The sequence below is a fragment of the Jaculus jaculus genome, chromosome 3, assembly GCF_020740685.1.
Source record: "Jaculus jaculus isolate mJacJac1 chromosome 3, mJacJac1.mat.Y.cur, whole genome shotgun sequence".
In the NCBI taxonomy this organism is placed as follows: Eukaryota; Metazoa; Chordata; class Mammalia; order Rodentia; family Dipodidae; genus Jaculus; species Jaculus jaculus.
Genome location: NC_059104.1, coordinates 139,960,857 through 140,032,945, shown reverse-complemented (window position 1 = coordinate 140,032,945; position 72,089 = coordinate 139,960,857). Strand labels below are relative to the sequence as shown.

The window sequence follows — 72,089 nt, the reverse complement described above, 5'->3', positions numbered from 1 at the left end:
TTCACATTACTTCTCTATGGTGAACTAGGCTAATGTGAGTAGATAGAGAAAAAGATGAAGTGTGTATATAAGCTGAAAAGAGAAAGAAAAACAACAAAAATGGTGCAACCTAAAAGGCATTTTTGTATTGCTTTTAAAGATAGGATGTTCTGGGCTGGAGAGATGGCTTAGCGGTTAGGCGCTTGCCTGTGAAGCCTAAGGACCCCGGTTCGAGGCTCAGTTCCCCAGGTCCCACGTTAGCCACATGCACAAGGGGCGCATGCGTCTGGAGTTCGTTTGCAGAGGCTGGAAGCCCTGGCGCGCCCATTCTCTCTCTCTCCCTCTATCTGTCTTTCTCTCTGTGTCTGTCGCTCTCAAATAAATAAATAAAAAAAAATTTTAAAGATAGGATGTTCTATAAAGAAAACTATATTGACAGAAAGTTCTCTTTTGTTAACTCTTAATCCTAGTGAAGAAATGCCTGAGATGTGCAACTCACAAGGAAGAAAAGCTGACTTTGCCTTCAAAGGTTTCAGCCTGTGGTCAAGTGGCCCTCATTGCTCTAGGCCTGTGGTTGCACAATACCCATGAAGGGGGTGTGAGATGAAGGAGGCTGCTCACCAGAAAGCAAAGAGAGAATGTGGAAGCTGTCAGTCCCAACATCCCCTTCAGAGTGTGCCACAAATGACATAATTTCCTCTACTACAGCTCACCTCCTAAAGCTCCTTATCACCTCCCAGTGTCCTAGGCTGATGGCCAAGCCATGAGTCCTTGGTAACATTTTCAATCCTGCTATAGCAAAATTCCAAATAGCACTTTTAATTTCCCTTCCAGTTTGCTTAATGTTTTCTTGGACTGCTCTCAAAAAGGGGAAAAAAAAAACTAGAAACAATGATAATAGATTTACAATACAGGGTACAGGCCCTTTCAAGTTTTTTTTTTTTTTCTTCAAGTTATGTTGTTGTTTGTTGTGTTGTTTTGTCTATTCACTGCAAGAGGCTTTCTTTGTCTTCTGGGAGTAGTATTTTTCAAAATTTACTTTTCTTACTTTTCATCAAACAGTGAGCCATGACCCCAGCTCACAATTTAGCTTCCTTTTAGTATCAAGGAAAAGAAGCCCATGGTAGTAGGAAGGGTCACACTCCCTGTGTCATTCCTGTGATTGGTCACATCTACAGTATTGTCTCTTTTCATCAGACTCTTATTTTTCTCACAACAGGTCTTCCAGTGGTACTTTCTGTATTTCAATCAGCCTATCCTCCTGCCATTTGCTCCAGTTTAATGGACACCAGATCATTTTGTGTTTCACTGATCAAGTCAAAGCATTCCTGTAATCTGTTTGTTTTCTGTTTCTAGCAGCAGGTCATATGTCATTTATTGGATCTGGCCATGTGGTTTCCTTGGCCCTCTGAGTTATGTTTGCTATTGCTTTCTTCTGAAGCATATTTGAACTACAAGTGTACCCCCTCAAAATCGAGATCCCCCCTCACGGTTCATCATACTGCTATAAAGTCTGCTCAAAGTTCATATTCACCACCCTGGTCCATCTCCAAGTATTTCATACCAGTGACTCTGCTAGACAAAACTTGGTTCTTATCCCAGCTCTGCTGTCTGACATGTGGTACACCAAACATTGTTACAAGTGCACACCATATGAACTTTACTACTCTTGTGAAGGGATCTTGTAGGCACTCTACCACTGTGGATTTTTCCATCTCATGCCCTACCTAATATCACAACTATTCTTACATTGTATGGACTCAACAAAGTTTCTGTTTATTTTTCTTTTTCCTGGACATTATGGAATTCCTACCAATGCTAATAGGTCAATCGCCATTCAAGAGGAAACAGAAGATAGAAGCTGAATTCTAAAAGCCTCAAAGGCATTAGTTCCATATCACATTGCTGAGGAAAGAGTCACAGCAGTCTTTAGGGAGGTAGTATAGGTAGAAAAGAGAGGAGAGTGGAAGAGAAAGGGTCTTTATCTTTGAGTGTACATCCTAATGTCCTAGCCTGGCTGACAGATGGATTTCTCTTCTGGCCACTTTCTTTAATCTTTCAGTTAAAAAAAATACTCCCTATCTTATTGTTTGCCAGTCAATGATAGTGAATATTAATCTTACACTGTGACTTTATAGAGGTCACATGTAGTATTTCAAGGGGATTTCTCTCTTTTTTATTTTTTATTTATTTTTTTGTTTTTTGTTTTTGTTTTTGTTTTTTCCAGGTAGGTTTTCACTCTAGCTCAGGCTGACCTGGAATTCACTGTGTAGTCTCAGGGCGGCCTTGAACTCATGGTGATCCTCCTACCTCTGCCTCCTGAGTGCTGGGATTAAAAGCATGCACCACCATGCCCAGGTTCAAGGGAATCTTAAATAAAAATCCTTATCTGTGTTTTCTCTTGAAGAAAAGAGACAGCATAGGAGAAGAAGGGAAGATGGGATATGGTGAGGAGGAAATAGTGTAGACTGATTTGCAGACAATGAAGAATAGGTTAGTGGGTACTGAACATTGTAAGTGTTGTATAAACTTTTTCAACCTCAACAAGCTCGGCTGTTTCAAATTCTGAACACTTCCACTGTAATTCGTGAAATCTGATAAACTTATCAGTTCTATTAGCTTCTCGGGTTGCTTGCTCATCTTCTTCCACAGAAAGGAATTTTGCCAAATTCACCTCACCTCACCCATATACAGTAATTCTGAGCTCTCTTCTTTCTTTTGCATCCTTCCTTGCTTTGGGTAAAGCTGATCTTCACCTTTGATAAATTCTATGTGGCTACTCCCTACTTCCCCATCATTACTAGCTGCCTTATCTTCTGGTCACTTGCTTGCTGTCCTCCTGAACCCCCAGAGCCCTGAAATCACAGTTACTAAGTTCTGCTTAAAGCTTTGTTCTTGATCAACACATTTGTTCTACTCTAGTCAAACAGGAAGTGTGTTGCTCAACTTTCTGTTGCTGTGACAAAATACCTGAGATGAGCTACTTCTATGCAGGGAAGATTTATGTTGGCATAGGGTTTTGTCTGTTTAGTCCAGGGTCAGTGGGCTCTTGACTTCTGAGGTTGTCGTGACTTAGTAGTGGAAACATGTGGCTGAGGTAGTTGCTCATTTCTTGAAATGACCCCTCAAAAGTTCAAAGGCAAATGAGGTAGTTGCAGTGATGTAACAATGCAAGCACTGATCAGCTGAGTGCAGGACTCATGAAGAGCTGCAGATCAAGGTCACCAGAAGCCACATGGTGATCTTGAGGCTAGCCTGAGCTACATGGGACACAGTGCAAACAAGAAAAGAAAGGAAGGAAACCAGGAAGGAAAGAGGAAAGGATTTGGGTCTCAATAACCCCTTCAAAGGCTCACTTCCAATGACTTCACTTTCTCTAAGTAGGCCCTACCTCTTAAAGGTTCCACTACTTTCCAATGGCACCAAGCTGAGGACCAAGCCTTTGGAAGACATCTCAAATTCAAACTGTAAGAAGTAAGTTTTCAGTCAGCCAAGTTTGTGGACCCAACACATCAAATATCTCTTTTAATTACCCTTTAGAACACCAGTTCTTCGAGACACTTAGTTTGAATTTTTTTTTTCCTATAAAGATAAGCTGTTTAGAGGATGATTAGTTGTTACATACTTGTTCAAAATTTTTTGCTTAAATTACTTAGTAAAACTGAGTCAGTCATAACGATAAGAGAAGCACACTTGGAGTTGAGGTACTGCTCAGTGTGTAAAGGAACTTCCAAAGCATGATGGCCTGGGTTCAATTCCTTATACTGTGTAGCACCAGATGCACAAAGTGGTACATGTATCTGGATTTCATTTGCAGTACTAAGGGACCCTGACATGTTCATTGTCTCTATAGTTATCTGATTGAAAAATACATAAAATGCATAAATAAATAAAATTTAAGAAAAAGAGCAGTGTCTAACCCTCTATGAGCCCCAGATCCTTTATACACACATTTCTAGGTTGGGCTCATGTGCCTAATTTTGACTTGTCTCAGGCCCTAGATTTCTTTCTTGCCTTCCTTATCTTTTGTATTTATTGTATTTTCCCTAAAGGAACTTAGGGTAGGCTTATAATAGTTATCATCGGACTTGTAGCTTCCAAAAAATGTTCACAGGTTCCCTAATTTTATTTAATGATGTCATATAAGGCAATAGATTTGAGGGATTTTTTATTACAGGGATAACACCCATTGTTTGTATTCTGTTTAAGATACGGAGCATGTTAAGAAGAGCTAGAATAGGTTTCGACGTCTTTTTCAATGGTGTACATAAATAACGTGGCCTCTGAGCCTCAGTTTCTAGAAATCATCTCCTTAGTTTTGGCCTGAAGAATTTCATCTTCCTAAACCCCATAACATATGCGTCATTGAGCTATTCCCACTATAGCCAAAAGCAGTATTCTAGAGCTATAAATTTCTTTCTTCTTTTTCTTTTCTTTCTTTCTTTCTTTTTTTTTTTTAAGGTAGGGTCTCACTCTAGCCCAGGCTGACCTGGAATTCACTATGTAGTCTCAGGGTGGCCTTGAACTCATGGCAATCCTCCTACCTCTGCTTCCCAAGTGCTGGGATTAAAGGCATGTGCCACCACACATGGCTAGAGGTATAAGTTTCTATATACTCTCCCCATGAGAAAGTACTTCCCAATTTTTCATTCATGTTTCCAAACCCTGCACATTAGTTTCAACATATGGATAGAATTTTCCAGAGACTTTCGATGAATTCCTTCCAAAACTACAGATAAGTGTGTAGTAACTTTATACCTTTTGTGTGATGCAAGATTTTTCTTGGTCAGAGGTCACCAAATTGCCAACTTGACTGAAAGGTAGGTAGGGTCCTCTTACCTCAGGTTAGTAAATCCCAAGAGACTTTTGAGGCTGGAGAGAGTGAGTTTAGTAAAGTGTTTGCTATGTAAGCACAAGCATCTGAGTTTGAACCTCAATGCCCAAATAAATGTCAGATGTGCTAGTATCCAAGCACTACAGAAGCAGACGGATGAATTCCTGGAATTCATTAATTCATTGACCAAATAGTTGGTCTAGACTAACTGGTGAACTTGAGGCTAATGGAAGACCCTTTAGTCAGAAGTGGATAGACAGAACACCTGAAAATGACACTCACGGTTGTCTTCTAGCCTCTGCATGCATGCACACAATCATGTGTACCTGCACCAACATACAAACAAACACAGACATAAGTGAATGCCCATACACACCCACAAACACACACCCAATGCATGCAAGGAAACAATAACAAAGAGACATTTGGGAATCAAAATCAGGTTAACTATTGGTTATTCACTCACTTAATAATTATATCCCAATAACTATATCCAAGTATACCTAGAAGGTAGTTGGTGCATCCTAGGCACACACTGGTCACAAAGCAGGCAGAATCCCTGCTCTCAGACTTAAAGGCTTAGGAAGACAATACCCATTAAGTAAGTTCTATCATATAAAGTTAAAAGTAATAAGAATAAGAATTATCCCATGTAATACGTGGAATGAGAAATCACAGATAATCTTACTGTCATCTGAGGACTAGCAAAATAAACCATGGCCTATCCACACAATGAGATGTCACTTGGCAATAAACAGGAATAAAATGCTGACATGTGTTGTAACACTTTATTTAAAAATTTAGTTACTTATACATGCTTAATATTGTTCTAAATGAAAGAAGCAGTTGTGATAGACCACATATTACATGGTTCCATCTTTATGGCAAGAAAAGGAAAATGTATAGAGGCAGAATGTAAGTTAATGAATTGTTTGAAGCCAGGTTGGAAACACGCTTGGAACTGAATTGTGGTGATGGTTGCTACAATTGGCAAACTTGCTTAAATAAAAAGAAAGCAGTGTACAAGCTCAAGACAGGTTAAATTGAATGCCAGGTAACTTTTACCTCAATATGTCTGTTGGAATATGTTTAAAAACAACTGGATCAATAAATCCTAGGAATAATTACTTAAAAACAATTATTATTCCTCTAAGGGACTAAAAGAAGAGTTATAAAACATCAGTGTGCATATATATATATGCCTTCTAAAATATAACAAACAGTGGAGGTTTTGATGAAGTAAAAGTACTCAATGAGAGAGCTGATCACAAAAGTCTATGTAGGGAAGAGCTCAACAGAATTATTGATTAACCTGTGCGTAGGGTAAGGTTGGGGCCTAGTCTATCTTTTAGAGGAAGTGTGAGAGAGAATAATGTTCTATACAGTCACATGTTCCGTGTCAAGGAGGTGAGCCTTTTTTCTTGGTTTAGTATCAGTTCCCTGTGGAGCTTGGATCAGCAGGGCTTAGGATATTTTTAGGCCTATCTTTGGATGAATAAAGAAAGTAAAATTGGGGAAAATAGAGCACATATCATTCTAGTTTACCAGGAAAAAGTAGATGATTGTGGGGACAGGGCAGAAGGAAAGAACAAAAATATATGCATGTAATTTTCATGTGAGAGGTAGATAAAACCCCCACTGCTCTGAGATTTGGGTTCTAAAGAGTGAGGCAGGGAAGAGATTTAAAGTTGACTCTAAATTGTGTAAGTAGATGGATTCCTAAAATACAAATCACTGAGGTAGAAACACCTTTGGGAAATGGGAGAAACAAGAGGTCCATGTTTGTTATGCTTGATGTGCTAGGTTTACAAAAATAAAGATTAAAAAAAATGAATCCCAAGAATAGTTCCATTGTTGGATGAAAGATAGGACAGACTGCAGAGTATTGCTTAGAGAGGCCAGGAAAACCAAGGGGTTATGATATACCACCATATTCTAGAAAAAGAGAACCTTGAGAGAGAAAGAGTTTATGCTGTCAGTTCTTGCTGTATCAGATAAATGGAGGCCTGCCAGGGTATTTTCTGTCAGGATGATGGTGGGACCATGATGGAGTGGGCTGAGACCTGGCACCAGGCAAAATGGGAAGGTTACCACCATGATGACATGCACACACATATATATGAAGAGAATTAAGGGGTTTGACAGTAGCTCCAAGTTTTTTTTTTGTTTGTTTGTTTTTTTGAGGTAGTCTCTCACTCTAGTCCAGGCTGACCTGGAATTCACTATGTAGTCTCAGGATGGCCTTAAACTCATGGCGATCCTCCTACCTCTACCTCCTGAATGCTGGGAATGAAGGAGTGTTGCCACCACACCCAGCCCCAAGTAGTTTTTTGAGGAGATGTGAACATATCATTGAGTATTAATTTTGGTACAATTGATATAAAATATAATGATATCAGATTAAACTAATGATGCTAGAAAATGAGAAAGAAACCCAAGGGTACTCTAGTTGCTCAGATATTTCTACCTCATGGTTGTGCCAACTTTGTCATAGGAAGAAGGGATGCAAGTCTCAGATCTAGTCTACACATAATTCTAAGGGTTGAATACATCAGTTTACTCCATCCACAAAGCACACTAAGCTGCCAGGAAATCTGAGAAAATGGGGAAATTAGCCAATTTATTGAAAATCATAGATGATTTCACCAAGAGTGCAGTAGGTATTACAGGACAACGACTGTGGTGGTTTGATGCAGGAGCCCCTCATAAATGTATGTGTTCTAAATGCTGGATCCCCAGCGGGTGGCAATTTGAGAAATAATGCTTCATGGAGATGATATATTGTTGGGGACAGGCTTATGGATATTATGGCCAGCTTCCCCTTGGCATTGTTTGGCATTCTCTACTGCTGCGGTTGCCCACTTCATGTTGGCCAGGAGGTAAAGCCCACCCTCTGCTCGGGCTATAGATTTTCCCTATCATCAAGGGGCTTATCCCTATAGCCTATAAGCCAAAATAAATCCTTTCCTCCCACAAGCTGCTCTTGCCTAGGTATTTTCTGCCAGCCATGCCAAGCTGACTGAAACAGTAAAATTAGGACTAGAGGAGTGGGATATTGCTGCTAGATACCTGACAGTGTAGTTTGGTCAAGTGGAATGGATTTGAGAGAGGAATGTGGAAGGATTTGAAATCTTGACCTAAGAAATGCCTTGTAGTGCTGTAAGTACAACTTTATGGACTATTCTGGTCAGAGTTGAAAGACCTGAATGCAGTAAGAACTATGGACTGTGCAGTTTGGCTTATGAGAGTGGGAAATAGATTTGCCTGGGCTGGGCTAGAAGCAGTTTGTATAAGAGGCTTGCTGTTATGCCCACATACTAAAAAATTGTGCAAGGTTGCATTGCATAGAGATGAACTGGTATGAGCAGAGGGATATGCCACAGGGGGAAAAAAGTCTTTGAGTTGAACTGCTGCCTGATCAGCTGTAATTATTTGAGAGATCACAACCATTGAGACTGGGCCAGCTGAATTGCACTGAAACTACAGGAAGAATACAGAGTCTTTTGAATGGGTATGAATGCTGAAGGAATGTCCTGTTCTCCAAAGTCTTATTTATCCCCCCTCCACCCCCGCTGGGTTAACAAATTGGTAGCACACCTGGTACTATGGAGTATACCCAATGCAAGAAATAGAGAGTCAATGAATTTGCAACATGGTTTTGTTTTTTGGAAATGCCCATGGGCAGTGTGAAACAGGCTTGTTTCATTACCTGCATGGAGGCCTGATGGAGCCATGAGGATGAACTGTGAGTTGCAATGGTGATGAAGGGACTACAGAATAGCTTCCAAGGAGAGCTGCTGGCACTGGATGAAGTTTTCTGGTACTTTGAGTGGCCTAGCTGGAACTTCAGATACTCATTAATGGCTAGAAATATTGGACTTGGAGACTTGTCACTGACTAGAGTGGGAATTGTTTTATTTGGAGCTACAGAGTTTTATTTAATCTTTTATTGGTTGACTATTTCTTTGTTATGGCCAATGCTTTTTTTTTTTTTTTGCAATATGAATGCTTATTCTGTATATATATGGTATTATGGGCTCTTTTCCCTGTAGGCATGTTTGAACATTATTGGGATTGATCAAAATTATGGGGACTTTTAAATTTGAACTGAATGTGTTGCATTTAACATCATTGATGGTTATCAGCTAATGGGGGCCAAGGGCTGAATGTGGTAGTTTGATTCAGTTGTTCCCCATAAACTTATGCATTCTGAATTTTAGGTCCCCTGCTGGTGGAAGTTTTAGAATTGAAGCATCCTTGAGGTAATTTACTGTTAGGGGCAGGCTTATGGGTGCTGTAGCCAGCTTCCCCCTTGCCAATGTTTGTCACACTCTCCTGTTGCTATTATCCACCTCTTCTTGGACAGGGAATGATATTCACCCTTTGCTCATGCCATTATTTTCCTCTGCCATCATGAAGCTTCCCCTTCAATCTGTAAACCAAAATAAACCCTTTCCTCCCACAAGCTGCTCTTGTTGGTTGTTCTTTGCCAACTACCTGCAGCAATGGTAAATCCTTTCAGAAAAAATAGGGTTTGACTTCTGTTTCTTAAGTGTTGGATGTTCCTAATTTAAGTCTCCATAATGCTTGGTGCATATACTAACCTAGTAAAGAAAGAATATTGTATGAGGAAAGCAAGGACAAGAATGCAGGTAAGAGATTCAGAACCTATATAAAGTTCTGAACAACTTGAATTTAAAAGCAAAAGGATCTCTGAATTTATGTTATTTTGAAGGAAATAATGAGACAGAGAAGACATGAATGAGTGTGATATTTTAAGAATTGTATAAAAGATAAGACATTTCCCAACTGATAGCATCTATTTTTTTAAGATGAAAGTTAAAGTGAGGTCAGCTTAGAGGAAAATGCAGATTTAAAGAGAAAAGTAAAGACAGTAGTATTTTCTTGGAGGCCCAATGTAATAGCAATATTTTACGAAGCTGTGAGGCACAATCAATAGCCCACATAAGGCTTAAGATGTTACTCTGAAAGCAAAACCAAGAGTAGCCCAGATCAGCCAATAATGACCTGCTTGCATAGGATTGAAGAAGGATTGTGTCAGTTAATCCCAGGTTAGGATTTTGCAAGGTAAATAGTGAGAGATCAGATAGTGCAAAGTTGTTCCAGGAACTGGATGTGCAGTGATTCAGATGACCTTCAGTATCATCCTCATCAATCGGCTCCACAGCACCTGTTTATTTATTGAATGTCTCATTTGCATACAGCATCATTTTAGGCACAGGGATCGGTATTTTATAGCTTCTCTTTGTTGTTCATTACAACTACTTTTTTTGAGCTTTTATGGTTAATGGAATGTTTTTCAGTACATATAAAATTGCTCCTAATTTAAGTCCATTTCCCCAAGTGTTATTACCTTTACCTTTGGAGAAAATAGGCCTGCAATTTCCTCAGAGATCATACTCTTGTCATCTTTTACCTTCCTCTTTCGTAGAACAATTTTCTAAACATGTCTCAAAATTCTATTACTTGTATCATTTAAATGTCTGTTCTCTGAACCCTCCACAATTTCTCCCTTCCCTTTGGAAGTGTGGGACCAAAGCTGAATGCAAGATCCAGTTTAATGAATGAGAGAAATTAATCTCTTATTTGACATATTCTCTAAAGGACTGTGGTAGAATCTCCATTTATTTAAAGTATAAGAAAAGACAGGGAAAGTGGAGAGGAGGAGGATCCACAATCTCAAGCATTGGAAATATGGCGCAGGGTGGTAGCTCCTCACTAGCTGCTGGTGGCTGAGCATATGGTTTCCATTGCATTTCATTCTCTAGAAGGAGATTTGCAAAGGAGTCTGGGATTCCACTTCAACACATCCTGGGCAAAGGCAAATATGGCTGTGATGGAACAGGGTTGTCCCTCTTTATTTAATTCCTGCACAGAAATTAATAACATTTTAAAACTTGGACATGTTTTCTCATGGAAAAATACTAACAGGAATTGGTAAGTTCTCTTGCATAGAAGTAATTGGCTCTTAGTAGAAATATGAAATTCAATAACATAGCACATAACTTGTTTTGGTACCAGTATAGCATTTTTTCATGTAGGTTTTATAATATTGTTTCCATAGTATCATCATGGTTTTGTGTTCTTATCAACAGTGTACTAGAGTTCTAATTTATCTTCCTCCTTGCCAAAACTTGTCAATTTTTTGCAGGTGGGGTTGTGTAGGAGATATCTATCCTAACAGTGTGTAGTGATATCACATTATGGATTTTATTTGCATTTCCTTGATTAGTGAACATATTTTTGCATACTTGTTGGTCATTTCTATACCTTTTCCTTCTACCTCTCCTCTTCCCTTTTTTCCTCCTCCTTTTCTTTCTTTTATTTTGAGACATAACCCCAATACTTAGAGTAAGTTGACTAAAGTTCATTATGGATTTTCAACCTCCCAAGTACAGGGGTTATAGGCATGAACCATCATACCCAGATTTGTACATTTTCTTTGGAGAGAAATATATATTTAAATTCTAGCCTAGGTTTAAAATTTGGTCACTCATCATTTGCTCTTAAAATGTAAACGTTCCTTCTATCTTTCTGAAATTCATGTCTTATCTGCCATATGGTTTATGTTTTCTCTGATTTTGTATCTTGCTGTATTCTATGGTTTTTCTGGCTATGCATAAGTGTTTTATTTTCACGTCTTACCACTTGTCTATTTTTACTTTTGCTGGTTGCCCTTTTGGGGATCATATCAAAAAAGAAAAGAAAAAGAAACAAACAACAACAAAAACTGCCCAGGGTACTTGGGGTAATGTCATGACATTTTTTCCCACTTTTCTTATAGAAGCTTCATGGTTTTAAGACTTTATATCTATAATTCATCTTGCCTCTTTCTGAGGATAGTGTAATGTATTTATGACATGTAGTTATCCCATCACCATGCATCAAAGAAACTAACCTTACCCTGTTGTGTGTCCATAACACCCTTGCCATAGTGATTGTCTTTGTGTGGAGTATTTCTGTATTCTGTGTTCTGTGTCATTTCTCTCTAGGCCTCCATTGTTTTCTTACCTGTAAGCTATTACTACATAATGCCTACTACTACACAATAAATTTCTAGGATCCACAAGGATTAACAAGACATGTTACTATCCTAGTTAGTGATAAAATTTATCACTGGGATACAATTCCCAGTGTTAGATTCCCAATGCAATTCCCAAGTTAGATTCAATCTAACTTGCTTATCACCACATTGTACAAAGAAGAGAGATGAATAGGGTGCTTGGAAGATACAGGGCCATAAACTTGTGCAGAAAGATGTCTAGTCTATGATAGTGACACAGGTCATGCTGATGCATCTTTAAAAGACAAAATTACTTTGCTTTTAGGCTTATAAAAAATACTAAGATAGCTAGGTGTGGTGCCATACACCTTTAATCCCAGCACTAGGAAGGTAGAAGTAGGAGAATCTCTCTGAATTTGAGGCCAACCAGAGACTACATTGTGAATTCTAGGTCAGCCTGTGCTAGAGCAAGACCCCACCTTTACCACCCAAGGGAAAACAAAGATGAGTGTATGCATATAGAATATGTATGCATACATACATGATTTTGTATATATATGTGTGTATGGACACACATATATAATTGGTATGAATAATTTTGTATATACATATAAATAAACATGCATGCATACATATACATACATAAATTTTATGGGCTTTCTGTTGTGCCTTTTGATTAAAATCTAGAGGGTCTACAATCTTAATTTTCATAACACTTAGCTTCAAAGAGAATGAGAAGTTAAAAAATAACATAAATTTCTTAAAATAGAAAAAATTCTCTTTTGCCACTTCTGTGGAAAGACTTCATGAATTCTTCCACAGTGAGAGTCTCCATCTCACATCTTCATGGGTATATTTTTCATTAGATTATTCTTTATACATTTGTAAAATGTCACTGAGACTCAGATAATGCCCTAAGTGATCAGGGCACACTTGGTACTTGGCCCATAGAGCAAACCATACATGCTAGAGTAAATGTGTGAGAGAAAGGCTATCTTTATAAGCCTTTGTCTTTAAGAACTTGAGTAATCATTTCTTTTCTTGCCTATTTCCTCCATGGAGAATTTACTGGCCCAAATTTTTAAAAAAGCACCGACCACACTCCCATTTGCTGTAAGTGCAATTAGTTGCAGGTACAAAATTTGGAGCAAAGAGGCCTCTCGTGGCCTGTTGTGCCTGCAGTTACCCAACTGTGGCTGCAGTTTTTCAGTGCACAACTGATTGCACCCACAAAAAGAAGGGCTAAACTTTGAAAATGGGTCCCTTTAAGACAGTTGGGGGGATTGCATGCCTCTGGTTGGCAAATTGCAATCTTTTATGGAGAACCAGCCATCACTGTCACTCAAGTTGTAAGTCTAAAATCCAGGTTAGGCGTTTGGGGTGAGAGAGAGGCCTGAACTTGAACACAGGTGCGGTGCAGAGGTTCCACTCTCTCTTCTCCATAGGCTCACCTTGATCTACTTGTACATGGTGCTTAGTATTCAGCGCTCCTGACTCCATGCCCTTCTTAGTTCACCAATCACTCTCTGAAAAGCTTTGCAGAGAGAAGCTCCGTCACACTGTCAATATAACACATTTAACCAACTCTAAATTTGCTTTAAAGAGACAGCTACAAAGATTGACTTTTGCAAAGTGACTCACTCCACCATGTGGCAAAATGTCCGTTTGTTCCGACTGTTATTAACTGTGTCACTGAGTACATAGAAAGGGTTTTGAAGGCATTCCAGTGTGAATCCACTAATTCAATAATCCAATAACATAAATTCAAGTAATGGATATTAATACTCTGTTCAAAACATGCTCAGAACTTTTATATCTCCCTTTCTGTGGCAGACAGAGCATGCGTCATGAGAGGCTCCTGATGAAATAATAAAACCCAATTCTCATCTAGAAAAAAAGAATCATTATAGGAGGATGGTAATTTACTTTATATGACCTTCCATTGATTATTCTGTGGCTGCTACACAAATATCACAGGAGCTATTGATCGTAAAACCTACCAAATAGATCTCTAATAGCTTTTACTGGGCAAAAATAATTATGCTTGCACTGTGGTCAAACACACATAAACCAATGTGGAGGTATTAATGTATGGTATTATTACCCATCTGTCGGCGAGGCCTGGAGAAGACCCTTCACTATGTCTGAGCCCCATGAAAGCTCAATATCCAAGCCAACAATTACATCCAGTTATACTGAAAAATTGATTACTGTAACTAAAAGCTAGAGCTGGAAAGCGGAGACTGCAGCTTGCTTAATAAAAGTAAAATAATAACGAGCGAAATCCTAATTGAGCCCTGCTGCAGAGGTTTCGAGGACACAGAAATTGAATTTCCCTGTGGTGTAGACAGCTGAGTAACTTTTCAGAGTCAAGAGCTTCCTATCCAGCTAAGATCAAGATCAATGATTAACACCCAGAAAAGGTCAGGGTGTCTAATCAAAGAACAGATCATCTATCTCTCAAGGAAAAGTGTACAACATAATCCAGAAAGGCATCTCTGCTGGCCACAGAGAGCGAGAAAAACCAAAGAAAAGAGAAACTTCAGTTCCACTTTGGTGAACAGGAAGAATGCTCTGCTCATACAAAATGTGCAGACAGACTCCTGCTGGCAATGGGCCACAGCTCAGGTAGGCCCCTAAAGGCCACAGACTCACACACTGACAATTCAACCACAATGAGCTCTCAAGTTCTGGGAAAGAGATTTCAGACTAATATTCCACAGCAAGTCCCCCCCTACCTCAACAAGCCAGTATTTTACATACTAACAAGCGAGTGCATAAATATCAAAATTCAAAATACCACAAAAACTAATATCAGTTGATTTCATTGATGAATGATACATTTTTAGCAGCAGGAATGAATGAACAGAATGGTAATGGGAATGAGTTATGGATGACAAACACACGAAGAGAAAATTTGTGGATGAAAAGTTGGACTGCATGTGGAGTGTAGAGTGTGAGGGGTGAGGCAGAACGAGGAATAATTGTAACTCATGAAACAGACCAGAGTGCACAATTGGAGGCTGAGCATCCCAATGACTGGAAAGGTTTTCTAACGTACTTATGTCTAGACCATGCCAGAGACCAGCTGCAGAGACCAGTATTGATCATGGAGGCATTCGTTTATTTCTTTGTTAGAACCCAGCTAACTCACAGGTGAAGCTGGGCTTGAAAACCACTGATAGGGTCTTCTCTACAATTCAAATCCTTCCCCAATATATCACCTCTTTCTGGAGCAACAACGCAAACATCTCACCTCTCTCTGTTTCTCTCTCTCTCTCTCTCTCTCTCTCTCCCTCCCTCCCTCCCTCCCTCCCTCCCTCCCTCTCTCTCTCTCCAATATCTATTTCAGTATCCCAGTTGTTGAAGCCGGCCAAACTGGAATCATTATTTCTCTCTCCTTTTTACGATTTATAGTTTAGAAACAAACCAGGGGAAGGAGGTTGAGACTGACGCATGCTGCTGTGCTTGCTGTCACGTATTACTTTTTTTAAGAACACGGTTTTCTAAGGAATATTGAGGTGTCTTACAGGGTGTTGCCTCCCAGAGCTTTGCACGTATATACTCACTGTCTACACAGACATACTGACGATGGTGGTGTGAGTGAGGGAAGTACTGTGCTCTGCCCATTCTACTTGTCCTAGGTTGTTCTCAAGTTAAATGATTAGATAGAAGTTTGGGGTCCTTTAAGCCAGATTGAGTTAGGAAGCCCCAGTTATAAAATGTATCCCACGTTGTCCAAAACCTAGGAGCTGCGAGCACAGAGTGGCTCCTCCACCTTTAACCCCCTACGCATCCTGGCTACAGGATGTGTATTCGACCTCCTGAGAAAATGAAAGTGTCCCTGCCGCGCGAGGTCTGTGTTTTGGTCCTCGAGGTTTAGGTTAGGTTTTTGGTTTGGGGTAGTTTTTGTATCCATCTTTGGGGTTGTGTAAGGGTTGTTCACTTAGATCTTGGGGCAGTATGTGGCACTGAGCGTGCCTGGGCCACATGGAATTCAAGCATGCTTGCAAACTCTCACGAGTTAGGAGGAGAAGGAGCTACAGCACAGAGGCTACATTTCACATCACCAGAGCATGCTCACTTACTCTTCCCTTCCAAAGGTAAGCCTTACTATCACTCCTCAACTTGTTAGTGCTAACCCTCGGTGCAGACCTGGGTCTGCCCAAGGAGATGGCAGACCCTGGGCGGCTCGCAGGTTCCAGCCTTTCCCCACTGGCTGTCAGCTCTGGGCTCAGCACAAACACAGTCCTGCCGCCCTACCTGTGCCTCTCCGGCCTCGGAGGACGCAGTGGCTCGCAAGGGCACCGCGGCGGTGGCGAGGACAGCGGAGGGAAGCGGCGGGGCTGTCCCGCAGGTGCGGCCCCACCTGCGGGCGGAGGAGGCGGAGGCGGCGCTCGGCGGGAGGAGGATGGATGATGGATGGCCTGTCTTCGCGCCGGCTCCGCGGCAGCGGGGGACCCGCGCATGTAAATAGGAGCACACTCGCCGCCGCGCGCGGGGCAGGGCCGGCGAGATCCCTGCACAAAAGGACCGGCCCTGAGATGTTTAGGTTTGCGGGATTAGTTTCTGTGACTTCTCGGTGGGAGAAAGGAAAACGTGGGGTGGGAAAGTGGAGAGCACAGAGACCCACAGAGTTACGGACTGTTTGACAACCCATTTCGCCATCAGAACCTGGCCACCAGCTCTCCCAAACTGTCAGCACTTCCAAAGCCCTCTCTGTTCTTGTTGTTAGCGGTGCCCTGTCTAAATCCAGGAATCGGACCTGCAGAGGTTGTGTTTCCCCTTCTCACGCAGTATTGTAACCACAGAAAATTGGTTAAAGGGACCAGGAGTATACGCTTTAAACATTCTTCGCAGAATGGAAATATAACACAATCGGCTATTAAATGCTAATAAAACTCTCCGCAAAAACGTATAATTCAAATGCAGTGGTGTGGAATAGAGCAATATATGTTTTGCATGTTAGAGCGTGTAACATTTTCATATTCTGTCTGGCCTTTACATGTTTAAAAGTCATAAGCAATTTGAATATGTTTTGTTTGTCCTTGCAAAAAGGCGGCATCACATGGTTTTAGACCATTCAATTTAAGAGGTGTCCTTTTAAAAACTCATTAGGGGTTGGAGCAGACAGATGGATAACAGGAGAAAACATGCGAAGCGCCACAGAAATGAGCCTTCTAGAGCGCTATTGTATCACCTGGTCTCCTCTTTGGCAACTGAAGGACAGACAGGTCCATTCATGACAAGTATTTCTCCTGCATCAGCCCCTGACACTGAAGGTGATATATCTCGTGTCAAGGAAAAGCGGGCTCTGCCTGTAATTCATTACCTCCTGAGAACAAAAACAGTTCAAAAAAAAAAAAAAAAAAACAAAACAAAAACAGTCGAATCTTATCACATGTGGAAACTGTTCAAATTTTGTTTACAATGTGTACCTCCCCCCTCTGTCCTCAACACCACTCCAAGTAAGTCCAGCTCATCTTTAAAATAGCAGTAAGTGGGATGGAATTTTGTCACAAAGGTGTATGGTATCAAAGTGAAGCTTAAGTACATGGATATCTTTTTCAAATACTGTATTATAATAGAATAACAAAACACTGAAAAGATCCCTCCAGGCTTACCTAGCACATACAGAAAGACAAATGTAAATTACACTCAAAAATATTTTTAATACTTATAAAATAATGACTTGAATCTCGTGTGTTTTTCACATCACATTGCCTTAATCATGCAATTTAATATTTTGAGGGAATAACGATACTAACCAATGTAATAGCAGCAACATTTTTCAGGGAAGTTTTGTATAATTTGCTCCATCTTTTCTGCAGTGTCAGGGTCTTAGGTTGTTTTTAAGTTTCAGTAAGCAAAACAGTGAGACACATTTGAAACCCAAATTTTTGTTTAGACTAATTGACTTTAAATATTTTTTTAAAATATCAATAGGTGAGCCATGCTTTAGAAAACATGTTGAGTATTTTTACATTACTTTTCTGGCTGTTTTACAAAACAGAAGTTGTTTCTACCCTGCCAGTGGAAAATTATCATATCACATTTTCAGCTTTATTGAGGTAAAATTGACAGGCAAATACTGTGCATACTCAAAGTACTTTGGCATGTGTATAGATTATAAAAATAATCCCTTTTTATAATATGCTTAGTGTTACTGGGACTATTGGTAAAAGATTTAGTAATGCAGCAGACTGAAATTACTTTCTTTGATATTCATTTTATTTGGTTATTAATGCATTTGCTCATTTGTCCCTTCTGGATGCTCCCCCCTTTCTTTGGAACATCTAATTATTTTCTAATTTAGTTATTGAAATTGCTAAGAGATCAGCATATGAAAGTAAAATGTAACATTTTCACCAATTACTCTTCCAGTGTTAATTCTGGACTGAAGTGGAAAACCTCAGTGTTTACAATCATCATGCAAGAAATCCCACCCAAACCGAGATAAATTGAAGTTAGAAATGATCTTCAGGAGTTAAGTTTCTGAAAAGCTGTGCTTTCTGTCCATATTGGCACAGAAAATGATATTACCCTCCATGAGATTACCCCTAGAAATGCAAGCTACATTAAAGCAGATCAAATGCCCTCACTAGACACGCAGAATTGCTGATCTCTGCACTAGCTTGCTCTCTAGTGTGAAAGTGTGTGTTGTTTTCTTAAGCTGTGATGCGGTCATTTAAAAATGCCATCTTGTGTTCCAGCAACTTCCACAAGTGCACCAGTGCCCAGTAAATAAAGTAGCAGCCCATGTCCCTTTTAGCCAAAGCTATATATCTGTTCAGACTTGTAATTTGCTCCGTTTATATCCTTTGCCCTTGAACTCTGGTTATTAACGCAATGTTTCTCCAAATGATGCCATATAACTCTGCTCGGAGCACGTTCATGGTGACACCACACAAGCATTCTAAGATCCAGGGCCAGCTGAGGAAGGAAAAATGACAACTGAATTGTGGGAGTTGCAGTGCATTACTCAAAATGGACTGGCTGTAAAACTATGACTGTTAATATTCAAATTGCGACAAGGGCAGAGCCAGGCTTGGAGTGCTAATATTCTGAGATCTCCTTGGAAAGCAATTTAAAAAAGTAGATTTGATTAAAAAAGAAACAGCTTGGAAACTTCTCTCAAAAAATGAATTCAAAATATATCAAAGGATTTAAAGAAAATGTCCTAATTGTGTGTCTTAAAAATATTTATTTAACCAAGGGTATTTTGTTTGTTTCTTTCTGTTTTTGTTTTTTGAGGTAGGGTCTCACTCTAACTCAGGCTGACCTGGAATTCACTATGTAGTGTCAGGGTGGCCTTGAACTCACAGTGATCCTCCTATCTCTACCTCCTGAGTGCTGAGACTAAAGATATGCACCACCACACCCAGCTAGTATTTATTAGATTTCAAAGGTAGAGGGTACACATAGTATATGTTGTAAATTGTGTATGTAATTACTTTTTGAAAATGAATGGAAATGTCAATTGTTTTAAATAGTTCATTTTATATGGTATGTCTTGTGAAAGACATTTGGACATTGACTGGGTCTAATATATTTCATACAAAAATAAAATTTACTAATTAATTCCATGTGAAATTTGGGGTAGGGAGTTGGACCACTCTCCCTTTAGAATATCTGTGAATGGAATGAACTGATGAACCAAATTAATAATGTAGGTAAGTGCGCAGAGGGTCCACACAACCTACTTTGCAAATTGTTCTTCCACACTTTAGAAAGGGCATGGAGGCGACAGAACCTGTTCTTGGAGAAGAGGAATGTGTATGTTTGTAATCTTATGCCCCAGTATGAGCCAGTGCATGACATCTGATTTCAAAATGTTGTATTTGCCACAAAATAATGATGTGAAGTAAGTTTTTTTTCTCTCAAATAACTTGAGTACGCTCTTGTTAAATTGATTTTATAGTAAAAGTATTTTTCCCATCTTGTCTTGAAACAAATTCCTCACAGAATTTGTGTTTAATGTGTAACGCCTCACCCCCAAAACTCGTAGGGTTTGAACAATCTAGTTCATACAAAATGTCTACAGTAATGAGAAAATAATATCCCATCAAATAAGGAATTTCATGCTGAAATATAAGTTACTGTGAAACCTTGGGACATATAAGTATTCACAGTCTTTTGCTTTTAGTGAGAAATATCTAGGTACTCTAATGGACTATGATACTTTTTATTTTTATGACACATAATATGATTTAAGTACACTTGTATGTTTAGACATATGCATGCAAGTATTGTCAATAGAAAATGAATAAGCTGTAGGTATTGAAAACACCAAATACACTTATCTCTTGTAATATTAGCCACTCTCGCTGATTACCATTTCTAGAGAAATATTAATTGTAGGTCCCAAAGAATACTTATTAAAAATATTTAGGAATACTATTTTCATGAGTGTAGAATTACTATTTTTTACCTACTCTCAACCTTAAATTAAATTAAAGAGGCTATTTACATGTAATAAATGCCATCAATCTTGTGATCTCAATTTGAGAATGCTGTCTAGCTAAGAAATATGAAAATGTAGATGATGCAATTCTCAAAGACTTCTGAGGCTCCTCGGCTTTCAATCCTGCACAATAAACAAATTCCAGAGGCGGAACACCTTGATTGCATCACTCATCTCTGATGCCCTCTCACAAACACCTGGTAAATGCACCCTATCTATTGAATTGCAGACATAAATGGATCTAGTTAAATGTGTGTCATTTTATAGAATTTGAATGAAATGTAACAGAATTATCTACTATAATATTAGGTAATTTTAATTAAAATAAATCTTGCAACACAAATCTTGCATCCTTTTTGGGGCTGGAGAGATGGCTTAGTGGTTAAGCACTTGCCTGTGAAGCCCTTATAAGGACCCTGGTTTGAGGCTCTATTCCCCAGGACCCATGTTAGTCAGATGCACATGGGGGCACATGTGTCTGGAGTTTGTTTGCAGTGGCTGGAGGCCCTGGTGTGCCCATTCTCTCTCTATCTGCCTTTTTCTCTTTCTCTCTGTCACTCTCAAATAAATAAATAAAAATAAATTTTAAAAAATGTCCCTTATGATGTCTTTATTCACAAAATGCTGGTCCAGGTCCCATTAGGATAGGAAAACTAAGACTGATGGCCTTTGCCACTAAAGTTATCTTCCATTTTCACAACTAAATAATTGCATCAATGCACAGGAAGCTAACACTATATGTGACATAGTTGTATGTTTTGTTTTGTTTTTTTTCTGTAACTGAGCAGGGGAGTTGTACTATTCAGTAGAGACCACATGCTTAATTCTTGATAGAATGAGTACATGGCTTATTAAAAATTTCAAATGACTTGAACTTTGCTGATGCTGCACAGATTAAAGTTTGTATTGTCAACTTTGGTCTACTAATTAAATACTTCCTTGTATATCTAAGTGTATATTTAGTATAATTATACTGATAGTCTCAAACAGTTCCAAACTGTTACAAAGAATACTCCATCCTGATTACCCTCCTACTCCATGGCACTTTTCCTAAAGGCAGATACTTCTAAAATCTCTATTACATTCTTTCAAATTTGTTTTCCCTAACCAATAGCATGCTATTTTGTCTCTCTTCTGTTTCTTGTTAGTATTATTTAATTTTACAAATTATCTGTTAACTTTTTCGGTAAAGGAAATGAAGATTTGCCTCTTTAATAGACCTCTCCTCCACTATTATCATGTTTTTACTTTGTCAAATCAGTTCTATTGTAAATTTTGAAAAGCTAGTATGTAGTTTGCATTATTTCTCAGCCTTACTGAGGAGAGTGCTAGGAAGTAAACCATGATTGTTTTGGTGATTTTGTTGTTGTTTTTTGGCATTATAATTGCTTTGTTAAAGCACTTTCCCCTTTATCTAGCTTCCTAGGTATTTACCTAGGTTATCACTAAACTTTCTGCTAATTAAACCTCCATGAACTTTCATTTTTGTATTAAGAATTTATTTAGAGAAAGTAAAGTCTTGGGCTGCAAAGCTAAAGGACCCAGGGTCAATTCCGCAGTACCTATGTAAAGCTAGATGCACAAGATGGCAGTGGCTGAAGGCTCTGGTGCGCCCATTCTCTTCCTTTCTCTCTCTCTGTGTGTCTCTGCCTCTTTCTCATAAATAAATAAATAAATAAATAAATCTATTTAAAAATCTTATAGATCCTTCCAATCTTACTCCATTAACATGAGCTTTTTGGCACTTGGGCATGCATGCCTGTCATTCTGGGATGTCCATAATAACCATTCTTTTATGAAGTACTTTAGCAAACTCCTGGGTTGGTTGTCCTGTTTTCTTCCCTGATTAAGTTTCTCCTGCATGTGGGAGTCATTCTGAAAAGATGTGTATGTTTTATAGAATGTCTGTATTCCTGGTTTGTACACAAAAGGACTGAGCGTCTCTGAGGGAGAGCTCTAGATAGACCCCTTGTTCTTCCTTGTTAGGCAGACTTTTGTCCATGTCAGTGCTACTGCTGGGAAGTCAGATTCTCTCTTTATGTTGGTTGCTTTCCACATGAAGGTGGTCTTTTCCTTTGTGGTGCATACCATTGAAGGTTGGTTGTAACAGACATTTAGAAGGCTCTTTCACTATGGTGACACATGTTCATGAATTCCAGTGCGATTTCTTGAATTAATTCTTCAATGATTGCCCACCTATTGTTTTCTGAATCGTCTAGTGAGTTTTGCATTTCTAAGTTTGCTCTTAGGTATTAATTTTCTTTCCACCTTTTGTGCATCCTGTTCAGTTTTCTCTTGTTTCATTGTAGATGTGAATCATGGTTTTGTGACTTTTTCTCATATTGTTTTTGTTAAAGTAGTAGTTTATTTTCTTTTTTTAACTTTTATTTTTTAATTTTTTTGTTTACTTATTTGAGAGTGATAGACAGAGAGAGAAACCTGCAGAGAGAAAGAACAAGAGAGAGAACGGGTGTGCCAGGGCCTCCAGCCAGTGCAAGCGAACTCCAGACACATGCGCCACCTTGTGCATCTGGCTTATGTGGGTCCTGGGGAAGCAAGCCTTGAACTAGGGTCCTTAGGCTCCACAGGCAAATGCTTAACCGCTAAGCCATAAACTATTTTATAGGAAAAAAAATAAGCGAAAAGTATCTAAATGGTAACTGGTAGCTATGGGAGTAAAGGAATATAGGGGTGATTGGCAGCTCTGGAAGTATGAGAGGTAATTTCTTATTATGATATCTTCAGTGTAGCTGTTTCATGGATGAACTCAGTGTTACTCATCTATACTAACTCCTTGGAGAAGCTTTGGGAGAGGAAAGCCCAACTTCTAGTGCCTTGCTTCTGGCTGAAAGACAGCCTGTGTGTGTCTCCACATCTACCACACTAATGGTCATATGACTCCACAGTATCAGTTGGCTACATCTGAGATGACATAGGTGCCTTGTGTATCCCTTCCTGAAAATATTTCAGTATCATTTTTTGAGAGGAAAAAGACAGTTCTCTGGAGCTTCAAAGGATGAAGATGGAACTGTAACTGCTTCTTGGAAAACTTTTACCCTAACTCTCACCATCTTAGATTCACAGAATTCCTTATCATTTGTACTTCTGTTTTGTAGCTTTAAGTATCTTGTTTATGCTATTTTAGTCTTCTCTCCATTTTCTTCTTGGGAATGCCATAAACTAAATTAAACCAAATAAAACCCTCTATTGTAGCAGTTTTCAGATGGCAGTGACATCTGAAGCATATATTTATGACACCATCCTTATCCAGAAAATGTTTTCAAAATTTTGCTTCATTTTATTTTGTTTACATATAGATGTTAATGTAGTCCAATTAATGTATTAAAGGGAAAAATAACATTTTTCAGGAGACAGCTTATTGGGAAATTATAAAGCAGCTTGTTATAAAAAATAGATATAGTGCAGTATTATAATGTGTAGCTTCCCATCTTCCAAGGAGGTGCTATAACTTTTATGTACCATGTTTTTTGTGTTTTCTCACAGATTATCCAAATATTTATATTAATTAAATAATACATATTTAAATTATCTAAATAATTATTAAACTGTTTGAAAGATAATTATTTAGGACATCATCTCAGCAATAATAATTTTTTTTCCCAAAATTTAGTGGGGACTGACCTCTATACAAACCAACAGAGTAAAAGATAACAAACAGGAAAGATTACTTTCTACTATGAGATTGATGAAGACTGAGCATTTACATAGGATAACTAAATATAGAAGAATTGGATTCAATGATGTAAAATTTAGCTAAAGCAAGTTCCACCGAATATAACTTGTATACACAAATTCTAATGAAACAATTTTAAGTATTATACACACTTACATAAACCATACAAGTAAAATCTGCAAATTGGTATTGAAATATCAAGGAAATAATTCCTCTGAATATATAATAATTTGCATTTCCTTAGAGTAAATATTCTCCCTTTACAATAATTTACTGTATTAATCTCAATAAATTCCCATTAACAAGAAAAACCTGCGCATATATAAAAATGTTCCGTGATATCATTGCTTCCAGGAATGGAATCTAGTGGAATAAAAATTGAAGGGGATATAAGATAAGGTTTAAAAAATAATCCTAACTTTAATATTATTCTCATAAACTTCACAAGTCCAGTGAAATGTATTTCAGGCCTGGAAAGGTCGATACAAAATGATAGATTAAAATACTGCACATGACTTGTAAAAGTCATTATTGGGCTAGCTGTTTCCAAAGACTTAAATGTATCTTTCATCAACCTTTTGTCCCCCCAGTACTAGGACGTAGTTTCATTTTCTAAGTGATAACCAGTTATCACATATGTATGGCCATTGTGACAATGCTCCTGATGGCATGCAGCTTATACTGATTAAATTCCAGCCCTGGACCTTAAAGAAATGGTATTTTTTTGTCATTGAGAATTAAATGTCAATGTTTTTACTCCAAGTTTAAATCATCTTCCTAAGGCTGTAATTGAAAGAAAATTTCTTCGTGTTTATCAATATATGATTTGAGTCAGACACAGTTGGGTTTAAATCCCACATCTGTCCTTTATTAGCAAGCTATCTAACCTGCCAATGGTAACCAGTTACCTCCTATGTAAGACAGAACATATATGGTATTCAGTAGACTCAATGAGGCAGGTATTCATCAGAACATGATTCAGAGAAAGCATACACATAAACAAAACCCATTGTTGCTATTGACAAATTTTTGTTGGTTTTGATCATTATTTATTTATTTATTTGAGAGTGACAGACACAGGGAGAAAGACAGATAGAGGGAGAGAGAGAGGATGGGCGCGCCAGGGCTTCCAGCCACTGCAAACGAACTCCAGATGCGTGCGCCCCCTTGTGCATCTGGCTAACATGGGACCTGGGGAACCGAGCCTTGAACCGGGGTCTTTAGGCTTCACAGGCAAGCGCTTAACCACTAAGCAATCTCTCCAGCCCAATTTTTGTTGTTTTTGAGACAGGGTTTCATGGGATCCTAGTTGGCCTTGAATTTCCGATCCTCCTGTCTCTTCCTTATAAATGTTAGGATTACAGGAATGCACACCCACACTTAGTTAGTTGCTCTTCATGATTTATCATTGCCTTCTAGCTTTCATTGTATTGCTTGATATAATTTTGGTGACATTAGTTTTATGTAAAAGTTATGTTAGAAATGAAGAATCTGAAATGACATAGTGTATCACCAGATCCAACTAGTTCTGAATTTTACATGATCTATAACACTGCTTTGAGACCATCAAAGAAAAACATCATGGTGGTGCTATGTGGTGGAACAAAGACCTTCAGCTCATGGAAGCAAGAAAGCAAAGACAAGAATAGAAGGGAAGCTAGGTGTGGTGGTGCATGTCTTTGATACCAGCACTTGGGAGGCAGAGGTAGGAGAACTGCCTTGAGATCGAGGCCAGCTGGACACTACATAGTGAATTCCAGGTTAATCTAACCTAGAGTGAGACCCTAACTTGAATCCCCCACCAAAAAAAAAAAAAAAAAAAAAAAACCAAAAAAAAAAAAAACACCACACACACACACACACACACACACACACACACACACACACGAATAAAAGGGGCCGATCTCCCAACATCTCCTTCATAGGCATTCCCCACAGAGAAGTACTTTGTTCCTTTCCCCCAGTTAACCTTTCAGTGATTGTCCTATGTCCCCAAAGAGTCAAAGGCTAGTGACCAAACCTTTTAAAATAGGTTTCTGGTGGCAGGATTGTGAGAGTTACTTAAGATGATCTGGTTTGGATCTAGAATATCCACCCCCTAATGGCTCATGTGTTGAGGGATACTGGGACATGGTAGAAATTTTAGAAGTTAGTGTCTAGTAGAAGGTAGATAGGTCATTATTGTGGGGTGATCATGGAGGAGATATTAGGACCCCTGCCCTTCCTCTTTTTCTATGTTGCTTCCTGACCACTATGAGGAATGTGGCCTCTGCCACTCACTCAAGTATTGACTTACAGTGCTACCACAGGCCCAGAGCAAAAGTATCAAGTGATTTTGGACAAAAACCCCTTAAACTATGAGTGAATAAGCCTTTCTTTCTAGTAAATTTACTTTATTTGATATGTTCTTACAGTAATGTAATGCTAACTTACAAAAATTTCAACAACCTACTGTATTTCAATCAGCAGTCATGTTTGTTGTTCTTGTGGTTTCCAGTCCATTACATCTCCCAGTTTGAGACTGACTATGTACACATTTATTGTCCAGTTGCTAAATAATATTTGTCATGTTTTGAGCTGGACATATTGAGTGAACGGCATCGCCCCTGGCCCTGTGGTCAGCTCCATGAGGTCAGGCTGGTTGTGTCTCTTTGCTCTCACTAGCAACACTGGGTAGCACTAGGTAGGTAAAAAGCACCTCTTAAATGAAGGAGCAAATGTTGCATTCTTGTATGCCACAGATTATTATTTAGTCTTAATTAATCTGGTAAACTAATATTGTTTCCTTAAAAAGAAAAGAAGATATAAAAAATATAGTTAAACAGTAGCTTTTAGAGGCAAATGAAACAAAAGGAAAATGGAAAAATAAAGAGGCTTTCTTGATTTCTTTCTTTTCCTTTACTTTTTCCCTTTCCCTCTTTCTTTCTTTCCTCCCTTCCTTCCTTCCTTCCTTCCTTCCTTCCTTCCTTCCTTCCTTCCTTCCTTCCTTCCTTTCTTTCTTTCTTTCTTTCTTTCTTTCTTTCTTTCTTTCTCCCTTTGTTTTCACCAGCTCTGGGATTTGACAAATCATTTAATTTCATCAAAGAACATGTACTATACTTCCAATTTTCAAAACTTTGCCTTTTAGGGCTAAAACAAATGTGGAGGCATTTGGACAGTTGCCATTTCCAGATAGCATTGACCCTTTAAACTAGCCAAATTCTTAGAAAACCTTTCTGAATTCCATGTCATCATCTCTCTCCATGTTTAGTCCAACAAAACCTTCTCTCTGTATACATGCACACTCACACAATTTCATTGAAAGAACTAATGGAAAATATGAAAGACAAATGATAATAGGAGGAAGGAAACAGTCCATACTTTGCATAATGTAGTGCATATGCAGTCAAACACATTTTTTTACTTCAACTTTTATGAGACTTTCAGCCTCAATTCAAGACCAGGATGACCTCTCTTACACTGTAATTTGGATAAGCTTATCTATGTATCATCTATCTATCATCAGCAATCTATCACCTATCTATCATCTATCAATGAATCTCTTAAAAAATAAAAGTCTGAGATGGGGAGTTTCAGATAAGCGAATGTAAATCTTTTATCAGATTTTAACTTGTGCAGTACTTGAAGTGAAACACAACGCGAACTTTAACAGAATTGTATCTTAATACATTTACAGTATTTTATATACAAGCTAAATATATAGGAAATCACAAATAAATCCCTTTTAAGTTTGCTGCTGAAAAAAAGTAATTGATTAGAAGTAAACATCTTATCTAACTACATGAATTAAGTAGTCAAAATTTCTTCATGCTTAAAATGTGTTTGTTACTTCCCCTAATAAAATCACACCTGTATTTGAAAATGTTCTGTGAGAAAATTTATACTCATAAATATAAATGTTTATAATGATTTAAAGTATAGCACTAATATTGTAGCATATAAAGAGTTCCTAGAAATCAATAAAAAACCCCATAGAGAAAAGAAGACAACATGAACAGGAATTAGGAGGGGAAAACATAATAAATATATGAAGCACTAGCCAGTAGGCAGAGACAAATTGGAAAGTCATCAATTATTGACTTTTCCATTGAAAACAAGTTGCAAAAAGGTTGTCAAGGATACATGGTTATATATAACTGGTAAGAGTTGGAGAGAAGTTTTATGGTATCAAATGTAAACTGACTTAATAATAATGCCACATCTTGAAATTTGTTTCAAACAGCTTTGACTACAGTCCCCAAAAGATTTATGCAATCATGGCTGTACTTGTACTTAATTTATAGATGTACTTAAAAATGTATTTTATATCTTTTAACTGTTCTATTATACACACACACACACACACATATATATATATGTGTGTGTGTGTTTGTGTGTGTGTGTATATATATATATATATATATGTGTGTGTGTATATGATATGCTGCCTACTTAATAGCCATTCTTTTATGTTATTTGGTAAAATTTATTTTATTGTTTCATTCACATAGACATTGCTAATTAATGTTATTCCCAGGAATAATATGATTTTATTAGTATTATGAATGGCCTTATTCATTTCTTTATATTTTGTAATTACTCACTCTTGTGTTAAGAAAGCATATTGCCTTTACAATTATCAACCTTGTATGTCATCATCATCTGATGAACATATTATTATCACTAATGTTTCTTCTTTGTTTCTTAAAAATACTTGGTAAATAATTACAGTGCCTCTACGTTATGATGCAACTGGGTTTTAATTCTAATGCTTAGTTCCCTCATTTTGTGCTAAGCAGTCATTTCCTCATCCATTTTTGGTTTTCTTGATGGGAACTACTCTAGTAGTCTAGTATTTATGTGTGATATGGACTGTCATTATTTTTAACCACAGTTTTGCTATGTTAGCTCATATTTTGTAGCATTTTCTTAGTTTCCATTTAAATGATGAATCTCATTTACAAAGAAGTACTATAATTCAGTAGATCAGAGGTATATTTCAGACTCAATATCCTGCATGTCCTGCAAAAACTCTGCTGTTTAAATTCCCTTTATCTCAATTCTTTCATTGGAAGCATAGAGTAATTAATAAGATCCACTCTACTGGATTATTCAAAAAAAAATTAAGTGAGTTCACCATTGAAGAGTTTAAAGGACTAGGTATAGACTTTTCAAAATTAATACTGTGGCTAATATAGACATGTTTGTTTATTGTAGAAGCTGATATTAATGCATTATTTGATATTACATCATTTTGTCTTAGGGTACATAAATATTAAAAAAGTTTGTCTTGGTGAAATTTGATTAGCCCACTGTTGCACTGTTACTTTGTATTTTCACCTGTTACGGTAGCTATTTTGGCCTGTAATTTTCTCCTGGGTGGCTGGGAAAATGAACCTGGGTTGGTAGCCTTTGCAAGTAAATGCCTTTATCTTCTGAGTCTTTTCCTCAGCCCTTTGGAAGGTATATAACCCAGGCTGGCCTTAAACACAGGATCCTTCTGCTTGGGTCTTTCAACAATTACATTCAAGTTTTTGCCACCACAATGGGCTTTATTTTCAATTCAATCTAATTTTCAAATTATTGATTATTAGCAATTTAATTTTACCCTTATTGATTCATTCTTTCTATGTTTAAATTTATTTGCAGGTATTAGTCATGGTTTTCCAGGAGCAAGTGCTGAACATGTCTGCCATGAGCATGAACTTTATCAAATGTTGGTGTACTGACATTATTTTTCAGGAAAGACTCTAAGCCCCACATATACAGTAGCACATAGTTTGATGAAGAAGTCAACTTTAGAAAGAAAAATGGAAACATGACAGTAGAAATTAATGAAAGAAGTAAGAACGTGAAGAAGGAAGGAGGAAGGAGGAAGGAGATGAATGAAAGAAAATCAGAGTAAGACAAAGATAAAACATTAACAACATGGGCAAGCTATGAATGACAAATCTGTAACTGGGGGACAATACTGATTACCTGCTTACTTTAAAGGATTTGCTATAACATAACAAATTCCCTTGACCTTCCAATGGGTTATTTTCAGAAATTACATCCCTCATAGCATTTTGATTCCAATATGTATTCATTAAAAGGCATTCACTTCTCTCTGCCTCTTTTACCAAGTTCTCTCATAATAAAACATATTTTCATTGCTTGTTCACTGAGGGACATAATTATGAACATACAGTGTATCATAGAGTTCATATCATAAATTCAGACAAAATGTGAATTATTTAGTCTCCAACATATAAAGAAAGTTTGTTTTAATTTATGACACCCATTTGCTTTGTATCTTTGCTCCTTTTTGAGAGATTAGTTCCACGGTGTGGTCTGATATTGTTCTAGGACTAAAGCATCAAGACACACAAGACAAGAGTTTCTATCTGTGTGCTCAGATGTGGTTCACATTAGTGCTAATGGTCAGATGAACTGACCCCCATAATAGGAATAAAATGATTGATTTTGAGCCAATGACAACAATTCACTTCTCTTGACAAAGACCATAATGTCAAAACCATGACTTTGCACAGGTATTCATAACCTGATTAGATTTGAATATACTGTCACATGGCAAAAGGTCACTGCATGAAATTATATTGCTAGTTGGATAACCTCAAAATAGAGATTGCTTGGAGTGGGCTCATTCTCATTACAAGAGTATTTAAATTTGGGGTTAAAGAGATTACTAAGCATGGTTAACCATGCTTGCTGAAAAGCCTGGTGGACTGTGTTCACTTTCTCAGTAGCCACACAAAGACAGATGCACAGAGTGGCACATGTGTCTGAAATTTTTTCACAGGAAGCCCTTGTGTATATATTCTGTCTATCTCGCTCTCTCTGCTTCTGTGTTTATCTCTCTCAAATAGTAAATAAATAAATACTTTTAAGTGTGGAAGACAACCATGCAAGAGGAAATCGGATATATACGATGTGAGTATTCAAATTCCCATCTTAGGATCCGTGATTGGAGAAAGGGGCCACAAACATATGAATGCAGGCCCTTGAAGAAGAAAAGGCAGTGAAGTGATGCTCATTCCCCACAAGTCCCCAGAAAGAAACAAAGCTCTACTAACATCCTCATTTCAACTCAACTGGATCTATTTTAGAGTTCTCATCTCCAGGACAGCGAAATAGTACATTTGTGTTCCAAAACTTCTAAGTTGTCAAAAATCTACTCTAATCCCAATAGAACATGAATATAGCAGGGTTTACACACCAACAGCCCTAAAATAAATCAATGGTTCTTCTATAATTTTTAAGACATATCTGGTAGTTGAAAAATGAGACTAGGGGAATATGAATTTAGAATTGCAAGAGGATGCTTTAAATAAGCTGATTTAGGAGCTGAGGTGATAGCCCAGTTGGTAAAACACTTAACATTCAAGTATGAGGGCCTAAGTTCAGATCCCTAACACACAAATAAATTCCAATTGTAGCACTGTGTGCCCATAATACAGCACTCAGGCCTCACAGTCAGTTTGATCCCTGGAGCAAGCTGTTTAGCTAGACAAGCCAAATCAATGAACTCTAGGCTCAGTGAGACATTGCCTCAGTAAATAATGTACATTGTGATTGAGAAAAAAATCTGGCATTAACTTCTGGTCTCCTCATGTACAGATGTGTGCTTCGACACACATATGGACATGTACACACATGCATGAACACCACACATATGTACACCTGGAAAAAATAGTAAAGAAAGTTTGTCTGCAAGAATGAGCTGATAAATCTGTCATGTTGTTTCCTAGTACTTATGAACTTACTGGTAGGCTGGCTGTCTCTCATTGAGATACTGTTTGTGCTGAGCCCTTGGGCACATGACCTGTTTCTCTGTGTTGGATTCATGCCAGGCTTAACTAAAAGCAATTGCAGAAAGTAAGTGATAGTCTCCCCCGTCCTTATTCTACTGCTAAGCCTACTGTGATACAGTAGCCATCAAGATGGTGTTGCAGGTCCAAATACTGAGTATAATTCAACGATCTCTGTCTCTATTGATGGCTAAGTTTATCAAAATATAAAATTATTTTTGACCAAAACTTAGAAGAAGGATGATTAGAATATGTAGAGACATTTCCCCTCTAATGTTTGGCCCACATTCCTCTGTTGTCTTATAGCCTTGTGAGCTCTTTAACTTCTTTCCTGCAATTTCCTCCTGCATCTGTATTCTGGCCTTGATGTTACATTGCAACCTTGATTGCAGTGCAAATGGGAGCAGAGCAAAACTCATGGGACTCCGTGTCATTCAAACATGAAAAGCAAACAGTGACAATTTCAAAGCATAGGTTGGAAAAAATGCAATGATGGTTCAATAAGTGTGTTGGGAGGTAGATGCCAAGTCTGTACAACTGGGGCTCAGAAGAGGATGTAATAGACATGCCAGGCCATGCTGACAGATGAATAGTCAAAAGGGAAGCTGAAGAGATGTAACTCACATGTCCATGTTGGGTTTTGTAAATCCTACTTGTGCATTATTGGGAATTTACACAGAAACAGAATCTAAAGCTTAGAAGAAAAAATAAAGAGTTTGTAGGTCTACATTTGAGTGTTTATATTGTGCCTATGCCTATGTAAAGTCATTTTCCTCCTTTCAAAATACATTTTCCTTCTCACTTTTTGTATTTTGTTTCTGTTGTCCTTTGTGATTATTTTGGTTTATTGAAGACCTTCAGGAGTTCAATAACTTTCAGAGTTACTTCTCTCATATGACCTCACTGCATTCCTTAGGAGCCCTTAATCTGAAAATGAGTTGTGATTTGTTGAAATCCAAACTTGCTCTGAGGGAGTGGACTTTCTCAGCAAAGGCAATATCCACATACTGAAGATGACTTTAGCGGCAAATATCTCAAACACTTCTGGTGGGGAAGCCAGACATCCTCTGTACACTGAGCATCCTTTGATGTTCTTTCTCTCTAGTATGGAGGTATGTAGAACATAAATTAAGGACTTTGAGCAGTTGGTAGGGAGATGGCCCAGAGGAACTCTGACCATATCTGCACAAACATGAGGACCAGAGTTTGAACCTTACATAATTTCTAAATGGACATGGCAGCCTGCCTATAATTCCATACTTGGGGAATAGAGATAGGGGATCCCAAGATTAAGTGGAATAGCTAGGCTAATAGCATCAGGAAGCTCTGGGTGTAAATGAGAGGCCCTGCCTAAGCAAACATAAAGCAGAAAGAGACTGAGAGACACGTGATGTCAACCACTGACTGCCATACTTACATGCACACATGTATACATACATGACACCACATACTTAAGTACTTTAACATAGTCACATGAAACATTTGATTGAATAGGACTGCAACCCAGAGCCAGAAATCCAGTTCAAAAATATGGTGATGTACTTCATAAAAAATGGATATGGAGTTTTACCAACAGTTACTCTGCTATAGGCCAACTGTTTTATAGCAAAGTAATGTGCATACAGAAGGTTTATAAAACATGCTGTGCAGGTAGTGAGGAATGCTGAAATTTGAAGTTATGATTTGCTGCCAAGCGTGTTGGGAAAAAAATATTGAAAGTCAGTCAAAGGAGGCACTGTAAGCTAGAGGCCAGTTAACTGCTTGCCTGTTCTCAGGGGCCAGTACCTCTGGATTACTCATAATTTACTAAATTGTTTCCTCATTAATATCCAAGTGTAGATTTCACTGTAAAGTACTTTCATACATTTGGAGAGTGGAGGGAAGAGGACGTGTATGAGGACTGCGAAAGGACTGCCGACTTTTATTCAGGGATGATTATTTCCTTTTTAATTAAATTTACAGACATGCAGTTTTCCTTTTTCCAGTGTATTGGGTTTTATTTTTTTCAATATCACAGCATAGTGGCAAATCATGGATATTTTACTACAGGAAAAGTTACATGAGAGACGATTTAAGTGTCTACATGTGCAAATCTGCATTTTAATGTACATTCTCCTTCAACTGAGACATACAAGTGAAAAGTCAAAATACAAACAACAAACTGAGAGCTTTTTAGACTTCAAATCTATTGGAACATTCAGAAAAGAGGAGCACCTAAGTTCTTTTATTTTCAAAGAACAAACAAACAAAAAAAGTGTATAAGAGATTTCCCTATCTTCTAGTAGATCAGGATTAGATTTACAACAAAAGATGCTTCCTGAGTAACTCAGGTGACTTGTTGAGGTAATAAAAAAGGAGAAATATGGACTGGAGAGATGGCTTAGTGGTTAAGCACTTGCCTGTGAAGCCTAAGGACCCCGGTTCGAGGCTCAGTTCCCCACGTCCCACGTTAGCCAGATGCACAAGGGGTCGCACACGTCTGGAGTTCGTTTGCAGAGGCTGGAAGCCCTGGCGCGCCCATTCTCTCTCTCTCCCTCTCTCTGTCTGTCGCTCTCAAATAAATAAATAAATAATTTTTAAAACAGGAGAAATATGACTTGTGTCTCTATAATGCCCACTTTGCTAGCTAATTAATTATTTTAGTAAAATAAGTAATTCATAATTTTGATAATATAGTCAAATCAGCAATTTAGTAAAATGCAGACAAAAGTAGACTTTGGTGATAGAAGAGGCTTTTCTCTTTAAGTTGGCTCTGCCAGCTTCACATGCACATTTCCTTGGAGATGCATGCATAGAGGAGGAGCAGCCATCCTCCGGGCATTTCCCTACAGCATCTACAGGAACGTGTTTCCGGTTCCCCTCGTCATTGGGTTTGGGATGTCAATGCTTCGGGGTGTAGTTGGGCCCTTGCTGGCAGTAGAGAAAGAGTCACTGGGCAAGTCACCCTGGGTAATGCTGGGGATTTCCTGCACTGGACAATGTTTCTTAAGAAACATGACTGACAGGATTAAACTTTCTGTGTGGAGACATTGATGGGCAAGAATTGAAACAAAGATTTAGTGTGATGGGGACTCGGGGCACAACTTGGGACTACTGTCAGTGGCACCTTCCCTTAAGTGCCGGATGTCTGCACTTGGCAGCCCTTCTCAGGGCTGAGCTTCCAGGGGCTTCAGTGTTTCGGTGAGGTGCAGACTCTCATTTGCCATAAATGAAGAATATGGGAAGTGAGCTGCGAGATTTTCAGCATAATATTTAGATAATTGCAATTTATCTCATCCCAAGGCTCAAGATGATTGAACCTGAGCCGAGTTTTCAGTAGCCTGTGTTTACAAGGCCTCCTTCCTCCAAGCTGATTGTCTAAAGCAAGGAGTAAAAGTGAGAGCCAGCATTTCTGGCTGACCTTGGAACCACGAATGACCAATCCCAATAACAATAATAGCAAGAATAAACAATCATGGATATTGCAAATGATCCCACTCCCGTGCTGAGAAAAAATTAATTTCCTATTTGAGTCCCATTCACATAAATACTCATAATGATGTATTTAAATCCAGGCTCTGTTAAATCCGAAACTCACAGTACCTATGCCAACAGTATAGGTCTTGCATTTAATCGGTTACTGTAATAAACATATAAAATGTGTTTTTTTTTTCATGAGAGGACAGAGCAGTGGCTACATAAAAGGACATCAAATGACACATCCTCCATCTCCCAGCAAATAAAAAAGCCATCAGCTCATAACAAGGCGGTGATAAAAGGTGCTGAGGCCAGTAAGATTAAGACTTTGTAATAAGGTTCGGGCGCCAAAACTGACAGCCATTTTCTTTTATATTTATCATGTCCTCACATTGGGGTGAGAAGCCACGGCTCTGTCCCATTGCTGGCTAGAATTTATAGCAGCTCCATTATTAGGAGATTGCAGTGAAATGGGGTAGAGGTATGGTTTTCTGAGAACGTTACGATAGCCTCCTACATTATACACTTGACAGGTTTGTCAGCTCTTAGTAACAAGCCTTGTAAAGTACTTTAATATCATTAGCACTATTTTCTTAATGTGTCTGCTCTCTTCGCAGCCTGAAAATACCATATATCATAGGCTGGAGGGTAACATGAACTGCTATCTCCCCTTTTCTGGCTTCTTAAATGTGATTTTATAGTAACACGTAGTGCTGATATTTTAATCAAAATAATGCAGCCATTTTCTTTTATTGATTATCAAGTAAATATGTATAAATATGTAGTTAGGGGTGGGCAACCCTTTTAGAGGATATTGGAAACACATAATGAATGGCTTTCTGGGGTAATTTTGCTGCCTGCCTACTTCAGTTATCTGTGTTGTACAAGAAGGGTTTCTTTTTGGCCTATCTTATCCAAAGATTTGAGAGTCCACCTGCAGAAGAGAGAGGCCCAGGTCAGGGCCAAAACTCTGTGAAGATATTCCAGGAAAGCAAAGCCATAATCAGATGCCTTTGAAAGTTCTGCATATACACATCTCATATTTTGGTAAACTTGCATAAATTATCATCTATATTATAGTTCACAGTGTATTTACAAAGACCCACATTTATTCTGTGTAAATCCTGCCAGACATTCCCCCAGTTTCAGTGATGGGCACAGTGACAGGAATGTCTGTCTACATTACTAATGTAAACCCAGAGACGAAATCCTGTGAAGATTCTCAACAGTGCAAGAAGACATTTTAAAATTTTTTTTTGTTTATTTTTATTTATTTGAGATCGACAGAGAGAGAAAGAGGGAGAGAGAGAGAGAGAGAGAGAGAGAGAAAGAGAATGGGCGCAACCAGGGCCTCCAGCCATTGCAAACAAACTCCAGACGCGTGCGCCCCCTTGTGCATCTGGCTAACGTGGGTCCTGGGGAATCAAGCCTTGAACCGGGGCCCTTAGGCTTCACAGGCGAGCACTTAACCACTAAGCCATCTCTCCAGCCCAAGAAGACTTTTATAAGTGTTTTAAATAACAAAACGAAACATACATTGCTTTGTGAATGTGATAAAAGTATAAATCTACTTTATACCTTAATTTATTTTTAAAACAGGATAAAGATTCCCCTAATATAACTATTCTCATATTTTTCTTTGGTCATAAAAATTAATTATTGTCAACAATAGCATTATATCTACAAAAAAATATGAGCACCTTCTTTTCACGTGATTACACCTACTTCAGAATCTGAAAAAGTACTAGGAAGTTGACAAATAGCACAAGAAAGGCTGAACAAATGGATCCTTCATTTCTCTGTCTAACATGGAAATGGTAGTTTCTGGTGCTCCTCAGAATGGTTTATTAGGGCTAGGGAGATGGTTTAATGGCTAAAGTGCTTGCTTGCAAAGTTTGCTAGCCCAAGTTCAATTCCCCATGTAAAGCTAGTTGTGCAAAGGGGAACAAGTGTCTGGAATATATGTGCAGAAGCAGGAGGCCTTGGCTCAACCATGCTCTCTCTCTCTCACACACACTCTCTCTCTTTTTCCTCTCTGCTCCTCCCTTCCTGTAAATAAATAAATAAAATATTTTGCCTGGTGTGGTGGCACACATCTTTAATCCCAGCATTTGGGAGGCAGAGGAGGAGGATCGCCATGAGTTCAAGGCCACCGATACATAGTGAATTCCAGGTCAGCCAGGGCTAGAGTGAGACCCTACCTTGAAAAACCAAAAATAAATAAATAAAATATTTTCTAATTTTATTTTTTATTAATTAGTTTTGTACTCAGAAATAAAATATTTTTAAATGCTTGCAAAATGAGTGATTTGATAAGATTCACACATACACCTAAAGGTATACCAAAGGCATGTTGATGTTAGATGAATCTGGCCCTTCCCCTTCTTCCAAGGTGATTAGATCTATGCTCTACCTTTATAGCATGCTTATAGACAGAAGACCTCAAGACAACAGTTATACATGTTGGCAAACAGACACCATTAGGCAATTCAAAATATCTGTTGACAAAATGCTTGTATATTTATTTATTTGCGAGCAGAGAGAGAGAGAAGAGACAGAGAGATATAAAGAATGGGTGCACCATGGCCTCTAGTCACTGGAAACAAACTCCAGCTGCAGGCACCCTCTGTACATCTGGCTTTAAATGGTTTCTAGAGAATTGAACTCAGGTCATTAGGCTTTGTAAGCAAAAGCCTCAGCCACCGAGCCACTGCTCTAGTCCATGACAAATTATTATTTTTTAATATTTCATACAAAGTTCTAGAATGTTTTCCTTTTAAGACATATGTACATATTCACATGTGTATGTGTAGACATATCAAGCTCAAGTACTCTCCACCTTTGTCTAAAAGCAATTAACTATTTGCACTTGTGTGTACGGGTATTCCAGAGTCTCTTGCTGCAGCAAACAATGCCTGTCTGACCGTATCTCAGCTAATGGAGAATTGAATGCTAGCCAGCAGGCCTTGAAAGCAAGCAACCACCTTTAGCTATTTAGCTGTTTCCCCAGGACTATTGTGACCATTTAGATGATATCTCTTTTTGGCTTGGAGCTCAGTAAGTAGGCTAGACTAGCTGGCTAGTGATCCCCTGGGGAAGTGGAGCCTGAAATCATAAGCCAGTGCTACAATATCTGGTATTATTAAAGTGGGTTCTGGGGATTGAACACACATCTTTATGCTTGTGAGGCATGTACTTTAGTGACTGAACTATCTCTCCAGTACTTGTTAAATTTATTACTATTATTATTATTATTATTTTTTGAGGTAAGCTCTTACTCTATCTAGCCCAGGCCAATCTGAAATCCGCTATGTACTCTTGGACTGGCCTTGAACTCACAGCAATCCTCCTACCTCAGCATCATGAGTGCTGAGATTAAAGATATGTGCCACCATGCCTAGCAATGACCACTGATTTTTAGAAATATTTATTTATTTGCAAGTAGAGAGAGATAGAGAAAGAGAGAATGGGCTCACCAAGGCCTCCAGCTATTACAAATGAATCCCAAATGCATGTAGCACTTTATGTATCTGGCTTTATGTGGGTACTCAGGAATTGAACCCAGGTCATTAGACTTTGCAGGCAAATGTCATTACCACTGAACCATCTCTCCAGCTCTGACAAATGATTTTAATGCATGAACAATATTTGCCATTAGTCGTTTAAAATATTATTTAAAGAATAAGGAGTCAAGAGTAAGTCCAGAAAGACAGACATTAATCTCCTTTATTCTGTACATGATCTCTCAGATCCTTTGTGGTACAAATACCCCTAGATATAGTGCACAAGTACAGCTGCCAGCTTACATTTGTCAAGTTAATAGTTTTGTTTCCATTTCCTTAGAAATGGCCCAACACATTCTGCATTCTTCTTGCATCTGACTAATTCAAGCCAAAAGAAGGCAATTTGTATTGGGGACCATCTCTCCACCCACCTGAACAAGAAGACAGGGCAAGGTCAAATCCATATTTTTGTCCATTTTTATAGTCAAACATTAATTTCCTAGGATGGATTAAGTATATAGTAACTGAGGCTAATGTTCTTTTGTATCACAATGATTAAATTGTATATTTTTCAGTGGGGTCTGGTCACTACTGGAGGATCTGCCCTAGCATTCTTTGGCTACTTTATGCCTCTTCATCTTATGGGAAATCATCAATTTGATGCGCTGAGAAGTGCTGGGGCCTTGCTCCTAATCACACAGACTCACGAGCATGAATAGGCTGTTCATGTCTATCAATATAAACCCACTTTCCATTAGTCATTTTGCTACTCCTAAAATCATTGCATCTGTGTATCACTAGACATCATTGTGAGTTAGAGTTATTTAAATCCAAGAATTTCCCATGTTTATAACATCTGAGCTCATGTGTGGAAATGCGCTTTACGTTTCTATATGAAAATAACACAGTCACTCTCTTTGGAAATTTCTGGTCAACTGTGTGTTTAATAGGCTTTATGTTTTCTCTATACTGTTGTATTAACACTTGTTTTATACATTTTTTGCCTTATGTATGTACATAAACACAATATTTTGCATATTATGATGTTTGAATATCTTAAAAAACTTTTCCAGAAGATCAAAAATGGCCAACAAGTACATGGAAAATTCTCAGTATTACTCATCATTAAACAAATATAATCTAGATCCAGAATGATCACCTTATCCCATTAGAATTACTATCATAAAAACAACAAAAACTATGTCAAACCAGTTATGGAGGCAAATTCCTATAATCCCAAGAATCAATAGGCAAGCAGTAGGATCAGAAGTTCAAGGTTATGGTCGTCCTCAACTACAAGGTTAGTAACTACTTGGAGTACAATCTAGGATGCATGAAACTCTCTCAAAGAGAGAGTGAGAGTGAGAGAGGGAGAGAAGACGAGAGAGAAAAGGAAAAGAAAGGACAGAAAACAAGACCAAAAATTATTGAAATCCTCTTGCAAGGATGTGGAGAAAGAGAAACTCGTGTACTGTGGATAACCATATCAAATAGTATACTTATTTTGAAAAAAGTTGCTCTTCTCCAAAGTGGTAGAAGTAAAATAAACATATATCACCATATAATTCAGCTTTCCCACTACTGGTTATGGATGGAAAGGAAATAAAAATAGTACAAGAAAGAGATAACTACACTGATGTGTTTATTGCAGTACAGTAGCCATGACAGGGAGTGGTGGTTTGATTCAGGTGTTTCCCATAAACTTAGGTGTTCTGAATGCTAGGTTCCCAGCTGATGGAGATTTGGGAATTAACACCTACTGGAGGGAGTGTATTGTTGGGCAAGGGCTTATGGGTGTTATAGCCAGTTTCCCAGTGCCAGTGTTTGGCACACTCTCTTCTTCCTGTTGTCTACCTTATGTTATCCAGGGGTGATGTCCACCCTCTGCTCATGCTATCATTTTTGCTGCCATTATGGAGCTTCCCCCTTGAGCCTATAAGCCAAAATAAACCTCTTATTCCTATAAGATGTTCTTCGTTAGGTGATTTCTACCAGCAATGCCAACCTGACTGCACCAGTAAAGTGGTACCAAAGAGTGGGATTGCTGTTAGACACCTGACTGTGTGGCTTTGGCCATTTGGAGCTGATTTTCAAGAGGCAAGTGGAAGGATTTGAATCCTTGGCCTAAGAGATGCCTTGTAGTGCTGTAAGTACAGCTTGATGGACTATTTTGGTCAGAGTTGAAAGACTTGAATGCAATAAGAACTATAGACTGTGAGGTTTGGCTTCTTAGGGTGAGAAAGAGCATTGCTTGGATTGGGCTAGCAGTTTGTGTGAGAAGCTTGCTGTTACATCTAGGACCTGAGAAGTTGTGCAGGGTTGCTTTGAATAGAAATGAGCAGGTGTGTGCAGAGGGATATGACACAGAGAGAAAAATCTTTGGGTGAACTGCTGCCCATTCAGCTGCAATTGAGAAATTACAACCTTTGAGTTTGGGCTAGCAGACCTACACTGGGGCAACATGAAGAATGTAGACTCTTTGAAAGGGCCTGAGTACTCAAGAAGTGTCCTGTTTTTCAAAGTCTACTTTATTACCCCCCATCCCCCCGGGATTAACAAATTGGCACCCTATCTGGTATTGTGGCATATAAGAAATGCAGGAAGGAAAGAGCCCTTGAGTTTGCAACATTGTCTTATGTTTTGAAATGGCCATAGGCAGTGTGAAGCAGGCTTGGTGGTTGCCTGCATGGAGATCCCATGGGACCATGAGGATGAACCCTGGATTGCAGTGGAAACTGAGTGTAGATGCCCGGACCATGAGAAGGCTTCTAAGGAAAGCTGCTTGTCCCAATGAAGTTTTCAGGGACTGTGAGTAGCCTAGCTGGAGGTGTGGTATTGGAATGCCAGAGACTTGTTACTGGTTAGAATTATCAGACTTGGAGATTTGTCACTGACTAGAGTTGTTGGACTTGGAGTTACAGAATTTGATGTTTGCCCTGGTTGGTTTAAATCTTCTATTGGCTGAGTGTTTCTTTGCTATGCCCAATTCCATATTTTGCTGTGTGAATGTTTGTTCTATGCCATTATGGTATTTGGAGGTCATTTTTTGGTATTATGGCTCGATAAAAGACCTTAGATTATGGGGATGTAAGAATGTCATTATGGGGACTTTTAAAGTTGTACTGAATGCCTTGTATTTAATATTATGTATGGATATAAGTTTATGGGGGGTCAAGAGCAGAATCTGATGGTTTGATTCTGTTGAGTCTCGTAAATTTAGGTGTTCCCAGAGATGGTAGGACATTTTCAGTGACCAGTGATTCTGGACAAAGTCCTACCAGAGCTTTTCAGCCATGTTATCTCACTTCACTCAAACACAAATGTTGTATTAATTAAGAATGTTTTCCTAAGGCTTAAGGGATGGCTTGGCATTTAAGGTATTTGCCTGCAAAGCCAAAGGATCCTGGTTCTATTCTCCAGGACCCACGTAAACCAGATACACAAGGGGGTTCATGCAGCTGGAGTTCGTTTGCAGAGTTTAGAGGCCCCGGTGTGCCCATTTTCTCTTCTATCTGCATCTTTCTCTTTCTGAAATAAATAATTAAATATCACTAAGAATGTTCTCCTTAAGCACCCCATATTATAATAACACAGGAATACTGATTTTAAAACCAAGAGGTCATCTTGATGACTTGTTACTTATAGACAGATTATTTTTTAAGTTTTATGCTCATAATTCCACTGCAGTGATGATGAGAAGAATGGGAGTACAGTCTACTACCAAGTAGAGAGCAAATCGAGATAGCCATGCTTGACAAGGGAATATTATCTAATCCCTTGTAAGCTGGGTTTCTCTTCTCCCACGCTAATTTAAGTTGAAGAGACGGAGATCCTCCGATCTCTGCCTCGTGAGTCCTGGGATTAAAGGCATGAACCACCACATCTGGTATAGATTCCGAGTCTTTTGAGAAAAGCCCAGCAAAGGGTGGAATGGCAACATACCAGAAGGGGAAATTATGTATCCTTGCAAAAACTCTTATGCATATACCCTGCCCAGCACAATTCAAAGTTGTATACAACTGGAAAAGCCTGTATACTCATCAGTGGTGGAGTAGGAGCTATACACTGGAAGAACAAAAAAAGAAAGAAAAAAGGAAAAGAGGCTGGCATGTGTATGACATCAGTGCATTTCTAAAGCCTGTTGCTGAGCACAGAGAAGAGACAGGATTGTTCATGGATGAGTCCAGTCACATAAGATTTACAAAACTAGTGAACAAAATGGAAGAAAAACAATTTCTGATACATAATTCAGGATTGGGGAGTCATAATTGGCTGGATAAGAAATGGGAATATGGGGCTGGAGAGATGGCTTAGTGGTTAAGCGCTTGTCTGTGAAGCCTAAGGACCCTGGTTCGAGGCTCGATTCCCCAGGTCCCACGTTAGCCAGATGCACAAGGGGGCACACGCGTCTGGAGTTCGTTTGCAGAGGCTGGAAGCCGTGGTGCACCCATTCTCTCTCTCTCCCTCTATCTGTCTTTCTCTCTGTGTCTGTCGCTCTCAAAGAAAGAAAAGACAGAAAGAAAGAAAGAAAGAAAGAAAGAAAGAAAGAAAGAAAGAAAGAAAGAAAGAAAGAAAGAAAGAGGAATATGATAGGTTGGAGAGAGATTTCATAGGGGACTGACACTGTACTGTTTCATCATTTTACCAGGTAAGAATAAAGAGACCTTTTAAAAACTACTTACTTAAGATGCATAGCTGATGCATCTTTATAGTAGACATTTGCAAATTCAAAAAAGTAACTACTGCAGTTTCCTTTTTGTTGCTGGGACAAAACATCCAACCAAAGTAGCTTATAGGAAGACAGGTTTTATTCCAGTTTACAGTCACAAGGGGAAGTCTCATTGTGGCAGAGAAAAGCATGCCAGACCAGACAATTAGCTACACCTTCAAATATCAACTTCAGGCCTGGTGCATGGTGAGTGACATAACTGTGAATATACGGAGACCAGAGAGAGTAATCAACCTTAAAGTTCATCCAGAGTGACCCACCTTCTTCAGAAAGGCTCCATCCTTCATCCAGGAAATAAGTAGGTGGCTTAATCACAAATACTTAAGCCTGTGGGGAAAAATTTGCATTCATAAACCATAGTAACAATATATGATTAAAAGTACAGAAGATGCTCGTAATCCCAAAGAATATTTTATGCTTTATTTTTTTCTATATGCTTATTGACAAAATTCACTAAACTATGAGAATGATCAATTAGTATTTTGTTTAGTGTAGGCCCAAAAATTAGGGCAGTCCTCTAAATTGTGCTTTTTATTTTGCAAATAAAAATATATTTCTGTAGCATAGGAGATTGAAATAAAAGCTAGGCAGAGACTATGTAATACATATGAAAATCACTTGAGATAATCATGTGTACTATACAATACTTTCCATGCATACTTAATAGTTAACAGTATATATGAAGATTAAATCAATTATTCAGAGGTTTAAGTTAGCCAAATGCAGCCCATTGTTTTATGTCTCTGTCTCCTTTAAAGATAATATTCAAAGACTAACTCAGACACTTAAAAGCCCCATCATCCCATTTCTCCTAGGTGTATTAGTGATTTGACCATAAGGTCACTGTTGTAGAATTTTAAGAGATTTAGATAATATTTTTACTCATGTGTCTTAGAACAGTTGATAGCATTTACATAGTCCCACTTTTTAAAAGAAAATAGAAGATGGCAGGCACTGCACAGTGTTTGTCAAGATGAACCACCCATCAAACTCACCAAAGCAGAAATCCTCAGGTTGCAGAGAGCTCACCACTAATGTAGACTTATAACACACACACAAAGACTCAGAGATCATTGAGGATGGTGGGGCATAAAGATGTAAGAGCCTCAGGGTAGGAAAGAGTATCCTGAGGCATTGTCCTCAGGACAGAGATTGACTGATACAATCACTCTCCCAAGGTGAATACCAGTGACCCCACTGAAGAGGACCCTCAGTGAAAGTGGGAGGGTAACAATAAGATGATAAAATGAGGGGTATAGGACCAGTACACAATTTTTTCAGACAGTAAAATTCCTAATCAATAAAAATACATGAATAAATAACAAAAGCCACACAAACAAAACATAATATCTCACCATATCTCAAAACTTGCTTTCTGAATAATCCTGAAGGATTTTATAATTATTTGTCCCCTTCTTACAAAGAAGAAACTTGAGTTGGACAGAGACCTACCCAAAATTAACTTCCTATACTTGAAAGGCACTAAAGCTTGGCTTCTGTACCCTTTTGCTATAATGCCCTCTCCCCATCATGATAGAAATGGCCAAAGGTTTGCTGTTGTACTGATGAGCATATTATGTGTGCATGTGAACAAAAGACTATTAACATTTTAATAAGAATAATTCATATACATCATTAAATTATTTTGTAAATTTCCTTAAAAGTAGCATTACGGGGACATACTGCAACTTATGTTAAAATATTAATTAATTAATAAAGAAGACTACTGAAAATTAAAAAGCAACATTTTTTTATGGTAGTAGTGAGTCATGCCCGCATCAAAACAAATCATGTCATTGCTTTAAGAAATTAAGGATGTTTAATGAAAACTCTATAGTATTACCTTTACAACATTTTTAAACTCTTGTCTGCTGAGTGAGTCAAACAATTCAAGGAGATGATTGTCATGTGCTTATTTCCATTTTCCAGGGTCCTTCATCATTACATCAGGCTGGTAATTAGCGAAGATAAAAACTGCTATCACAGAATGCAACATTTTAACTGTCATCCTGCTGGAGTAGGAAAAAAGTTATTTTGTAAAATGAGAGCCCAGTGGTGCAGTCATATTGACTTTTATGTCATGTTTGTTTCAGTTTGCTAGTCAAAACAAGTTTCACAGCTCCTCCTGGTCCAGAAGGTTCTGTTTCCTTATGAAAATGAAGCTGTCTTGTTTTCTGGTTCATAAATCATTGTCAAGCAGAGCTAGATAACAGAAACAAGTTCAGATTCCAGAATGATTATCCTTAGAGGTGATGCATTAAATATACAGAATACAACTAGATTTTTATAAGGCATGTTGACTTTACAGAACAAAGGCTATGAGGGGGAAATAATCTGGTAAGAGTAGTGAGGAAAGCCTGCAAATGTAGCCAGGTGGGCATGATAAGAAGCGTAGGAAGTAGAGCTCGCTCCTGTAGGAAGACTGGGCCCTCTCCACTTTCCCCTCCCTTGTGTATATATTCTCTCTCTCAATAGTCAGGGCTTCTTTCCTAGATGTCCTTTGGATCTTGAACCGTCTAGGAAACATCTCCAGAAGAGAATTCCTTCTTCCTCAGTTTTCTTGTACTTTTCTTCCAGCCTTTTCTCTGAATACTGTGCTGTCACTTAAGTTATTTATTTAGTTATAGTCTAATTATTTTCAATTAAATTAACCTGGTTTGAGGTATACTCTAACAGAACCTTAGCTTAGGCCCAAGAGATTTTAGAATGCTAAGCCAGAGCTACATTATTGGATGAAAATCTAGAGGATAGTCAAGAATAGATTTGCATTCTCTGATTTTGAAGTATTGGTCTTACTTAGTAAGGTGGAATCCCACAGGTATGGGGTTCGTGTTTGATCAGAGGCATGCCATATTTGAAGTTTGCTTTAAATAACTGAAGGCACTGGATCCTCTGAGTAAATCATGTCTGGAAGACATTTAGGTAGAAATCCAAAGTACAATCAAGATTTATTTGGTTATCAGTCAGTGATTCTTACAGTGAGAAAGAAAATCTACAAAACCAAAATATAGCATAAGGGAAAGATGTGCTTCCATGAGTTTCTGGATGTATGGAAAGGAACTATCTTTGTCTGTCAAGAAAGTGTTTTCATGTTCTCAAGACTACTGAGGAATATGGAAAAGTCAGACACCCAAACCCCTATGTAGCACAATCCTTCTTTTCACAGTCCAGACAGTAAGGACAGAAGGAAACTGCAATCCTTTATTATTACCTGGAATACATGGCTGATTTATGATTGAGGTGCACGCCTGAAGATCCAAATGTGCATTCAGCAGGTGACAAAATAGAGAAAGTATTTTCTTTTGAACTTTGACCTAGATGACTGCTGAGGGTATCCATCTTAATACATGCACTCAACAGTGCATTTCTGTCATTTGTACCATTTAGGAATTATCTCATCACTTCATTGTCCTTGCAAAGAAAGCATCTTTCAGATTTACAATTAAAGAAAAACTGTCTTCTTGAACTTTGGATAGTCTAAGACACCCAAGATTCCTGGACAGTCAACTTGTGTGAATGTTGTGCCTTTTAAAAACATTCAGACACATGGGAACATAACCTTGCTTTTATTTATTTATTTATTTATTATTTATTTATTTATTTTTTTACCAGTGGTGTATCAAACTGGTGCTTCACTCTTTAGGAAGAATGAGCTTGTTGGAATAAGGGCTGGAGAAGGCTTCCATGCCTTGTTTTCTAGTATGTATGCCTGACAGGTCATTGAGTCAAGTATTGTAGCAGGGCTTCTAAGAAGCTGGTGATTTTTAGGAAGCATCATCAATAACATATGTAGCCGAGCAAGCTAAAATAATTACAATCAAATTTCATGCTTCAGGGCATAAACTAATTTGCAGCAAGGGTCAGGAAGGAATTACACTGCCATCACCAATGTGCACGCATCGGGGAGATGACCCACCTAGTTTTGTTTGTTTTCACTGCTTTCCTTGATCCTGATATCCTGATCAGTGCTCTGAAGAATACAGAGCACTTCAGCTCATGCTTCTCCTTGACGGCCTCATGTCAGGGTTGACTTTTTTCATGGTACCTAAGAATTTTTCTCTGGAGTAAACAACAGCAGTAGTTGAGGGTTTAGAAGTGTCATGAAGAACGAATATGTTTATTCTTGGGGTCAGTATAAAAGCTTGAGGTCTTGAAGGGAGAAGAAAGAAAAATGATGTGACTGAAGCTTTCCAGCATGTGACTTTAAAATTCACTGAGGATGAAGCTTTTCTCTTTTGAGGCTTTCTCAACTCATCTATTTTTGTACTCAAGTTTTATTAATTTTGCTTGTTTTCCTTAAAATGTCCAAGCAACACACGCATCTACTCAGACAATCAAGTTCAACCTTTGTCATCATTGTGCTTTAGGGAGATTGGATATAGAAGAGCAAGAGGAGAGAGGAAATGGTCATTCTTAGCCCTTGCTTCTGTGGCTGGCTTGGCAAGGAGGCCTTTGAGCTAATCACACTGACACTCTGATACATCTGGGCCTGATAACAATTGCAAATACTCAGGGCATACCTTATGAAAGAGCTTATATTACCACATGAGATGGCATGTTTTACAGTATTCAGAGAAGTCAGATAAATAAAACAGCCCTGAGCTTGGTGGGGGAGAAATATATTTCATAACATTTCATTTAGGGCAGGAAAATTTCCCCACTGAGTAGGGAACATTTGACTCTGAGAAAATGTTAAATTCTACCCACAGTTGCTTGAAGTAATAGGCAATGGAATAGTCTGGGCTGCCATTAGCAATGCTTCGCATAGGTGATAATCACCTCACATGTAGGAGGACAGTTTTGAATATTTGGGTCCAATGTGGAGGTGTAGAGCAGAAGTGATAAAAACAAAAGTCTTTCTCCATATGTATATACATTCGAGGAGAAAACCCCAGAATGAAGAGCCTGCAAGCTTCCAGCGCCTATCAGCATCGATGCTGGAAGGATTGTTTAGTTTGGGGAGCTGTCTTTGGGGGCACGTTTAATGCGTTGAACACAGCTAAGTGACTTGCAAAATTATTAGTCATGTTTTGGAGTAATTTTAGGCAGATGGAGAAGAAATAGAAAACATTTCAAGGAGCCAGAGTTTTGCATAAGATGGTAGTAATACTTGTCACTTTCCACTTTGCAAAAGAAATCCCAAGCAAGCCCTTCTGCTAACTCCCGCTATATGTCAGCAGTCACGTTCTTCCTCCTGCTGAGAGTTGGGAGGCCATAAAACAAGGAAGCGCAACTGAACCTGGCAGGCTTCTGGTCTCTTTGCATCCTTTGTAAAGCGCAGTTCTGCTATGTGATTATTTAATACTCTTAACCTTTCATTCAGTGCACAGTCTTGTAATAAAAATGATCACAGAACTCATTTGGTTCATCTCAGGCTTCTACCCCTGTAAACATTTTTCATTCAAATTTATCTATAATGATCTAAACTTTTATTAAGGAGGAAAAAATGAATAATATGAGATTTCCCATATGTGAGAAACTTTGAAATTTAGTCTTTGTTTTCTGTAGCACAGGTATTCTTTTTTATTTTACTTTTATTTTATATATAACAGGCTATACTCTTTTATCCCCCTGCCCAAGCTCCCATTACCCTGTGGCCATCATGGTATTCCTACCCATCCTATGGCTCTTACAATCTTTCTGTCCCCTCTTCTGCAATGTTATGTTTAGTGAATATTTTCTTCTCTAATTTTTTAAGCATTATGAAGAGAAGACACTTAGTTTGTCTCTGTTTAGCAAAAATGGCAATGTGGCTCAGATTTCTGTAGTTTTACCAAATTCCACAGCACCTAGCTCAAGCTCCGGTCCATATTGACCTGTCATCTGCAATTAAATAGTCTTTATTGATGATACTACCTTAAAATTACATTGCAATTTCAAGTTCAAAAAACACTTTTCTTTCCTGTATCATCTCTTCACAAAGTAATAGAACACTTATATGCCTGAAAATCATCCTGAATTAAACAAATATACAGGGAAAGGATTGAATTAATTCACAAAAAGTAGCTAATACCTAGTGAGTGTGATATCACATTAGATACAGCCTCTTGCATAGATGAATATTGAATATACCTATGAACATATTATTTTAAAAATCTCATACCAAGGATCCCAATTTATTCTCTTGATGAGGAAAATAAACACAGATTTTCCTTAAAGTAATTAATGTGTTTGGAGACCACACTCTGTGTTTTACTGAGTCCCTTATGCACTTGGCTCTTCTAGTCATCTCTCTTGAAGACAAAATGTGCCTTTTTTGCTAAGTTGTCCCGAGGTTTTGTTTGTTTGTTTACTTGTGGGGGTGGGAGGGCACGGGGTTCTCTGGAAAGCTGGCTCCTATGTTCTCAGGGGTTATAAAAATGGGAATCATTTTTATTGGCAATCCCCGGGAATAGTGCTGAGACAAATGGAAAGCTGAAGATAAGGATCCTCCAAGGTGAGAACATACAGCTGTTGGGAATTGCCAGAGAATCTGACCAATAAAGGAAGTCACTATTTTTCCAGGCCTGAAGTGAGTTATAGGGCGAGACGGGTGTTGTATATTTATGTAAGGCAGCAGCAGGGAGTTTAAGCGGCTGGATATTGCTGAAAGAGCATCATTCACATTCAGGCTGAGACAAAAGGTGGAAATGAAGTAACATCCTGGCCAAAGAAAGCCTCACGACAGAATAATAACATTTCAGAGAGGGGCGCCGTGCGCTCGGCTGTGGATCGGCCTCAAAAATGAGGAAATGATCAAGATGCCTTGTCAGGCCTTCAGAAAACAGTTATACACACACACGCACCCACACACACACTCAGGATTAAGGTCTGGCCAAGCGTCCTTGGGAAGGAAGGTCATTTATCTTTCACAGAACTATGTACACAATTACTTGCAACCTTCATCAGTATAGTCAGCAAGATAGGTTTGTCCAAAGTGCTAGAGAAAATATATATCAATACACATAATACATTGTGTCTCCCTTTTGGTATTTATTATATGACGTGCCACCTCCCTGCATCAGAGTGGGTACTAATTGAGGAGGCTTACTGAACTAATGTGGGTTTGCTAAGTCTAGAGGTTCTGAGGAAGGGTGGGCAGAGAAGACCTTCTTATCGCCTTGTTTATTTATTGTCCTTTTGTTTAGAGGAAGTTACAAGTAGAAGAAAAGTGTCATGAAATGACACTCCTCTAATGACAAATGGTGAGGGAAAGAGAGACAATCTGTTTTTTGAAAGAAAAAAAAAAAGATCAAAAGGAGAGGAAATCAAAGAACCTTACCATTCAAAAAATATTCAGACTAGTTGGGGGGAGTCTTGAAAAGCTTTCTTCTTCAATTTAGTAAAAATGTGGAGAATGCACCCTAATAATAACTCAAGTTTTAATATTGTGAAAATTTGAAAGAATTGTTTCTGAAATTTTAGTCATTCTAACAAATAAAAAGCGAATAACTTCTCTCCCCCAATGTAAAATAAAAATCTCCTGTCACACAGGGAACTTTTGTTAACACTAAATTAGAATGGTTATTAAGATATGGATTGGCATAATAGGACTGAGATGAAAATAGTAATGTTTATTCTTGAAATTTATTTATACTGGAAGCTAATATAAGAGCTATGAAACATTTCAGGAAGATTGAAATGCTTCACAATGAAATGTGAATGTTGTGGGCAATGAAGTGGTTGTCTGAGCTTTCCTTATTAGGAATAGGTACAAGATATCCCAATGATATCAGGCTAGGAAATACATTTACAACCTTGTGTAAAATTTGCTAAAGTTTAATGAGAATTATAGAATTATCAAATTGTTTCTGTTTTTCAATGTTGTTTTTCTCTGCAGTTTTACAGCTAAATATTAAACTTTCCCTGCCATGAAAAGCCCAAACAGAACATAGCAACAAAAGAAATGATGGACAGAAATGGTTTAATTCCCTTCATTGCTCTTCTTTAAAATTGTAGCAGCATAAGGTTTCATTCATGCCTGACAAGTTTTCAGTTCCTCCCAATATTATAAGAATGTGGCAGTGAGTACTTTTCAAACAGCTGAAGGCAGGAAGACTGAGCAGGCACACAGGATCCTTCACATCCCTCTGAAGTGAGCAGTTGGCACATGGGGACAGTACTTGCTGTACTCACAGGTGAGTTTACTGGACACACAGAAGAAGGCAAGTACTTCTGTTAAGTGACCCCACCTGACAGTTTCCTATTTTTTCCTGGGGGAACATCTGATGGGCCTGTATCATGCAAATACATTGCTGGTTTCTCATCACCAGGCCATGGCCTGGCCTAGAAGCAGGATTCCAAAACTGTTAGCCAATAGGTCTGCTCATGTTTGGAAAACCTCTTTCCATGTCATGTTTGCCTGATATTAAAGGTACTAAAAGTGCACTAGTGAAGAACATATTGTCATTGATCTCTTGCTAAGGTGTGACCTAGAAATGTGTGAAGAAAAATGCTATAGCATTTTCATAGCATTTGAGCTCAATTAAGGAAAAATAACTAAAATAACTAAAAATAACTAAAATAACTAAAATAACTAAAAATAACTAAAGTCTTGAATATATATTGTTCAGTGTCCACTTGATGTGTTTAAGATGTACAGACAGATGGACAGATGTATGGGTCAGTGAACAAGTAAATAATACTTAGATAATGGCATACATAGATAGACCCTTGTCAACAGAAATTTCTTTGACAAAGAATTAATGGTATACCTGCATGAGTTCATATAAAAGGAAATATGCAGGGAAAAAAAATAAAATTTGTGTTTGGTTTCTTCCTTAAATAGTTAAGTAAGAGATCATCATTTCAGTTGCAAGCACCCACATGTTGTAATGTTCCAGAAAAAAAAAAAAAATCTTCCACTTAAACAGGATTTTAACCTTTCCACCTTAGCCTCTTATATTTCCTTTCCTTCAACTCAAAGCATTTAGGTAAATTAGGACAAGATCCCTCCATAAAAATACAAGGGGATCAGTTAAACTTTCAACTCTAATTTATTCATGAAGGAGCGAGGTCTTGCCTGGCAGACTGTGCATCATCTTGTCACAATGACTTTCTCTTTTGTTGAGAAGAGAGACAGAAAGACAGAAAAGTGGGAGCCTGGGCCTTCCTCATGATGGCTGTGAGAATAAAAAGATGCTAGCACCTTCCTTGATCAGTTATGTAAATGGGAGCAAAAGTTTTCACAAACAAGGATGAGAACTAAATTGGCATTTATATGTGTGAGCAAATTAGGAATAAATTGTATGCTTTTTCACATATTATGAATATGTAGCTTATAAAATGTGTATTTTTTGCAGAACACAAACATATGTTCCATTTACCTGAACTTGTTCATGTCTCAGTGTTGTCTAAGCACACCATCAATTCAGCACAGTGTGCAGAACTCTGTGAGACATACACACCTGAATTAAATTTCCTAATCAAGTTTTCAGCCCAGCTGTACTGTTCTTTATTTTATTTAATGTACGCTTGATATTGAGGACCATCTACCCAACAATTATTTTCCTAGGAATAAAGATTAAGGTCTCCACTGCACTCTCTATGCAACAAAACATGTGTGCATAACCTAAGCATCCTGGGACACGTGTGTGTTCCGCAGATTTATTAGTCTTTAAAAAGACTCTCATTTTCTCTTTCATACTTTCTTATACTTTTGAATGTTTGATGTTCTCTATTAAAAGTTCCTCATCTTTTAATTTTTTTCCCCTTTAAATCATTTTCTCTGTGTATTTGTTTCTTTTCCTCCACTTTCGATCGGATTTCACATTTGGAGGCTTGGAGGAAAAAAGAGGAAGGAGTCTGGTCATGTGAGAGACTTTATTTGAGTTGATGAATAGGTTGCTTGGTTTTGTCCTTCCCACACTAGCATTCAAAAATTATCATCTTTTATACATGTGAAAAAGGGAGGTGGTGGGATCTGGCATTAGTTCTTTTAGTCGTCAGGAAATTACAAAATGTACAGTTGCGAAGTAAGCAATTTTGCAGTCTGCCTGCACATCCATCTTTTTAATGAGCCTTGTTTATAACACGACGCCATGTTTCTAGTCACCTACCCTGTTTACGTCTTTGGCCCCTTTAATTAAGAGAAGAACCAGTTAAAAGAAAGTAAGAAGAAATATTAATATGATCTGATTAATTCAGCTAGCAGGAGGTTATGGGGTAGCAAGGTTATTATAACCTATAAAGGCAATGTGAGTAAAGCTGTATCCATTTGTAATTTTATTAGGCAGAGCAAATTAGTGAGACTGCATAGCAGTGACAAAAGACCCAGATCCTTTTCTCCCTTACCCCCTACTGCAAGGGCCAGGTGCCCAAAGTTAGGCTCCATATTAGGCAAATGAGATCTGATAAATCTCAGCTGCACATATAATGAGAAGCTCTGGAGCTGGTGCAGTGCTAATTTGGAAAGATTAGCTGGGATGTTTGTGTAGGGCTAGTTAAAGTCCAAAGAAATGCAAGTGAAGCACAAGCCAGAGGAAACAACACCTACGAAGGGTTAAAGACAGTCAGCCAACTCTCTCCTGGGACAGGTAAGGCAAGACTCACTGATAATGGGTAACCCAACAGAAACATACGATCAAGGGTAGTTTGAGGGTCAACATAAAAATAGAATTAAAACATAAAATAGTCTTTTAAAGGAGATATTGGTGTAAATGCTAAAAGAAAGGAAGCCCCCTGTGTATGTATTTTTCTCTTCCTACCCAGGACCCTCTGATAGTAGAGACCCACTTGTGTTGGCTATCATGGCACCAGTGCAAATTGAAGGGTTTATTTCTGATAGAGGTATAGTGAGCAATAACTAGGATAATTCAAATAAAGGAAAGCAGGCCTGGGGATACCTCTTAATATAGGATCTTAATGTCTTCTAAGAGGGCAGTGATCATAGTGTAGTCTGGGGTCTTTGAAAGAAGCTCCATTCTTTTAGATCCCTGTGTACACACACATTCTTAATCCTCTAATGGACAAAGTATCAATTCCCATGTCTTGTTTCTTCTGAACCAGCCATCTAAATTCTAATTTCAAAGTTTCTACTTTGTCCTGGTTCTTCAGCTCCTGCCCATTGGTGCCCATCCTTACCTTGTTTCAGCTGGCATCCATCCCATTTCACTCTGGCTCGGTACAGCTTTTTATCCTGTTAGTAACAAGCACTTTTCTATTCTAAGACTTGAATATTGTGATGGTTCTTCATATGAATATAGAGACAAATCTATAATGGTTCATCTGAGCTGTTAGCCTACTCCAAATTATAAAATTAGTCTTTTATCCTCAACAGTACATGTCATTTAATATTCTGTTTCAAATAAGAAAAACCCTGCATTGGATAGTTGTCTCAGATGATTTCAAAAGCCCAATGGTAAAATGAAGGACATTCATTTTTTAACAGATATTCCAGTGACCAAAATTATTTAAATGTTTTAAATTATATTGAAATGAGAATAAAATTATTTTAAAATAATGTTAAAATAGGAAAACTTCCTCATTAACTAGAGAAATAGATATGTTCTTTTATGATTGGAATACAGGTATATCTTCCCTATTATTTAAGCTAGGAGGAGTAGGATCTCATGCCCTTAGCAAAGAGAACTAAAAAAATTTGCTGGAACCTTATAGCATGTGAACACATATAAAATTTTATCTGTTAAAAATCAGAAACAGGACGTTTGTAGACACAGAGCCTCCTGGTGTTGATATCTAGAAATCCCCGGCCTCTAGGACTATGAACAATACATTCCTGTTATCTGTAAATTCCTCATTTTAAAATGTGTGTGTGTGTGTGTGTGTGTGTATGTGTGTGTGTGTAAAATGTGAACACCCCTTACACATGTTTGTGGAGGGAAGAAAAAGACATATTTTCCTATGTTACTCTTCTGCCTTATTTCTTTGAGACAGAGTCTCACACTTAATCTGGAGCTCTCAATTTTAAAATCAGACTCACTGACCATGATTCCTAGTGATCCTCTTGCTACTTCCCTCTGCCCTAGATTATAGATGTATGCAGTCATGCCCAGCTTTTTATGTGGTGACTAGAGATAAAACTCAATTTCTTATGCTTATTTAGCAACTACTGTTACCTATTGAGTCATCTCCCTAGTCCCCATCTATGATTCTTTTTTACAGAGGTACCAAGAAAGTAATATAACTTCTCCAAAAAGTGATTAGGATTAAATTTGTTTTAGATAAAATCACTCTCCCAAATAGCAATTGTAACATAATATAGAAAGCCTAAACAGAAGAAAATCAGTCAATCAATAAATCATGCAATTCCCACTTCTTTTTCCAAATGTATTTCTGAGGTTTAAAGAAACGGAAAAAAATATTGCACATTTGTATACCTAATAACATTTCATTCAGTGATGGATCACATACGTGGCCAACTGAGATCCCATCATCTGGGTCATATACTGACCTTGTATCCCACTCAGTGGTATTTACACAATGAGCATTTTCATACCAACTCATTTCTCACAACATATTCCCAATCAATAGGCAATGCATGGCTATATCTAAACAGACACACAGCTTATGGTGAACACATTGAAATGCCTCCAATACTCATTGGGGAATTTTGCTCCTGAGTTATACTTTTTCTTATATAGACAGAAAATTGCTTTGGTCACTCTGTCTACTTTTTCAGTGGAAAATATTCATGGAAATTTTAATATTTATGTAAAATTTAAGCAGCTCTTGGCCCTTCCCATCAGCTCTTTGCTTTCACTGAACAGATAAGAAATGGTTAAAAAACTCCTTTATAGAGTAGAGGTAGAGCCTAACTCCAGAGCTAATACCACTGGAATAGCAATGCAAGACATATTTGTGGAACTAAATTTGTCTTCAAATGCACAATTTACACAGCTTGGAAAGGTGACAGTGGTTTTCCACCAGTCTTTCATCATTATATCCAGAGTCCTCAGAAGAGAACACTGTTAGTACATTCGTTTAGTTTATTGTGATTGTAATTTGGAGCAAAACCTTAGGTGAGAATCCCAGCTGTCCACTACAGTTCATGCCTTCGAGAAACTCACTTAATGGCTCTTTGTCTTAGTTCCTTTACTTGGGCAAGGGAGAAGACTAATGATAGTGCTTCACTGTGGATTTATGTTGAGAAGTAAATTTCTAAATACATGCAAATCACTTAGGAAAGCATGTGGCATAAGGAAATACCTAACAATAGTTCTAATGATTAGTTTTTCTTTTCCTTTAGGTAGTAGTTGGGACAGCAGTACCTGTCTCACATTTAACTATGAACTCTTTGAAGATAAAAAAAAAAAAAAAAATGGTATCATTCACCTTCATGGCACCTTTATTCCTAGAAAAAAAAAGCTCTGCCTAAAAGAAAGGTAGGTAACATGTTTACATGTAATTAGAGAGAGCTGGCAGTATGTGAGATCATCCTGACTAGACTGTTCCTTTGGCTTTCAACATAATGCTTTGGCTTTGCCTCTTAATCTTGCTTTCATTTTGCACAGTGGCAATAAACCATCAGATAAGTACATACAACACCACATGGAGTTCTGAATGCTAAGTGCCACATATTACAATAACGATAAAATGTTTCCTCTATGTTTATATCTGTTAGCTACACCAGGGGTCCATGAACATATGCGACCTTATTTTTCCTTACTCTAGCAAAATGGAATTGTTGATGTTAATACATTGGAAGAAGCAGGGATTGTGGAAAATTAGCTCTGCCACCTTCTAAGCTAGTTTTTGTAATGCTGAATAGTGATGGCACCCAGTTCATGGGATGGTGGTGAATCTTGGAGAGATAGCATATGTAAAGAACCCCCCCGGCACTCAGTAAACAATAGCTATTGTTATGATCATTATTTGTTGAAAGCTTCACCCAGGGGCCTCTGACAAGCAGGTAACCATCAGTTGGTATACTACTCAGCTGTCATTCTCTGTGAAAAACAAACAAACAAACAAACAAACCTTTAACTAAATCAATCTAATGAAAAATAAAGTTTACATAGCTCATGGTTTTGGAAGAATCAGTCTATAGTAGCTTGGCCCAGGTGCTCTGGGCCTGTGAAGTACAGAACATCAAAGTGGAAATCTTACTTACTTCATGGTAACCAGGAAACAAAGAGATGAGCAATGTCTGCTCTGTGCACTGTGCAGGAATGGGTAGCAGGGTCTCATACCTTTTCTAATGGACTGTTAGTTTGGGTCCTTTCAGAGGAGCTTGTCCAGGGACTCTCTTGAAAATTTTAGAAAACCCATGACTCTGTCTTTGAAAAATGATTTTTAATGAATACTCTAAAATATATAGCCATTAAAATATTAAAATATAAGCTGTTTTATCTTAATATGCCATTTATTTAAGAAGAAGAGAAAGAGAGAGGAAGAGGATGGGCATGCCAGGGCCTCTAACCACTGCAAACAAATTCTAGATGCATGTGCCACCCTGAACTTCTGCTTTAAGTGGGTACTGGGGAATTGAACCTGGGTCCTTAGTCTTTACAGGCAAGTTCCTGAACTCCTAAGCCATCCCCCAAGTTCCAATATGCCTTTCTTTCTTGACTTATTAAAGAATAATACCTTATTTTAAATCTATAATTGTCATGATGCCAATGATACATGAAAAAAATATGGTATTTGGAAATATGAGTGACCAGTAGTAAGAACAGGTGCCACTATTACCTTGTACTGTCCATACTCGTAATGAAAGCAGATAGAAATTTTCAGTTAAAAATTAGTAAAAGTAAAATGACTTGTTTCATCTAATTTCATGGTTTCTTTACTCTGAAATTCCAGAGGGGGGAAGAAAAAGATCCTCTTACAGACAGCAAGAAACCTCAGCCCCATACTTCTAAATGTCTTTGCACATTTTCATTTCCCTTCCAGAGTTGCTGTTTACCACATCTATGTTGTATAGTTAGCAAAGCCCTAAAAGTCCAGCCCTTAAATTTTTGTTCATTCTTAAAATATTTTTCCTACCTAGAGTCAGGCTGTGATCATAGTTATTGAGATGCCAAGCAATAGGAAAAATCAATTAAGGAATCCACAGACAAGCCATGGACCTAATGGGATGCTTCACATCGACATAGAGAATTTACATGCTATTTGTTCCCTATCAAAGGCATATATCCAAAAACATATTGTTAATACTTGTTCATTGCTTGCACTAATTGACAATGGACACAGAATGGAGACTGCTAAACTTGACCTTTCATAAGCCAACATACTTGTGGCTCTTGATTGCTTGTTTATACATGCAGTACTAAAAAGATTAATTGATTGTTCAATAAATTATCGCTTTACAGATCTGGTTAGTCTCTTAAACAAAGCACCAATAACCTTGTTAACATGTAGATATAAATGGATTGTTTTCAATAGGATCTCTACTAGCCTCTCTAGCCTCTCCATAGGTGTGGCAATTAGATTATTGATTTTAGGTAAATGTCTAGTTAATTATGCAGTAGGCTTTATTTCTTCTGTTAATTAAGATACTGCTCTTTTAAGTCAATAAACAATAGCCTCAAGAGAAATGAGAAGATTCCCATTAGAAGCATTTAAGGGCTCTGTCAAAAAGGGCAGATTGTGAGACTCAAATGAAAAAGAAAATAAGGAGTGAATTTTATATCCAGTTATACCCTTGGGCATGTCTAGGATCTGGAAAGAGTTCTAAGTAGACATATTTTCCTGGACAGAAACCATTCCCCTCTCTTTTTATAAACGTGTCTAAGATGATGCTGAGAAGATAGCTCAGTGGTTAAATTGCTTGCTCCACTTGAACAAGCTTCTGAGTTAAATTCCCACAATGCATGAGAAAAAGATGGTAGTGGTGGCACATACTTGCAATCCTAGTGCTAGGGAGGAAGAGACAGAGACAGGAGGATTCCTGAGGCTCCCTAACCAGCCAATATGGGCTTCTTGGTGAATTCCAGGATAATGTGAAATCCTGCTCCAGAAAGGTGGATAGTACCCGAGGAAGTGCCCTCAAGGTTGTCCACTGGCTTTCCCATGTATATGTACAAAAGTACATATACACCTGCATACTTACGTGTACCTACACACACACATGAGTTAATATACATACATACATGCATACACACATACTCACACATATAGGAGAGAGAGAGAGAGAGAGATCTGCCTATGAAAAACAGCCCAGTGTCCTAGTCTCATTTGGTTTCACAATGACAAAGTTTAACCAGTATTCAACAATGTATGCCACTAAGTGTTTCTCAAGAACATGATGGTCATGAGGAAATAGGGACAATTTGCAGAGCCTTCCTAGGAACAGAGCTTCAGCATTATTCAGGTTGCATTTACTATAAACCTCACATCAGGCCTCCTTGCCTGTGATGCAATTTGGATCCATAAAGATTGACTTTTTGTTAATTTCTATTTTAGATTTTATTTTGAGGCAAGCCCAACAGACTGGCCTCTTTTTTTCTTTTTCTTGTTATGTGAGCGAGCAAGAATGAGAGTGAGAATTGGTGCACCAGGACCTCCAGGCATTGCAATCAAATTCATATGTGTACATGCCCCTTGAACGCATGTGCAACTTTGTGTACTTGCATCATTTTGTGTGCCTGGCGTATGTGGTACTTGGAGAGTCAAACATGAGTCCTTAGGCTTGGCAGGCCAGCAAGTTAATGGCTAAGCCATTTTTCTAGCCCCTTTTGGAAGTTTTTTTTTTTTATGTTTTCATTTCCCTCCTTCTTTCTCTCCTTCTCTTCATTTCCCTCCTGTGGTGGTTTGATTTGGTTGTCCCCAATAAACTTATATGTTCTGAATGCTTAGGTTCCCAGCTGGTGGCAATTTGTGACTTGGAGCTCCCTAAAGGCTATGTATTATTGGGGGTAGGCTTATGGTTAGTATAGCTAGCTTCCCCTTGGCAGAGTTTGGCACACTCTCCTGTTGCTTAATGTTGGCCAGGAGATGATGCCCACCTTCTGTTCATGCCACAGTTTTCCCTGCCATCATGGAGCTTCCCCTCCAGTCTGTTCTTGGTCAGGTGTTTTCTGCCAGCAATGCTGAGCTGACTTCAATACCTCTGAACCTTCATTTGGGTGGGGGGGAGGATGAGTATAGGAAGGGAGTTGTGAGTTGCAATGCCTAGAATCCCATCTTAACTTGGCTGTGCCATGCTCTGGTTTCATATTCGGATGAGGTTTATGACCCCTTGATTTATGTCAGATTTTGCCTTTTCTATTTTGACTTCATTGTCCAAGTCTCACATATGTCTTGTTTTGGAAAACTGATGGCAGTTTTATATACAGTAGATGCACCATATTAACTGAACTAAGTGAATGGAGAGTTTGGAGCCAAATTGCATATTTGGAAGAAGTTCTAGGAAAATTCTATGCAGGGAAGCTCCAAAACAATCTTAAAGTAATTCTTCTCTTCTCTTTGGTAGTTATTTACTTAAGAGTTTCCCATAGAAGAATTAATGGCAGTGACAATCACTAGTATTTATTGTCCACTTAATGTATTTCAGACATCACTATAAGACAAATGTTGTGCTTGATATCATTAAACCCTCAGAAACACTTCTCAATAGTAATAGATCTATTTAAGGACGGAATATCTGAGGCAAAAAAAAAAAAAAAAAACATGATACAGTAACTAAATGATAGAACCAAATATTTGAACACGTGAGTCTTGAAGAACTTGTTCCTCTGGCAATTGTCCTTTTTTCTAACAACCAGGCTAAAGAAATGACTCACTGCAGACAAGATACGTGAGACAAAGTGTCTAAAATGTATCCAACTTGGTCTACTTGGCAGGAAATCTGTTTGATAAAAATGACTACTAAAATTTAATATGAATATGTTATTTCTTAGTTCTAAAGTGAACATAGTAATTGTCTGCTCAGCTGTTCAAAAAGGGGCTATAATTCTTTGAAGCAGATGGGAGTTGGCCACAGGTATACTAAGTCTAGTAGGAAAATCCCTAGACACACAAGTGACACAAGCATTAAGGATTCTCTTCTCCTAAACATAATGCCTGTTCACAGGATAGTAGTGGCCTCAGAACAAGAACATCTACTTCTATTTAAATATTCCCCAACTAGTTTACAATATAGTTGGACTTAGTCCTACTGACCACAGAATGACTTTTGCTATTTGCTCAGAACCAGAATATTTCCTTTTATGGCAAGAGCTACAATTATCTGAGGAATCCCACACTGTATTTATTTAAAATATTCCCCAAAGAAGAAACCTGGTAAAAGTTGATGCTGGTGTTTGCATGAAGCCTGCTGAACATAATTTTCTGAAGCTGTTTTCAATCATGCAAATTATTTTTTCCTTTGCAATATGCTAATGCAATCTGATTTATTTCAGTTGTAAAAGTTAATTACAATGTGTTTGTGAGTCCCTAAAGATGATGTATTAAATGTTTATAACCAGGATTATTAAAATGTCCTGTCTCGATTACAGAGCTTCTCTTTCAAACACTAGAACTAATTGTAGCCTTAAATCACAACAACCTCACTGTTAAAATTAACACAAGGGCAACATTGCATAATTTTAATTAATTTTAATTTGTCCAAAGAAAATTAATTTTTGTTTTCTAGAAGGACAGCTAAACTCTCTTGTAGCCTGTTTCCGCTGAACATGGAGTTCATAAACTTCTCTTCTTCCTGGAATTTTCATACCTCTGAAGTATGTGCCATGGGATTAGTTCCTTGTTTATATTTTGATTCGAATTTGCATATCTTGTCACTCTTTCCATTTCAGTAAGGAAATATAATCTGAGACAAATGTGTATATATGGGTCTGTGGTCAGGGAGACAAATGTTTCACTTTATGTTGTATAATCGTAATCAGGCTTTTGAAGATAAAGTTGTTCAGAAACAGAGAGGTATGTACCAAACTTCTCTCTTTAGCACTGATGAGAAGCTGCCAACAACTCTTTCAAAGTTTGCAAAACAATTTTGCATGGAATACATACTTAGAAATCATTAAAATCCTTCTTTTTTCCCCCTTGTACCTCATGAGGTATGTCATTATTTTGTACAAGCTATTAATACTAAATCTTCCATTGTTATGTTAGGTGCATTGGAATGGAAGATTAGGGGGCTTTATTCATAAACTGGAAATCTCCCCAAGTGGAAATTTACCTTTAGTCTTTGTTTCTCTGAATATCATGTCTATATCTGTATTCAAATAAAGATTGCAGGCTAGGGAGATAGATCAGTGGATAAAGCATTTGTCATTGAGTTAGGAGTGCCAGAACCCAGATAAAGACACATGTGGCAGTATACAGCTATCATCCTACCATGCCTACAGTGACAAGGGAGGTGGAGACTTAAGAGGTGCTCGGATGTTCCCAGGCCAGATAGCATAATGAGGGCAGTGGTGACCAACAAGACACTTTGTTTTAAACAAGTTGGAAAGTGAGTTTAATCCCCTGAGGTTGTTCTCTGACCTCTCTTGGAGCATTGCGGCATGTGCATGTTTACTGTCATACACACATGCACAAATACACATCAAAAATACAAGTGAAAAATAAAAATATGAACATTGCTTTAAGGTTGAGAATAACTCTTATAAAAAAAAAAAAACTTTGACAATGCATCTCTGAAATTCAATCTGGTCCCTACAGATCAAGGGATGGGGATATATATAACCCATGTTGAATCTTCTTGATCAGAAATTTTAATTGTTATAAACAACTGGGTATGTTATTTCAATTTACATGTAGATTCTTAGGGATGTGATGGGTTTACATGTTGGCTCACTACCTAATTTTTGAGACTGAATCTTTCAAACTCAGCCTTACCCAGAAATCACAATATAGATTAGGTTGCCATCAAATTTGTATCAATCCTGCCTCAGCTTCCTAAATTCTGGGATTAAAGGAATGAGTCACAATATTTAGGCTTAATTTTCATCAATTCTCTTTTTTTCCTTTCCCATTTTACAGCATTAAGAATTGGAACAAGTGGGCTGGAGAGATGGCTTAGCGGTTAAGCGCTTGTCTGTGAAGCCTAAGGACCCCGGTTCGAGGCTCAACTCTCCAGGACCCACGTTAGCCAGATGCATGAGGGGGCGCATGCATCTGCAGTTTGTCTGAAGTGGCTGGAGGCCCTGGCGCACCCATTCTCTCTCTCTCTCTCTCTCTCTCTCTCTCTCTCTACCTGCCTCTTTCTCTGTCTGTCACTCTCAAATAAATAAATAAAAATAATAAAAAAAATTTAAAAGAATTGGAACAAGTTCCTTGAATAAGCTAAGCAAGAGTTCTACCACTGAGCTGCACATACGATCCTTTAAATTTTTTAGGCAGGGACTCAACATTAACATAGGATGACTTCTATTTTGTGATTTCACCTGTCTCTGTCTCCCAAGTAATGGAATTACAGGTGTACATCCAAGGTCGATGTTTGCTGCTCAGCTTATATATGCATATATGTTGTTTTTGTACATGTGATAATGAAAAGTTGTAGAAACAATCTTATTTTATGGTCATGTAAAAATAATCAGTCATCATCAAAATGAGCCATGCATTTACTATAAAAATGTTATTATATAACATATACATAAAGTTTAAGCAAACAAATATAAAGACATAGGTTTATAATCCCAGCACTGTACAGGTTGAAGCATGAAGCTCACAGGGAGTTTGAAGCCAGCCTCAGCTACATAATGAGTTAAGGGTGCTGTGGGTCACATAAACAGACCATGTTTCAAGAAACATCTCTGTCTAAATCCACATACAATCTTTGTAAATGAAGGAGGAAGCTGTGAGTAATTTCATGAGAATTTAGGCATAAACTGGAATCTACTGGAAATACTGGAAGATTCACTAGTCATGTGTTCTTTCTATCATAATTCCTCTTTTTTCTTGGTTTGTTTGTTTTGGTTTTCCAAGGTAGGGTCTCACTCACTAGCTCAGGCTGACCTGCAATTCACTATATAGTCTCAGGGTGGCTTTGAACTCATCATGATCCTCCTACCTCTGCCTCCTGAGTGCTGGGATTAAAGGCGTGCGCCACCACACCTGTCATAATTCCTTCTCTCTATCTTCCTTCTCTATAGACCCACATCTAGCATCCACATCAAAACTGGCAAACCCTAGATATGGCTGATTGGATCAGATTGAAACATCTGATTAAATTAGATCCATAAAGTTTACCATAAGGCTTTTATTTCAGCATAAGGAAAAGTAAATGAGACTCTGGATGTGGCTAGATCTTTAGCAGGCAAAATTCAAGGTTGGAAGGAGACCTATTTTAGCCCATGTTATAAACATATTTGCCAGTAATGAAGAAGTACATATAAGTAAAGAATAATAGAATAATACATAAGACACCCTTTGATTAATTTTCTTAAGGAAAATGATCTGTAGTTAAAAAAAATAACTTGTTTATGTACAAGTAAATATTTGATGTCGAAGTTAAACTTCATTCATAAAATCATGAGATCTTGAAAGTTATTTTAAATATTCTTTTAAGGACAAAAGATATGGATTAGTGGTTAAAGCACTTGCCTGTGAAGTCTAAGGACCCAGGTTTGTTTCCCCAGTACCCATGTAAGCCAGATGTGCAAAGTGGCATATGTGTCTCAAGTTAGTTTACAGTGGCTAGAGGCCCTGGCATGCCCATTATCTTTCTGTCCTTCTTTCTGTGTATGTGTCTCTCTCTTCCAAATCAATAAATAAAATACTAATTAAAATTATTTTAAAGAATTTAAAGAGAAAGACATAGGGTGTCTTAATGCATTGCCATTTCACCTTATTTCTAGATGCAGAGCCTCTCACTAAACCTGGATCTACCCCTGTTTTTTTGGTGAGACTGGCTGGCTGGGAAGCCCAAGAGCTCTTCCTGTCTCCACCCTACTCAGAACTAGTATGGATAGCCACGCCTGGACTTTTATGTAGATTCCAGTTACAAACCGAGATGTTCATGCTTCTGCAACAAGTACTCTTAGCAACTAAGTCATCTCCCCCACACACCCAAATTCTTCTCTTATTAAAACTAATTTAAGGGCTAGTATCTTATTGGAAATTTACAAATAATCAGTTAAAAATTCACACTTCAATGGCTTTAAAAGAAACTAAAAGAAAATGTATAATTCGAAAAAAAAAAAAAAGGAAAACTAGACTTCAGCTGGGCTTGTTGACCCAGGCCTACAATGGCAGCACTGGGGAGGCTGAGTTAGAATATCATGAACCGTGACTCTGAGGACACTTGGCCTATTGAGTGAGTTCCAGTTCAGCCTGGACTAGAGTGAGAACCTGCCCACAAACAAAAGAAAACAAAGAATTAATTTGTTTTAAATTTTCTTAACTTACTAATTGTTAAATTCCATTTTTATTTTGAGTTAAACATGCACCGTAACAGACAGGAAGTACAACTTTGAAGTTTGTTTTAGGAAATTATTCTTCATAAGTAAATACTGAAAGACAAATTTTTAGCCATTTTGTAATCACACACTTGTAAAATTTATTGGTAAGTGTGTAAAGGAGCAGTAGATAATTATGCCAGTGGTTCTGAGTAGCTATTTGTATAACTGATTGACATGCCTAGGAGCATTTTAGGGGAAAGATATTATTTTGCCATCTAAATATTTTATACCTCTAAACACTTAATATAATTCTAGCCAGTTCTGTGTGCCCATGTAGTGGGTCCTAGAATCAGTCCTTCATGGACATCAAGGAGGATTGAACATGGTAGATATTCCATATATTTTTGAAAAGAAATGTCAATTTGGTACATGCTAGAAATAAAATAGTATTAATTAGTTTAACATTTTAAAGTTTATTCATTTTTATTTACTTATTTATTTATTTGAGAGCAACAGACACAGAGAGAAAGACAGATAGAGGGAGAGAGAGAGAATGGGCGCGCCAGGGCTTCCAGTCTCTGCAAACGAACTCCAGACGCGTGCGCCCCCTTTGCATCTGGCTAACGTGGAACCTGGGGAACCGAGCCTCGAACCGGGGTCCTTAGGATTCACAGGCAAGCGCTTAACCACTAAGCCATCTCTCCAGCCCCATTTTAAAGTTTAAACAAATAACAGAAAGTCTTTTATCTTTAAAAGATTTTCAGTTATTTCACTAGAAGCAGCTATGACTATCCCAAGGAAGGTTCATACAAGACTTTTATATGCAAGGAAATCTACAAAGTGGGAAGTGGCATGAGTGAGTCATCCAATATGCTCAGGTATAATAAAGCTTAAGATAAAGCTCCAATAATCCACATTTTATTGTATAGATTTTACCATTTATTCTGAGACTTATGATGTAGAGAAGAAGCACAAATGAAAAAAAAATGTTTTGGAAGTTTTTTTTTTTTGTTGTTTTGTTTTTTATTCAGAAGCACTGGTTACATTTCAAAACCATCTTTGTTTCTCTTAAAGCTACACGTCACAGTCTGCATGTGATCCTATTGGAGGGATTGTGTTGTCAAGTGTTTGGAAGAATTTACTCCCTAACTTTATAGATGGCACTGGCAGGCATATGTGTGCCAAAGGCTTAATGGTTGCCATTTATTAGGGAGCTGCCTGAGCCCACTATTGATGGAGTCTTTCTTGCTCCTGCTAGTGAAAGGACACAGGCAAGAAGAATGAGCATAAAGCTTGATGCAGACACCCATGGATTGGAGAGATAAATCTCACTTTGGCTAAATATGCCAATGACGAGACTGCATTCTTCAAATTCTGTCAGTTTATCGACTTCAATTCCAAGGCTTGAGGTAGACTACTGTTCAGACAGGATGCTTTTAACCCTGAGACCATAGGATCTCTCGTCTCCCAGAAAAAATCTTCTGGGACATGAAAGTAGTGTTTTTTTTTAAAGGATAAATAACCTTTAATTAGATAATATCAATAGTTTCCCAACAGTTTCTATATTTGCTAAACTTAGAGTTTAAAATGTGGAATATTAAAAGCCAGATAGAGAGACTGGGGTGATAGCTCTGTAAATAAAGGGCTTGTTGTATAAGCATGAGGACATGAGTTCAGTTCTCTAGGTCCCACATAAAGCCAAGTGTAGTTGCACTCATCTGTGCCTCCAGTGCTTCTGTGGCTTGATAAGTAGGAGAATTTCCAGAAGCTCATGGACCAGCTAACTTGAAGATCAACAAGAGACCCCGCCTCCCACAAGGAGTAAGGTAAGCATCCACCTCTGAGATTGTTTAATCTCCTCATGCACTCTGTGGTACATGTTTTTTCCTGCCCTCACTTGCACCATAAGTGAACATACACACACACACACACACACACACACACACACACAGAGAGAGAGAGAGAGAGAGAGAGAGAGAGAGAGAGAGAGAGAGAGAGAGATTTTTAAAACAAATACCAGACATGGTAACTCATGCATTGGGTATAATCTCAGCACACTTGGGGCTCTGAAACCGAAGGACTGCCAAATATTCAAGAACATATGAGGCTATGTAGTGAGATTCAGGCCAGCCTGGGCTAAAGAATGAAACTCTATCTAAAAAATTAAAAAGGAATATTAACAAACTGTTGTATCTTTGCTTCTGGTGAGTGGAAACCATACTATAAATCTCTCATTCTGCTTTCAGAATTTTTTACTAGCATACAGATACAGAGATACAGGTGGCAATCCCCATTTTTCTTCTAGTCCTCTAAGTATATTATAGATAGTCTAAAGTAAATTTCAACATAGCTATTCCATTCTTATATACCAGAAACCAGCAATTGTTTTTTTAAATGAATTAAAAAACAAAGAATAAAATGCTATGTATAAGAATAGCAAACTATGTATATAGTTGACACAGGAAAAATGTAATATCTCCAATGAAATGAATAAAACTAAGTAATATTTGATATCTTTCATGTTAAGTGATGTTAACACATTACTTCTTCCCAACTGAGTCTGCAATTCAATGGAATTTCAAGCAAAAATCATAGTAAGTTTTTTCCCTTGTGTTCTTTTTGCCAGATAGTAAGAAAACTTATTCTCAGAGGACTCAGAAAACAAAATAGAATATTGGAACAAATGACAGAGTTGATGAACTGACACTAGTTATCTTTATGAACTACTTTTAAAAACCTATAGTAATGAGAGTCAGAAATCAATCTATAAGAGTAATTTTAATCTACCTTTGGTAAAGAAATCAACACAATTCAAAGAAGAAAAATATGAATTTCCACAAATGATACTGAAACAAGAAAAATACAAATGTAAAAGGATAAACCAAAAGAAGACATGAATTTGGATACAAACATTACATCTTCATAAAAGTAGATCAAAATATCAAATGAGAAGATATAAAATTCCTAGAAAACAATGTAAGGCATAACATAATGCTTTCTATAATTGGTAACAAATGAACTTGGAGACCCAAGACTCATCAGAAAGGGAATCCATATGCCTATCATGAGATAGGTCATCTCTCTCACATCTGCCAGGACCCAGGAAACATTGCAGAGGAAATGGCAGATTAAATATGAGTGCTACTCTCACTGCTAACCTCAGAACCTCCTCCAGGAAGCTGGTGGTAGACGCTGAGGAGATATAAAACTAATCAAAGCAGAATATCAGAAGCTGCTGAGACCTCAACATCAGAGATTTATATGCCACAAGGGTCAGGGAATATCACAGAAGAGGTGCAGAAAAAATGTAAGGGCCACAGAGCATAAAGGTGTACCCCTCACAAAGACTGTTTGTATTCATGACCCCATAGTGAATACAGATAACCCGATTGAGGAGGGTCCTCAGGGGTTGGAGACAGGGGAGAGGGAGTATAAGAATATAAACTGATGAGAATATGACCAATTTTAGAATGTGTGGGTATTCTGTGTATTTTCTAAACAATTTTTCTCTATACCCCAAATGCTCCAAAAAAAAAGTCTGCTAATTTTAAAATCTACATATATTTTCATTTCATTTCGATTTTGAGTTTTTCTTTTCTTTTTTACTGCAAACATAGAGAATTTTCTTAATCTGGTCAGAGAGCCTTGCTGACTTGGTGTTGTCACGACGTAAGCTCCAAATCAGACTATCCAGTTGGAAGCACCTTTGGAACATTATTGTGGAATTTTCATTTTCATTTTTAATTTAGTATATATTACTTAAAATAAAACCTGTGTGTCAAGGAAGTCATGAACAAGAGCCAATATATAGTCAACTGTATTACTCCTTTCCTTATATTTTTATATTTTACAAATTAAGGAAGCTAAAAGATAAAGGTGTTTGCAGTCAGGTTCACATTGCTGGTAGAAATCACCCAACCAAGAGCAGCTTGTGAGGAGAAAGAGGTTTATTTTGGTTTATAGGCTCGAGAGGAAGCTCCACGATGGCCGGGGAAAATTATGGCATGAGCAGAGGGTAGACATCATGCCCTGGCTAACATAAGGTGGACAATAGCAACAGGGGGCGTGTGTCAAACACTGGGAAGGAGAAACTGGCTATAACACCCCTAAGCCTACTCCCAACAATGCACTGCCTCCAGGATGCTTTAATTTCCAATTGTCATCAGCTGGGGAACCTAACATCCAGAATATCTAAGTTTATGGGTGACACCTGAATCAAATCAACATAAGGCGCAACAGAAACTATACTAATTATGACAGATAAATTTGTAATTCATTTATTTAAAGAGCATATAAAGCCAATCTTTGAAAGAAAACTATAGAATTTATTCAAGAGAACAATTAGTAAAATACATAAGCAGCTAATGGAGGAAATGTCTTAAACAGTGTGTTTATGATAATCTAATAAAAAGTAACTTCTTACTTTGTTTCCAGTATATAGTAGATGATGAATATGAGATAAAACGAAACAACAAAAAGCATGTAGTGAAATCAGTAAATCATTAGAGATTTAAATTTAAAAATCTAGTCCTTGGGGAAAACAGATCTTTAAAATACTCCTTTTTATGTGAAATGCCTATGTAAACAAAATGATAAAGAAAGAATATTTAGGGGTCATGGCTCAGCTGTTAAAGTTGCTTCTTGCACAGCCTGCCGGCCCAGGTTCAATTACCCAGTACCCATGTTAAACCAGGTATACAACTTAGCACGTGCTTCTGGAGTTTATTTGCTGCAACAAGAGCCACCCCATCCCCTTGCAAAATAAATAAATAAAGCAATAATAAAAAATAATATCAATAGCCTTGTAATCTTGCAAAAACTCTCATTGGCATGATAATGAAACCCAGTACCTGGAACTATCCCAATTGTGAGGTTGAGGGCACCAGCCTCTATTTAGCATGTCTTTATAATCTTCTGACTCTAACTTCAAGAACTTGGCAATAGATAAGATATTAAAGGGAAGAATGTATACATGACAGCCCCACCTCATCACTACTGCCATAAATTGCAATTTCATTGATTTCCCAAAAATCTGTCATAAAAATAGTCATATAAATAAGTATGTCATCAAAAACCTAGAAAGACCAACAGAATCCAATGAAAACTCTTGTACTCCAGGTAGAAATTATTATAAGGAAAGGATAGACAACCATAGTCAAAGCAAACATCTAGTACATAAACAGAATTTCACAAGTGATATTTTTTATATTTTATCTGTGTTCAGAAAATCACCCTTCTTGAACTACTGCGGGACATATATGCTTGTATTGCCATTTTTATAAGCTTACTTTAAACTTAGTTCATAGTGGACTTCATTAGGAACACTTGGTTGATTGATTAATTGATATTAAACAATGGTCATGGAATGAGGAGCTTTACCATGAACAACTACCATCTTCCAAATACTAGCAATTCAAAGCTTGTATCCAAGGTAGGAATAAAGACTAAAATCCATTTTTTTATATATGTATACATAGCTTAATTTTGACTTTACTTGTAAAGTTAGCATAAAATGTATTTTAAGGGGGAAAAAAAGGAAACAATCATTTACAAGGCATAACTGGTGAGAATAAAAATTATCCAAAGCACCATTAACGTTGTTGTCTTCTCTTCCTCCTACCACTGTTGAAAGCTGTGTGATCTATTCCAAAGCCTCAAATTATTAAGCAATACATATTTCTACTCCTAATATTTAGGAGCACAATCATTTTGCTAAAAAAGTGTCCAAGGCCATTAAAGACTAGAATTCTTATTGGGTAACACTAAGTGATATACTACACTTAGTGTTATGTTTATTTTCTTTGTGATTGGAGAAACTTTCTTTCATTTTGTGTAGGATTTTTATAGAGCTGTAAAAGCACATGAAGCACAATGTGGAGTAGAAAATTGTGTTTGAGATTATTCTCAGAGGCTTTGCAATTTTTTCTCAGTTGTCCAATTATCAAGTAGTCAAAATATCAGCAAACTATACACTATTTCAATAACATTATCAACCAATCCAACATAATTAAAAATTACAAAACCTCCACATTATGATTTTTTTAATAAAAACACTTTGGGAATTTAACCAATGTGATCACATTCTGTGGCATGAAACAACATTCCACAAAATTAAAATAAATAGCATTAAAGAACAATGTAGGAGTTGGAGGGATAGCTTAGGGGTTAAGGCATTTGCCTGCAAAGCCAAAGGACCCAGGTTTGATTCCTCAGGACCCATGTTAGCCAGATGCACAAGGGTGTGCATGGGTCTGGAGTTTGTTTGCAATGGCTGGAGGCCCTAGCACACCCATGCTCTCTGTTTCCCTCTTTCTCTGTCACATAAATAAATAAAAATAAAATATATATTAAAAAGAACAATGTAAAAAAATTAAGATAATGCATTGTATT

General features: G+C 37.8%; 2 long non-coding RNA genes across 2 annotated transcripts; both read left to right on the top strand.

Annotated features, from left to right (window-relative positions):
• The first annotated feature begins 15,229 nt into the window (after nucleotides 1-15,229).
• Nucleotides 15,230-32,600, top strand: LOC123459244. Its single transcript, XR_006636137.1, has 2 exons — nucleotides 15,230-15,940; nucleotides 29,624-32,600. It is a non-coding gene; the product is annotated as an uncharacterized LOC123459244 (long non-coding RNA).
• An 18,903-nt stretch (nucleotides 32,601-51,503) lies between these two features.
• On the top strand, nucleotides 51,504-63,365 carry LOC123459280. Its single transcript, XR_006636188.1, has 3 exons — nucleotides 51,504-51,590; nucleotides 56,660-56,795; nucleotides 63,340-63,365. It is a non-coding gene; the product is annotated as an uncharacterized LOC123459280 (long non-coding RNA).
• Nucleotides 63,366-72,089: the final 8,724 nt, after the last annotated feature.